Raw genomic sequence first — 70242 nt, 5'->3', positions numbered from 1 at the left:
TTAAAGGTCCCGTACTATCAACTGAACCTGTCGGCTCTTTATTGGGGCTTTTTATAGACTGGTTACAGGATCGCATATTTCAGCAAATTTCCATATAAGGTAACAAGCAGTATAATTTCAACATACATGACGCTGGACACATCTGGAAAGACTTAAGCTACGTCTTACGACTGACACGCACACATTATACAGAAAAATGAAAAACAACTTAAGTAGAACTCCAACCTATTATTTCCAACCTTATCATGGGTCTATAGGAGCCTGGGTCTTGGGGGTCTTATGCCTTTTTTTGAGAGTAGTTTGATAATGACCTGGTTGCCTGTTAATATGTAAATATGGTCTGCCGGACCATATACCATTGTAGACCTTGTGTAGAGTGGGTTCTGTGATAATTTGTAAGGTTTTGTAGAATTCACTAGTGAATCCGTCTTAACCCGGGGCTTTGGAGGGAGTTAAGTTGCGTATGGTGCTAGAGATTTCGGGTAGTGAGATAGGAGCATTTGGGCTTCTAGTTGCGAGGAGGTGACTTTTGGAATATCTAAATTTTTTAGGAAGGAGAGTGCTGTTTGTTTGTCTATGGAATCTGGAGCGTAAAGTGCTTGATAGTATTTAAGCATTGTTCTATTTATCATTTGCGGAGTGATGTTTATGTCGCCGTTAGTATCTCGAAGGGAAGTAATGTGGGTCGGGCAGAAAGGTCCCTTGCAGAGCCTGGCTAATAATTTGCCTGCTTTATTGCCGAACTTGTGGAGGGTGGCGTCTAAGTGTGCTCTTTATGTTAATTCAAGTGTGTCTGCCCAGGTGTCGAACACCCTCTTGGCTGCCTGCCATTCGGTTCTAGTGTCAGGGGAGTCCATGGTATATAGGGATCTTTGTGCCTGATGTAGTCATGCACTGGCTAATTTGTATTGTGATAAGGTATTTTTTTTGAAGGAGGTAGCATATGAGATGATCCGACCCCTGAGGAATTCTTTGCCGGCATCCCAGAAGAGGTTTGGATCATCCAAGTGGGGTGCATTGGCCGTGTAGTATTCCATCCATGATTTTTCCATGAATTTTTGGAAGTCAGTGTTGTTGTGGAGGAATGAAGGGAAGCACCATATCTTGGGATGGGGAGGTAGATCGAGATTGTCGAGTTGCACTGAAATTGGAGCATGGTCGGATACTGCAATGTCAAGGATGTCTGCACCAGATAACATAGGGATTAGGTTGTCAGAGCCAAAAAAATAGTCTATTCTGGTGAACACATTGTGAGGGTTGGAAGAAGTGAATTAGAGGTGAATTCCCTGTCCGTAGGGTGTGTTAAGCGCCAAAGGTCTAGGAGGTGGAGGGATTCCATGGTGGATGCAAAATGCGTGGGTGTGGTGGGGGTCAAGTCCTGTCCTGAGGCGTTTTGGGGAGGATCTGTCATCAGATTGATGAAGGATATCATTGAAATCTCCTCCAACTAAGTGTGGGAGGTGGGTGTTTTTGAGTAGCCATGAAGTTAGTTCACCATAGAAGGTTTTACCGGGGTTGTTAGGAGCATATACGTTTGAAATCACCAGATCTTTGGATCCTAGTTGGATATGTGCTGAAATGAACCGTCCCTGGCTGTCTGATTGTACGGATAAAACCGTGCAGGGGAGGTTCTTGTGTATTAGCAGGCCACCTGCTTTGCGCCCATTGGCATCTGAGCCTATGACTGTGCCCACCCAAAGTTTTTTCATGCAAGGAAAATCAGGGGTTGATAAGTGAGTTTCCTGGAGAAGGGCGATATCAGTTTTAATTCTTTTGAGATGTCGGAGGACCTTCATTCTCTTGTTAGGGGATCTAAGCCCTTTTACGTTCCAAGAGACGATTTTCATGTTGGGGGGGTGAGAGAGGGAAATGGGCCGGGTTTACAAAATTATCACCATGTAGTTGGTGTAGTGAGGTCATTACCATATCAGGATATATGAAATTGTCACCGCTATGTAAGAGTGATATCATGGAGACTAGTGGCGTGCCAGTGCCCCAAGGTAGATGGTAGAGGGGGGGGAGGTGGTAGGGGGGAAAACCTGAAACAAAAATAACACATGCAATTGAATGAACTTCACTTTTTTCCGCATGGTGTCACTGTGTAGGCCAGCTCCCAGTACATGACCTTGATGTTATGACATGTGAGCGCCCACTTTTGGATAAAAGATTTTTGAGCGGTTGTCACAGGTCATGCATAGGGGGAGATAGTGGGGCTGCACACAGTGAGGCCAGGAGGAATAGTATGCTATAACAGAAACACTGTAGATAGAAAAACAAATATTCCTAGCTGAAAGAAAAGAAAGTTACATAGAACACATTAATGTATATACGGCCACCATTGCGGTGGTGTCATTAGTAATGGAAAGATAGAAAAGCAGCGAAGAACTTATACGGAGCAGCTGCAAACCTGAGGTGCTGTTTGGGGTGCGAGCTAGAACAAGTAACTTGCAGGGAGAGAGTTTACGTTCACCAACTTAGCACGGAGTGGTACGGTAGTGATCCGGAGCCGAGGGTCTGAAACGTTTGGGGGAGTCCATGGAGTCCTTTAGTCCAGGGAGTGGTTAATTGGGGGTGCTTTGGATGGAGTGTGGGGAGCTGGGCCTGTATGCAGAGACCGTAGGAAAGCTTCTGCTTCAGAGGGGTCTTGAAATGAAAGTTGTTCGCCGTTCGGGGTCTTGAGGCGAAGAGTGGCTGGGAAGGCCAGAGTGAATTTGATTTGTTTGTTTAAAAAGTTCCGTGCAGACCTGCTGAAAAGCTTTCCTTTTCTTTGAGACCTCAATTGAGTAATCAGCAAATATCAGGACCCTTATTCCATCAATTTGGAGTGAGCGGGATTGTCTGAATTTTTGTAGAATAAGGGCCTTATCAGAGTAGTTTAGGTATTTGGCGATTACTGGTGGGGGTGTTTTGCATTCAGAATTAGCAGATCCCATGCGGTGGGCCCTTTCCACTGTGCAGGGGCCTGGAAGGCCTAGTGCTTCTGGGATACGGATGGTGCAGAACTCATATAGAGCAGGAGTCTGCAGCGATTCTGGGATGCCCACGAATCACAGGTTGCTCTTCTGGATCTATTTTCTAAATCATCCAGTTTTTGCCGCCGTCAGTGCGTCTGCAGGAAGATCGGTGTAGGCCGGAGCTGGGCCCTCAATTTGTGGCTGAGTCGGCGCCGCCGTCAGGGTCGTTTGCGTGCGGGCTCCGTTTTTTCCACAAACCGGTCCATGGAAGGGGGAAGTCACCCGGGGGAGGATGTGTGCCCGTGGGGCTGCTCAGACAGGTTTTATATGCCGGTATTGTGTCGTGCTGTGAGAACCAAGGAGAGGAGCAGTCACTCCATGCGGCGCCGGAACCGGAAGTACAATCTTTTTTACATTCTGCTATAAAACACATCCAGTAAAAAAATGTAAAAAATTTAATTTCTTCATCAATTTAGACCAATATGTATTCTGCTACATATTTTTGGTAAAAAAAATCCCAATAAGCATATATTGATTGGTTTGCTCCAAAGTTATCGCGTCTATAAACTATGGGATATATTTCGAGACTTACATTTTTAAAACATTTTATACTAGTAATGGCGGTGATCAGCGATTTTTAGCAGAGCTGCGACATTGCGGCAGACAAATCTGACACTAAGTGACACTTTTTGAGGACCAGTGACACCAATACAGTGATCAGTGCTAAAAAAAAGCACTGTCACTGTATAAATGACACTGTCAGGGAAGGGGTTAACATCAGGGGCAATCAAAGGGTTAAATGTGTTCCCGTTTGCAGAATGGAAATTTTCGCCCGATTTTCTTATCATTTATTTCTGCCATAACTCTAGGTGGGTGCTAGAGGAAAACAGAGATCCATGTTCCTGCTTAGCAGAAACATGAGATCCCCATTTTCCTTTCTGGCAGAACAGTGGTCTGCCTTGTTTACATAGGCAGACCGCTGTTCTGCCTCTCTACGAATGATCATTGGGTTCCCAGCTGCTGTCAGACCAGCTGATTGGCCCCCTCTGTGTTCAATCACAGCAGGAGCAGGGCGTGCCCCAGAGCCGATGGAAGATATCACATACAGGTACATGATGTTGTGCTAAGGGGCCAGCATGCCGCAGTAAATGTACATGGGGAAGTCCTTAAGCGGTTAAAAATTGAGGCACAGATGGGGATAGAACCCATGATCTTTGGTTGTCGAGACCAATGCCTTACCACTTGGCCACTGCACCCTCTACTGTTGATGTAGTTGTATGTCACAAGTTGTATTTGCACATCCGACAATACATTTATTAGTTGATTCCATGTGCGATATTTAGTAATATTCTGTTACTGGAAGAGATAAGAAATTTTGGGTATGATGGAATAGATACTACACTGTATCTGTGAAAAAACATCCTTACAATTGCAGGAAATACATGTCGTCTTCACCATAAGCGATGTTGATGTTCACTAATTTATCTCAAACGTTTTCTTCAATGAGTTGGGATTAAAGAACAAGGCACAGATGGGTATTGAACCAATGATCTTTGGTATATGAGACCAACACCTTACCACTTGGCCACTGCACCCTGTGGAACGGTTATGTGGAGTTAAGTGATTTGTAAGGAATTTGTTAATAAAAACAAGAAAAGCGGTAAGATAAATCACCTGCAGCCAATAGGAAAGAGCCCGATGTCCGAGTGGAACGTAAGTATGCAAAAAAAAAAAAGCAAAATTAAAAAAAAAAACGACAGTTTTTTTGGGAGCAGTGATTTTTTTAATGCTTAAAGTGAAACAATAAAAATGAAATATTCCTTTAAATATCGTGCCTGGGGGGTGTCTATAGTATGCCTGTAAAGTGGCGCGGTTTTCCCATGTTTAGAACAGTACCACAGCAAAATGACATTTCTAAAGGAAAATTTGTCATTTAAAACTGATCGGGGCTGTAATGAATTGTCGGTCTCAGCAATATAGCTAAAACTCATTGAAAAAAAGGGCATGGGTTTCCCCCCAAGTCCATTACCAGGCCCTTTGGGTCTGGTATGAATATTAAGGGGACCCCCGAACCAAAATTTCAAAAAAAATTGAGTGGGGGTCCCCCTAAAATCCATAACAGGCCCTTCAGGTCTGATATGGAAATCAAGGGGAACCCTGCACCGAATTTTAAAAAAATGGCGTAGGGATCCCCCCCAATATCCATAAGAAACCCTTGGTAATAGAGCAGAGAGATCTGAGTTTAATACAGGAATAATATTGTAGAAACTTGATTATGAAGCTGAATGGCATCTATGGTAAAGTATTCTCTTTTTTTCCATCACCCTCACAGAAACCAACACACGAGTTCCAACCCGGAGATGCGGTGGTAATTCGCCAGCTTAACCGGACCAAGAAGCAATATTACCCTTTCGGCCCGCCCACTAGCGTAGTCGCAGTGACAAGAACCGCAGTCCTCACTGAACAATCCGGAGCCTGGATCCACGCCAAGAGGATAAAAAAGTACCACAAAGTACCCAAAAGCAAGACATATATATATATACACATATATATATATATATATATATATATATATATATATATATATATATATATTGTTCAAGCTTTTTCAATATAACTGTAATCATACAACGCAACGAATGGATCCCACACAGAGAATATTAAGTGATCATGGTGAAATCACTTTGTGATTTAAGAGGGGATTGAAGGGTGAGAAAGAGTTAACAAGACTGAAACATTAAAATAGCTGACAGGTGAATATCTTTGTTTTAGGGTCTTATTTGTCTCAATGGCCACAGGTTAAGTGGGTTCTGGTAAGAACTGGTTGTGAAGTTATGTTTTCAGAAAAAAATCTCCAGTCAGCATCCCATGACCTATGAACTAGTTTAACCACTTCCCACCCAGTCTATAGCAAAATGACGGCCGGGCGGTGGTTCAGTTATCCTGACTAGACGTCGTATAAAGTCCAGCAAGATAAGCGGCGATTGCGCGGGGGCACGCAGCGCGGTGATCGGTGATGCGGCGTCTCAGTCTGACACACCACTACACCAATCTCGGTAAAGAGCCTCTGACGGAGGCTCTTTACCTGGTGATCAGCCGTGTCCAAAAACAGGAAATAAACGTTTATCGTTTTCCTCACTTGCATCTGACAGACGCGAGTAGAGAAGATCTGATCGGCTGCTCTCCTGATGAGGGGGTCTGCGCTAATTTTTTTTTCAGTGCAGCCCCCCCCACGGATGCCCACACTGGACCACCAGGGATGCCGCCAGGCCCCCAAGGATGGCAATAAAGGACGATCACCAGGTATGCCACCCTAGACCACCAGGGATATGCCAATCAGTGCCCAGGGATATGCCAATCAGTTTGCTCCTCCCCCCCAAAAAAAAGTTTAGCACCATCCGCCACTGTGAAACAGGTATATAAAGAAATAGCAAAAACAGAAGCTTTCTATAAAGTGGTACATGATAGGTTACATTACAGGGTATTTTCATGATTAACAGCCACAAATCTCTAATGCCGCGTACACACGGTCGGACTTTTCAGCTACAAAAGTCCGACAGCCTGTCCGACATACTTCCGGCGGACTTTCGGCAGACTTGCGGCGGACTTGTGGCAGACTTTCTAACGAACGGACTTGCCTACACACGACCACACAAAAGTCCGACGGATTCGTACATGATGACGCACACCAGACTAAAATAAGGAAGTTCACAGCCAGTAGCCAATAGCTGCCCTAGCGTGGGTTTTTGTCCGTCGGACTAGCACACAGACGAGCGGATTTCGGGGTCCGTCGTAGTTACGACGTAAAGATTTGAAGCATGTTTCAAATCTAAAGTACGTCGGATTTGAGGCTAAAAAAGTATGTTGAAAGTCCGGAGAAGCCCACACACGATCGGATTACCAGCCAGCTTTAGTCCGTCAGCGTCCGTTGGACTTTTGTAGACGAAAAGTCCGACCGTGTGTACGCGGCATTAGATGCACCCAGAGGTGTTCAGGAAGCAAAATCTGTTATGTTATGTTATGTGGTCCACTTATTTATCACAAATGTCTATGGTACTCAGTAAATTGGGATTACAAAATCAGGCACAGATGGGGATTTAACCCATAATCTTTGGTCTATGAGACCAACGCCTTACCACTTGGCTACTGCACCCTCTACAAGTGAAGAGGTTGTATGTCACAAGTTATATTTGGTATTTGTATATATGACACTACAATTTGAATCTTCCAGCTATTGTTTGATTTCAAACATGATATTTAGTAATATTCTGTTACTGGAAGAGATAAGAAACTTAGGGGGGGGTTATGGACACACGAGTATCACACGGAGGATGTCCCTGTATATTATTCTGTGTCTGTGAAATTATTTCCTTACAGGTCTTCTCCACTATAAGTGATGTTTATGTGGTTCACTAAATTATCACAAACGTTTACTAAATTCAGTTGGGGATTATAAAAGAAGACACAGACGGGGATTGAACCCATGACATTTGGTTCACTGGATGAACACCTTACCGCTTGGCCACTGTGTCACCTCTATATATAGATATGTATATCAAAGGTTAGCATCAAATATCACCCCTGGATTTTTCCATTAAGTCTCAAGTACAGTGTCATCTATAGATAGACTATTAGGACTGGCCTTACATAATTGATGGGGTGCCCATAAGCACAACTCCAGTCTTGCCACAGTTTAATCAATTAAGTTGGGAATTAGAGAATCAGGCACAGATGGGGATTGAACTCATGATCGTTGGTTATCAAGAGCAACACCTTACCACTCGGCCACTGCGTTCGCCATAGGACTAATAGCTTTGTATCACCCTGTGAGAATGCACACACGTTGCATGCCACGAATAACACTGCTATGATATTAGCTGTATGGCTGTCTGGCCTTCGTTCAAATACAGGGAAGATGTAAACCCCAACAATTAACTTTTATTAGTTTCTCCTTTTTGACGGACATCTTGTGATCTGATAAGCCTGGCCATACATTATACAATTTTACAGTTTTCTTGGAAGATTTAACAAAACCATATAATATGAGGCCTGCCTTCCATTGAGTGTAGATGTGTATAATGCACCGCTTTGGTTTTGAGGAAGAGGGTCCTCCCTCGAAACGCGTTAGCCGCTTGTGATGCCATCGGGTCCCTTTCAACACGCGGTCCAGGTTGCAGGTGTATAGAGACACGGTTCCATTTACTGGTGTACTGACAAGCTCTTTTAAACACGTTTGTTTGTGAGTATGACTACTGCTGTTACAATTTTTTTATACATTTTATCATACATTTAATGCACAAGGTTGGTGCCCCCTCCTTTCCTCTTTCTTTATCTGATAAGGCTGGCCATACATTATACAATTTTCCTTTCCTAAAACCATATAATTTGAGGTCAAACGTAAACACTTTTAATTTGTATGCAATCAGGCAGGCCCTTGCACTACATAGATGAAGGTAAATATAAAGGAAACTTAATAAGAAAATTGTATAATGTATGGCCAGCTTTTCTCTCTGAACTCCCTGCCTGTGCTGCATTCTTATCAGTTACACTGCTGCCAGCTATCTCTGAAGACTACAAAACACCTCCCCCTATGTTATATAGGTGTCCAAACATGCTTCTTCTAGGGGTAAGTAAGATGGAAGTAATTCTAATGGAAATAGAACTTTCAATAACTATACAAATCTGCATGAATACATTGCTGACATCACACAGTATATGACCACACTATAATTTTTTTCCAGAAAAGAACCAGAAGTCATCCCTGTGCTCCAGTTCAGTGACTTTGTCCAAGCTGAGATGATGCCATCAGTCTGTTGCAGGCAGGTGAACCTTTACCTCTGTCTCCTCTAGTCTTAGACTATAAATTGTAACAACTCACAAGGAGAGAGATGGTAGGGCGCCCTCTATAGGAAAAGTGCTTTTATGTTTACACTCTAAGGACGCACATAAGTTGTATTTGGTCATTTAATTTTTGTCATATTTTTTTGCGATTGAAAAGAAATGTTGAATTGACCCTTTAACGATTAGAAAATCAAACAAACTTTCCTAAAACTAAAAAATGTAACCAAATTCTAGTATTGTGCGGCCAGCTTCAGACAGGAACCTTCCCACTCTCAGCCAGTATAGTGTTAGATAGCAGCCCGTGGCCCTCCAATCCATCCCATTCCCAGCCACCCATCCTCCTCCAACAGCCGCCTATCCCCCTTCAACAGCCGCCTATCTTCCTCCAACAGCCGCCTATCCCCCTTCAACAGCCACCTATCCTCCTCCAACAGCCACTTATGCCACTTCAACAGCCGCCTATCCTCCTCCAACAGCCACCTATCCTCCTCCAACAGCCGCTTATCCCACTTCAGCAGCCATCTATCCTCCTCCAACAGCCGCTTATCCCACTTCAGCAGCCATCTATCCTCCTCCAACAACTGCCTATCCCCTTCCAACAGCCTCCTATCCTCCTCCAACAGCTGCCTATCCCCCTTCAACAGCCAGTTTTTGCCAATGCTAAGATAATGTCATCAGTCTGCTCCAGGCAGGAGGAACCTTTATCTCAGTCTTCTCTCCTCCAGTGATTGGACTGTACATTGTAACTTTGTAGCAAGTCACAAGGTAAGAGGCTGCAGCAGGAGCTGATCTGTTTCAGACATTTGTGAAAACAGCCAAGAACTTTAGAGGCAGCAATATTTACATGATTGTGTCATCTCTGAGCCAATATCTCAGTCCAGGAAGTAGACGGTGACTCTGGATGATCCCTGAACAAAGATGGCTCCAGCATTCTTCTATTAGTATTTGTATTGTGAGTCTAAACTAACATCCTTGCAATTGGAGGTAATACATATCACGTTAACCATAAGTGATATTTAGGTGGTTCACTGAATTATCTAAGAAAACTTAAGAGATGCTGGAGGGAGCAAATATCTGTATCAGAGGAACTCCAAAGTTGCACTGCAATACCAGGAATAGTACTGGTTATAAAGCATGCCTACTAATTACACCTACAACTGGGAAGGGTTCCCCCATAGGGCCTTCCCTCTTTCTTAGTACATTAGGTTGGGGATTGATCTTTGGTTTACAACACCAACATCTTACCACAGTGCCCTCTAGAGAGGAGGTGGTTTTGTGTCACCCTGTGAGAACCCTCAGAAGTTGTAGTTAATTAAAGCAGGATTCCGGCCAGCAAAAAAAAAAAAATTAAATTCAGTAGCTACAAACACTGTAGCTGCTGACTTTAAATAAGTAGACTTACCTGTCCTGGGTGCCCGCGATGTCGGCCGCCCGAGGCCGACCCGCCCCTCGGGTCCCGGCACCGCCATCCTAGGTAAGGGAAACAGGCAGTGGAGCCTTGCTACTTCACTGCCAGTTTCCTACTGCGCATGGCGATCTGTGAATGGCCCCGTGGTTTTCTGGGAACACTCACAGTTCCCAGAAGGCAACGGGGCCGCTCAGCTAGGAGCAGAACACGCCGCGGAATAGGAACAGGCAGATTAGGAAGACTGCCTAGCAACAAGGGTTCAGATAAGTTTAATTTTTTTTTCAAATTTTTTTTTCCATTTTTTTTTAGGATTTTTGGTGCAATTTTTTTTTTCAGGGTGGCCCTCCACTTTAAGTTGGCAAAAGAGTGATTCAATTTGTCAGGCACAGATGCGGATTAAACCCATGATCTTTGGTTTACGAGACCAACGCCTTACCACTTGGCCATTGCACCCCCTATAGGGGGTAACTTTGTATGTCACCCTGTGAGAATGCACACAAGTTATGTTTGGCATCAGAATCTTTTATTTATTTTTGTTTTTTTGTACTGCTGTAAAAGAACCTAAGTGCAGTACAGTGTACACCTAAACCACCTAACAATATATCACTCACATTCTCCACACCTCCCTCTCCAGATAACATAAAGGTTAGGCATACACCAGTTACACCTATTATAAATATCCTGCTGCTGGCCGCACTTACACTGCTGTAATCTAATTCTTGTAGTAAAGCCCCAGTCTGTGCTCTTTCTCTCCAGTACATTTGGGACTAGTCTTGTTCAGTATAATTGTCCTGTAGCTGACCAATTTTACACTGTTATGTGATCTGTGGTCTCACAATTCTTGTAGAAAGAAGCTGAGCTCACACAGATTTTCTTCACCACAAATGCTTATAGCACTCAGTAGATTAGGTTTAAAGAATGACACACAGATGGGGATTGAACACATAATCTTTGAATTACGAGATCAACGCCTTACCACTTGGCCACTGCGCCTTCTATAGGAAATGTGCTTTTAAAAATGCTGAACTGACCCTTTAACAATTAGAAAATCAAACAAACTTTACTAAAACTAAAAATTTTAACCAAATTTTAGTATTGTGTGGCCAGCTTCAGACAGGAACCTTCCCATTCTCAGCCAGTATAGTGTTAGATAGCAGTAGGGATGAGCCAAACACCCTCTGATTCAGTTTGCAAAACATGCAAACAGGCAAAAAATTTGTGCGAACACTGTTTAAGTTTATGGGACTCGAACGTGAAAATTCTAAAGTGCTAATTTTAAAGGCTAATATGCAAGTTATTGTCATAAAAAGTGTTTGGGGAACTGGGTCCTGCCCCAGGGGACATGTATCAATGCAAAAAAAAGTTTTAAAAACGGACGTTTTTTCAGGAGCAGTGATTTTAATAATGCTGAAAGTGAAACAATAAAAGTGAAATATTCCTTTAAATATCGTGCCTGGGGGGTGACTATAGTATGCCTGTAAAGTGGCGCATTTTTCCCGTGTTTAGAACAGTCCCTGCACAAAATGACATTTCTAAAGGAATAAAAGATTTAAACATTTAACATTTAAAACTGCTTGCGGCTGTAATGCAATGTTGCCCCCCCCCCCCCCCCCAGCCCATTACCAGGCCCTTTGGGTCTGGTATGGATATTAAGGGGAACCCCGCAGCCAAATTAAAAAAAAAAAGCGTGGGGGCCTCTGAACAGCAGCAGTATACAGGCGGTCCCCGGGTTACAAAGATAGGGACTGTAGGTTTGTTCTTAAGTTGAATCTGTTTGAAATTTTTAACAGGTACATTTTGTAACTGTAGCTCCAGGCAAAAAAATCTATTTTTAAGCTTTTTGGCTAACATAGGGAAGGGTTATCATTACCCCTGTAACATTTGTTTTGCTGTCTGTGCCCCTGTTCAGAAGATTTCACCTCACTTTCTGTCCCAATGACAGTTGGATTTAGAAAATTTTGGGTTATTAGGGAAACAAGAATTGGTGATAAAGCATCAGTAGAGACACCTTTTTCTCATATTAACTCTTACAGGAGAGAATTTCCCTTCCTAGGTGTAGATTTCCTCTTACTTCCTGTTGTCTCCCTCCGTTTCTAAGTAGGAGTCGTTTGTAAGTCGGATGTTTGAAAATAGGGGACTGCCTGTATATACTATACAGCCTGACCTATACACTCTGTGGAAAATTGGGCCTTAGGTGTTGGTGTACCAGAACACTGTAAGCCCTCACAGTTACTCTTGATGGGTGCTGGAACGGGCCCTGCTGTGAAATATTATATCCAGAATAGTAATAAGGTGCCCATGTTAAACAGGGGCATAAAAATTGGGCCTTAGGTGGTGGTGGTGGTGGCACAACACTGTAAAGCCTCACAGATACTTTTGTTGAGCGCAGGAACAGGCCCTGCTGTGAAATATTAGATCACAAATTGTAATTATGCGCCCCTGTTAAACAGGGGCATAAAAATTGGGCCTTAGGCAGTGGTGGTGGTGGCACAACACTGTAAAGCCTCACAGATACTTTTGTTGAGCGCAGGAACAGGCCCTGCTGTGAAATATTAGATCAAAAATTGTAATTACGCGCCCCTGTTAAACAGGGCCATAAAAATTGGGCCTTAGGCAATGGTGGTGGCACAACACTGTAAAGCCTCACAGATACTTTTTCTGAGTGCAGGAACAGGCCCTCCTGTGAAATATTAGATAAAAAAATTGTAATTACATGTCCCTGTTAAACAGGGGCAGAAAAATTGGGCCTTAGGCATTGGTGGTGGTGCCCTGAACTGAAAATTTTCCTAGAAGCTATCATTATGAAGATTGAGGAGGAATAGGATAGTCATTTAGCATATTAGGGTAGTCACTCAGCATATGCAGTCTTCAAGGGATCCCACATGCATAGAAAAATCAATCGGTTACATCAGCATCAGGTGCTTGGTAGCCGGTGATCCAAGACAGATTCATTTTTATGAATGTGAGCTGATCAACAGAGTCTGTGGACAGGCGCACTCTGTGATCGGTTACAAAGCCTCCAGGAGCACTGAATCTGCGTTCAGAAAGAACGCTGGATGCAGGACAGGCCAGTAGCTCAATTGCATATTGAGCAAGCTCTGGCCAGTGGTCCATCCTCAAGACCCAGTAAACCAGTGGATGTTCTGGTGGAAAGGTCTCCAAGTCTGATCTTACCCCTAGATATTCCTGCACCTTGTAATTCAGACGCTGGCGATGGTTGCTGGAACCGATCAGACTTGAGTGCTGAGGACTGAAGAATTGTGTGAAGGCATCGGTCAGCCGACAACCTTCTGCACCGCTCTTTCTGTGACTGAACGAAGCCTCAGCAACACATTGTCCAGCACCAGGAAATTGTAACCTCCCAGGCTCTGGAAACACATTGCACAAACCTTTCTGCAAGGCCTCCCGAAGATGTTTCATCCTCTGCTCCCTCTGCGAAGGCTGGATAAGTTCTGCAACCTTACCCTTGTAACATGGATCAAGAAGGGTTGCCAGCCAGTAATGATCCCTCTCCTTGATACCACGAATCCTAGGGTCCTTTTACAGACTTTGCAGGATCAGAGAGGCCATGCAGCATAAGTTTGCAGAGGCATTCAATCCTGAGTCCTCTGGGTCAGTAAGGATCACATGATCCTCAACCACCTCCTCCCAGCCACGTAAAACACATAGTTTTCTGGGGACTGCAAACGATCCCTTGAAGACTGCTGCTGATGCTGAGTTTTATCCTCCACCTCCATGCTGACACAATCCTCCTGCTCCTCCTCCTCTTCTTCTTCCTGTGTGATCGGCGGGCCTGCAGGAATACTAGTATCTGGATAAAGGGGGCCTTGAGAGGTAAGGAAGTCCTCCTCTTCCTCCCGCTGTTCTGCCTCAAGTGCCCTGTCCATTATTCCATGAAGCGCGTGCTCCAACAGGAAGACAAGCGGGACAGTATCACTGATGCATGCACTGTCACTGCTCACCATCCTTGTGACCTCCTCAAATGGTGACAGGACAGTGAATGCATCCTTTATCAGTAGCCACTGGCGTGGCGAAAAAAAGCCAAGCTCCCCTGACCCTGTCCTGGTGCCATACTCACACAGGTACTCATTGATGTCCCTCTGCTGCATGTGCAGCCGATAAAGCATTGCCAACGTTGAGTTCCACCTGGTGGGCATGTCACAAATGAAGCGGTTCTTGGGCAGGTTGCATTCTCTTTGAATGTCAGCCAGCCGAGCACTGGCATTATATGACCGGCAGAAATGACCACAGACTTTCCTGGCCTGCCTCAGGAGATCCTGTAAGCCAGGGTACCTACTCAAGAACCGCTGCACCACCAAATTCAGGACGTGAGCCAAACAGGAACATGGGTCAAGTGTCCCTGTCGGAGGGCGGAGAGGAGGTTGGTGCCATTGTCGCATAAAACCATTCCTGGCTGAAGCTGGCATGGCGTCAACCACCTCTGAGCCTGCCCCTGCAGAGCTGACAGAATCTCTGCCCCAGTGTGGCTCCTGTCCCCTAAGCAGACCAAATCAAGCACCGCATGGCATTTTTTTGCCTGAGTGCCTGCATAGCCCATTGAACGCCTCTGGAGCACCACTGGTTCAGAGGAGAAATCTGCAGAGATTCTCAACCTGGGGGTCGGGACCCCCTCAGGGGTCGAATGATGATTTGCCAGGGGTCACCAAATCCTGGGCTGTTCCTGAGTCTGCACCGCTCTCCCAGCATTTTTTCAGCTGCCCAGGTAGGCTGTTCCTGTAGCCTGCGGCCGCCCACTCGCCCTCTTCACAGCCGCCCATTCAGTTCACGGCATGGCTGGGGGACAGAGACTAGATGTCAGCTGACTGGTGAGGATTGTGAAGTTGGAGGGGCTGGAGGAGACCCTATCTCCTGATCTCAGCATAGGTGTAATACGGTACGACAGGAAGGGACACAGATAGCGCTAAATGCTGGAATGGCCTTCCGTGAAAAGAAATGGCATTTGGGAACCTGCCACAGAGGTACCGCACATTCCACAAATTCACGAAAGGGGGCAGAGTCTACCAGCTGAAAAGGCATCAGTTGCAGTGTTAGCAATTTGGCCAAGCTAGCATTTAGACGCTGAGCATGTGGATGGCTGGGACCAAATTTCTTTTGATGGTTTAGCAACTGGGGTAGGGAAATTTGCCTGTTAAAATTCGATGTTGGTGTACCACTAGCAGATTGGCCGCAAGTACTTGGGACACCTATTTCTATACCTTCATTCCTCTCAGTGCAGGTTTCTGAGAGGACTGGAGGTATAGTGGGGTTGGAGATCCCAGCTGATGAGGAGCAAGGAGAGGTCCACCTTATTTTTTGATGTGGGTCTTTTAAGTGCTGTTGCCAACGGACTGCATGGGAGGTCATCATATGTCTGGTCAAGCATGTGGTGCCCAAGCCGCTGCTGTTCTGGCCACGCTTGATACGCTTCAGACATATGTTGCAAACAGCAATGGTGCGATCTGCTGCACAACTGTCAAAAAAGGCCCACACCAAAGAACTTTTCAAAATATGTTGGGAGTCAGCAGCGCCCTGCACCTGCTTAGCTCTGCGGTGTGATGCAATAGTGTGGCTGCCCTTAAGCTGCCCCCCTGGAGGGCATCCTGCCTCGTTGGAGATGTGTCTCCTCCTGCTCCTCCTCCTCTCTTCTATTAGGCACCCAAGTAGAGTCAGTGACCTCATCATCCCCTCCCTCCTCGTCACTGGAGCAAACTTGGCAGTATGCTGCAGCTCAGGGAACATGACTGCCAGTTTATTGACCTTCTTGGGCACCCCCTTTCTCTAGGCTCACGTTACTCCCTTCCTCAACCTGGGTGCCATCAAATCGCTGCGCATCTTCTTGCAGCATATACCCCACACTGTGGTCGAATAGTTCGGCTGACTCCTCCGTGCATGATGGTGGGGCAAGAGAAGGAGTGACTGTTGACATGGAGCCATTGAAGCTGCATTGGCAGGCAAACTACTCTGAGCATGGGTGACAGAGGATGTGGAGGATGAGGAGGGCTTTGTTATCCATTCCACCAACTCTTTTGCATGTTGTGGCCCAATAACACGGCCAGCTGCAGAAAAAAGGACAACCGTGCTGTAACGAGCCCCTTGCTCATTCGGTTCCACTCTCCCGACACTCCTCTGCAGCTATAGAATCAGATTTCAGATTGCAACATCCGATTGTTTGGTCATCCGATGCTCCGGGACTAGAACTACAGCTCTGTGCCGTTCTAACCCAGTTGTGATAGCTCAGAACAAACACCAGGCAGGCTGTATGCAAGTTCAACCAGGAAACTCACTTTATTGACAGGAATACAGTCTTATTTATACAATAAAAGAGGAGGTGCAGACCTGCTCATATTACTCTAACAATACAGCTGTAACCTAATTAACCTAATTAACCTAATTAACATGAGCGAATTAACTAATCCCTTTAGACAGCCTAGATGACTCAGACATGACCTTTAGGCCAGACTGGCTGTCTTGTAGTTCAGAAAATCCAATCAACATTATCACAATCAACATAGACTCTTCTTCACACAATAGCAGAGTTAATTAACACAAACAACAATGGGGATCTAATGACTCTTAGATCCCATACTAGAGACTTATTTACAATACACATTTTAGGAGAGAACAGACAGACAGGTGTTGGAATTTACATCAGAATCTCCTAACAGTATCTGTCCCAGCATTATGAATCAGCCACTATTCAAATATGGCAAATCCAGGGTCCCCAGAGTCTGTGTGTCCTGGGGGGCCAGGACCCAAATCCACAGCAACACCACCTCAAGGATCCCCAGGCATACAGCTCACAAAGAGCACCGTTCCCCCAAATGCAAGGGCCCACGATCGATCGGCAAGAGGCTAGCATACAGTCCCCTCCAAAACTCTCTCTCCCGGCTAGGTCTGTCACATTTCTCCCCTTTCGGCAGGAGACTAACACAGGAGGAGACCCCAGACGGGTTGACTCTGAAGTTAGTCAGTAGTTCCAGTCCTCTAATGCCTGTACCCACACAGTACCCCAAACAAATTGTTCCAAACAAAGCATTACTCACCCAGTCAACCTCTGCCTCTCTCAGAGAACACATCTGCCGCTGGGGAGAGGCCCGGACTGGCCCTTCTCCCCGGAGTCCCCTCTGCCGCTGGAGAGAAGACAGGGTGTCTGGGCTCACTCCGTCATGCTGTTGGGGATCTGGGCCAACTGCCCGGCATCCCTGGGGTATACAGGTGGAGACTGAAGTCCCATCCACCTTCACAGGAAATCCATCCTCTGTTAGTTGAGGGCAGAGGCCAGCAGTACGTGGCCCTGTTGCCAGCCCTTCTGCTGGAAACCCCACACCATCTGCTCCGGCTAACTGTTGGGGAGGGACAACACACACCTCCTCTCCCTTCTCCCGCTGTATCTGCTGCTGGGAAGTGATTGCCACCTTCTCACCCTGAGCCTCCGAAACCGCCACAGGTGTGGGGCAGAGGTCTTGGACCCTCCGTCCGGTTGACAGCGCTTCAGCTGGGGAAGTTCCTTGTAACTTCACAGATACTTCTATTGGTGCTGGGCAGAGCACAGTGAAGTTTGGCCCTAATAACAGCTCCTCTTCTGCTGGAGGCTCACCAGGTTGTTCTTCCTCAGCAGAAAAGTCTATCAAATCCCCTGTCTCTGCAACTGGTGTCTGGGGATAAAGGTTCACCATCTCCTCTCTGTGGAACCCAGAAGATGCTATCAGTGCTGGGCAGAGCACAGTGAAGTTTGGCCCTAATAACAGCTCTTCTTCTGCTGGAGGCTCACCAGGTTGTTCTTCCTCAGCAGAAAAGTCTATCAAATCCCCTGTCTCTGCAACTGGTGTCTGTGGATAAAGGTTCACCATCTCCTCTCCGTGGAACCCAGAAGATGCTATCAGTGCTGGGAAGAGTTTAGCAGAGCTCTGCCCTGTTGTCAGCACTTCAGGTTTGGGGACGGCAATCTTTAGATTTTCCACTGCCGATTCTCTGGCATTCTGCTGGACAGGCACATTCCTCCATCCAAGATCATCCAATGCAGAAACAGGTTCATCAAGGTCAGTCAGCACTTGCGGCATCTGCCATAAGACCTCCGCCTCCATAGCTGCGGGAGCAGGTTGGCAAAGCACACCGTTACTCTGCTACATTGTCAACTCTTCAGCCAGGATTTCAGAGTTGTCAACTGGTATTTCCTGATAGTTCCAGGCAAAGGGAGCACCACCCTGCTGCAGAGCAGAGTCTAACAGCTGTTTGTAGGCGATCTCCAGCTCCTATTACTCTAACAATACAGCTGTAACCTAATTAACCTAATTAACATGAGCTAATTGACTAATCCCTTTAGACAGCCTAGATGACTCAGACATGACCTTTAGGCCAGACTGGCCGTCTTGTAGTTCAGAAAATCCAATCAACATTATCACAATCAACATAGACTCTTCTTCACACAATAGCAGAGTTAATTTACACAAACAGCAATGGGGATCTAATGACTCTTAGATCCCATACTAGAGACTTATTTACAATACACATTTTAGCAGACAACAGACGGACAGGTGTTGGAATTTACATCAGCATCTCCTAACAGTATCTGTCCCAGCATTATGAATCAGCCACTATTCCAATATGGCAAATCCAGGGTCCCCAGAGTCTGTGTGTCCTGGGGGACCAGGACCCAAATCCACAGCAACACCACCTCAAGGATCCCCAGGCATACAGCTCACAAAGAGCACCGTTCCCCCAAATGCAAGGGCCCACGATCGATCGGCAAGAGGCTAGCGTACAGTCCCCTCCAAAACTCTCTCTCCCGGCTAGGTCTGTCACACGTGCCCCACGGCCACGTGCTGAGGATGCACCATGTCCACGACCAGCACTGTCGACTGTAGACACAGAGCCTGCTTGCCCCCTTTTAGTGGTCTGCCTCTCCTTGGTGGCCTTCCGGACATGCTGTAAATTTTGTTTAGCAAAACTACACTACACTGTATTGTGTACTGTGTACACCACCAGAAAAGTAGTAAGTGCACTAGGGGTGCACGGTACTGTGTACACCAACAGAAGTGTAATAACAACTATGTGTGTACTGTATGTATTGTGTACTGTGTACACCACCAGAAAAGTAGTAGCAACTGCACTAGGGGTGAACGGTATTGTGTACACCACCAGAAGTCTAAAAGCAACTATGGGTGCACTGTATGTATTGTGTACTGTGTACACCACCAGAAAAGTAGCAGCAACTGCACTAGGGGTGCACGGTACTGTGTACAGTGCACCAACAGAAGTGTAACAACAACTATAGGTGTACTGTATTGTGCACACCACCAGAAAAGTAGTAGCAACTGCTCTAGGGGTGCACAGTACTGTGTACTGTGTACACCGCCTGAAGTATATTAATAAAAGTACACCAGGAATGGCCTGCAGTCAGATATAGCTAAACTGGATACAGTGGATATATATATATATATATATATATATACAGTGGATATATATATATATATATATATACGAGATTGTCTGTATATATATATTAAATACACTGCAGCTAACTGAATAACCTGCCTTCCTGCTCAATCTAAATGACACTCTCTCTCCGTCCACGCCAACAACACACTACACGGGGCCAACGTGCAGGCAGCCTTATATAGTGTGGGGCCATGATTGGCAAAAGGCACCATGCCTTTGGCCAATTATGGCTCTCTTAGTTGAGGGCGCTGGGATTGGCCAAAGCATGCAGGTCATGGTGCATGCTTTAGGTAATCATCATACAGCAATGCACTGCGCTCCCACAGTGGATTATGGGCCATTACGTGTCGCTCGAATTTGGCGCTAATGACCCATAATGTTCAGTTTTCGACGAACAGGCGAACAGCCAATGTTCGAGTCAAACTCATGTTCGACTCGAACAGAAAGCTCATCCCTAGATAGCAGCCTGTGGCCCTCCAATCCATCCTATTCCCAGCCACCCATCCTTCTCCAACTGCCACCTATCCCCCTTTAGCAGCCACCTATCCCGCTTTAACAGCCACCTATCCCCCTTCAACAGCCCCCTATTCCCCTTGAACATTCACCTATCCAGGTCCAACAGCTGCCTATCCCCCTTTAACAGCCACTTATCCTTCTCCAACAGTGGCCTATCCCCCTCCAACAGCCACCTATCCTCCTCCAACAGCCGCCTACCCCCCTTCAACAGCACCTATCTTCCTCCAACAACTGTCTATCCCCCTTCAACAGTCGCCTATCCCCCTTCAACAGTCACCTATCCTCCTCCAACAGCCGCCTATCCCCCTTCAATGGCCAGTTTTTGCCAATGCTAAGATAATGTCATCAGTCTGCTCCAGGCAGGAGGAACCTTTATCTCAGTCTTCTCTCCTCCAGTGATTGGACTGTACATTGTAACTTTGTAGCAAGTCACAAGGTAAGAGGCTGCAGCAGGAGATAATCTGCGTCAGACATTTGTGAACACAGCCAAGAACTTTAGAGGCAGCAATATTTACTTGATTGTGTCATCTCTGAGCCAATATCTCAGTCCAGGAAGTAGACGGCGACTCTGGATGATCCCAGAACAAAGATGGCTCCAGCATTCTTCTTTTAGTATTTGTATTGTGAGTCTAAACTAACATCCTTGCAATTTGAAGTAATACATATCACATTAACCATAAGTGATATTTAGGTGGTTCACTGAGTTATCTAAGTAAACTTAAAAGATGCTGGAGGGAGCCAATATATGTACCAGAGGAACTTCAAAGTAATAGATAGGAAAATGTTGACCATCAACTGCACTGCAATACCAGGAATAGTAACAGTTATAAAGCATGCCTACTAATTACACCTACAGCTGGGAAGGGTTCCCCCCATAGGACTTTCTCTCTTTCTTAGTACATTAGGTTGGGGATTGATCTTTGGTTTACAACACCAACATCTTACCACAGTGCCCTCTAGAGAGGAGGTGGTTTTTGTCACCCTGTGAGAACCCTCAGAAGTTGTAGTTAATTAAGTTGGTCAAAGAGTGATTACAATTCTCAAGCACAGATGGGGATTGAACCCTGTGAGAATGCACAAAAGTTATGTTTGGCATAAAAAAACCTTTTTATTTGTTTTTGGGTTTTTTTGTACTGCTCTAAAAGAACCTAAGTGCAGTACAGTGTACACCCAAACCACCTCACATTCTCCACACCTCCCTGCTCTTTCTCTCCAGTACATTTGGGACTAGTCTTGCTCAGTATAATTGTCCTGTTGCTGACTAATTTTACACTGTTATGTCATCTGTGGTCTCATAATTCTTGTAGAAAGAAGCTGAACTCACACAGATTATGTTTACCACACTCAGAAGATTAGGTTGGGTTTAAAGATTGAGGCACAGATGGGGATTGAACCCACGATCTTTGGTTTACGAGACCAACGCCTCACCACTTGGCCACTGCGCCCTCTACAGGGCATAATTTTGTATGTCACCCTGTGAGAATACACACAAGTTATGTTTGGCATGAGAGCCTTTTATTTGTTTTTTTTTTGTACTGCTGTAAAAGAACCTAAGTGCAGTACAGTGCACACCTAAACCACCTCACATTATATCACTCAAATTCTCCACACCTCCCTCTCCAGATAAAATAAAAGTTAGGCATACACCGGTTACACCTATTATGCATATCCTGCTGCTGCCCACACTTACACCTCTGTAACCTAATTCTTGTAGTAAAGCCCAAGTCTGTGCTCTTTCTCTCCAGTACATTTGGGACTAGTCTTGCTCAGTATAATTGTCCTGTTGCTGACTAATTTTACTCTGTTATGTGATCCGTGGTCTCATAATTCTTATAGAAAGAAGCTGAGCTCACACAGATTATCTTTACCACAAATGTTTACAGCACTCAGTAGATTAGGTTGGGTTTAAAGATTGAGGCACAGATGGGGATTGATCCCACGATCTTTGGTTCATGAGACCAACGCCTTACCACTTGGCCACTGCACCCTCCACAGGGCATAATTTTGTATGTCACCCTGTGAGAATGCACACAAGTTATGTTTGACATGAGAACCTTTTATTTGTTTTTGTTTTTTTGTACTGCTCTAAAAGAACCTAAGTGCAGTACAGTGTACACCTAAACCACCTCACATTATATCACTCACATTATCCACACCTCCCACTCCAGATAAAATAAAGGTTAGGCATACATCCGTTTCTCCTATTATGCATGATTATTAATATCCTGCTGCTGCCCACACTTACACCTCTGTAACCTAATTCTTGTAGTAAAGCCCCAGTCTGTGCTCTTTCTCTCCAGTACATTTGGGACTAGTCTCGCTCAGTATAATTGCACTGTTGTTGACTAATTTTACACTGTTATGTCATCTGTGGTCTCATAATTCTTGTAGAAAGAAGCTGAACTCATACAGATTATCTTTACCACAAATGTTTACAGCACTCAGTAGATTAGGTTGGGTTTAAAGATTGAGGCACAGATGGGGATTGAACCCACAATCTTGGGCTGACGAGCCCAACGCCTTACCACTTAGCCACTGCACCCTCTCCAGGGAATAATTTTGTATGTCACCCTGTGAGAATGCACACAAGTTATGTTTGGCATGAGAACCTTTTATTTGTTTTTGTTTTTTGTACTGCTGTAAAATAACCTAAGTGCAGTACAGTGCACACCTAAACCACCTCACATTATATCACTCAAATTCTCCACACCTCCCTCTCCAGATAAAATAAAAGTTAGGCATACACCAGTTACAACTATTATGCATGATTGTTAACATCCTGCTGCTGGCCGCACTTACACTGCTGTAACCTAATTCTTGTAGTAAAACCCCAGACTGTGCTTTTTCTCTCCAGTACATTTGGGACTAGTCTTGCTCAGTATAATTTTCCTGTTGCTGGCTAATTTTACACTGTTATGTCATCTGTGGTCTCATAATTCTTGTAGAAAGAAGCTGAACTCACACAGATTATGTTTACCACACTCAGAAGATTAGGTTGGGTTTAAAGATTGAGGCACAGATCTTTGGTTTACGAGACCAACGCCTTACCACTTGGCCACTGCGCCCTCTACAGGGTGTAAATTTGTATGTCACCCTGTGAGAATGCACACAAGTTATGTTTGGCATGAGAACCTTTTATTTGTTTTTGTTTTTTTGTACTGCTCTAAAAGAACCTAAGTGCAGTACAGTGTACACCTAAACCACCTCACATTATATCACTCAAATTCTCCACACCTCCCTCTCCAGAAAAAATAAAAGTTAGGCATACACCAGTTACACATGATTATTAACATTCTGCTGCTGGCCGAACTTACACTGCTGTAACCTAATTCTTGCAGTAAAGCCCCAGTCTGTGCTCTTTCTCTCCAGTACATTTGGGACTAGTCCTGCTCAGTATAATTGTGCTGTTGCTGACCAATTTTACACTGTTATGTCATCTGTGGTCTTATAATTCTTATAGAAAGAAGCTGAACTCACACAGATTATCTTTGCCACAAATGTTTACAGCACTCAGTAGATTAGGTTGGGTTTAAAAGATTGAGGCACAGATGGGGATTGAACCCACGAACTTTGGTTTACAAGACCAACGCCTTACCACTTGGCCACTGCGCCCTGTACACGGCATAATTTTGTATGTCACCCTGTGAGAATGCACACAAGTTATGTTTGGCATGAGAACCTTTTATTTGTTTTTTTGTACTGCTGTAACAGAACCTAAGTGCAGTACAGTGCACACCTAAACCACCTCACATTATATCACTCAAATTCTCCACACCTCCCTCTCCAGATAAAATAAAAGTTAGGCATACACCAGTTACAACTATTATGCATGATTATTTACATCCTGCTGCTGGCCGCACTTACACTGCTGTAACCTAATTCTTGTAGTAAAGCCCCAGTCTGTGCTCTTTCTCTCCAGTACATTTGGGACTAGTCTTGCTCAGTATAATTGTCCTGTTGCTGACTAATTTTACTCTGTTATGTGATCTGTGGTCTCATAATTCTTATAGAAAGAAGCTGAACTCACACAGATTATCTTTACCACAAAAGTTTACAGCACTCAGTAGATTAGGTTGCTGTAACCTAATTCTTGTAGTAAAACCCCAGACTGTGCTTTTTCTCTCCAGTACATTTGGGACTAGTCTTGTTCAGTATAATTGTCCTGTTGCTGACTAATTTTACACTGTTATGTCATCTGTGGTCTCATAATTCTTGTAGAAAGAAGCTGAACTCACACAGATTATGTTTACCACACTCAGAAGATTAGGTTGGGTTTAAAGATTGAGGCACAGATGGGGATTGAACCCACGATCTTTGGTTGACGAAACCAACGCCTTACCACTTGGCCACTGCGCCCTCTACACTCAAATTCTCCACACCTTATTAACATCCTGCTGCTGGCCGCACTTACATTGCTGTAACCTGATTCTTGTAGTAAAACCCCAGTCCGTGCTTTTTCTCTCCAGTACATTTGGGACTAGTCTTGCTCAGTATAATTGTCCTGTTGCTGACTAATTTTACACTGTTAGGTCATCTGCGGTCTCATAATTCTTGTAGAAATAAGCTGAACTCACACAGATTATGGTTACCACACTCAGAAGATTAGGTTGGGTTTAAAGATTGAGGCACAGATGGGGATTGAACCGACGATCTTTGGTTTACGAGACCAATGCCTTACCAGTTGGCCACTACGCCCTCAACAGGGCATATTTTTGTATGTCACCCTGTGAGAAAGCACACAAGTTATGTTTAGCATGAGAACCTTTTATTTGTTTTTGTTTTTTGTACTGCTGTAAAAGAACCTAAGTGCAGTACAGTGCACACCTAAACCACCTCACATTATATCACTCACATTCTCCACACCTCCCTCTCCAGATAAAATAAAAGCTAGGCATACACCGGTTACACCTATTATTAATATCCTGCTGCTGCCCACACTTACACCTCTGTAACCTAATTCTTGTAGTAAAGCCCCAGTCTGTGCTTTTTCTCTCCAGTACAGTACATTCGGGACTAGTCTTGCTCAGTATAATTGTGCTCTTGCTGACCAGTTTTACACTGTTATGTCATCTGTGGTCTCATAATTCTTGTAGAAAGAAGCTGAACTCACACAGATTATCTTTACCACACATGTTTACGGCACTCAGTAGATTAGATTGGGTTTAAAGATTGAGGAACAGGGGGGCGTGGCTTCGCGCATGGAGGAGTAGGACGCTCGTTCCTTGAGCTCCCGCACACGCCGCACATACTGAGGCTCTCAGCGCTTCCCAGCACATCCATCCAAGCCTGATATGGGGAGGAGAGGTGGGGGAGACAATCAACGTTCCTCCGATCCACATCTTTCAGGTGACATTGACCGCTTTTTCACCCATTTGGGCCACAATCGCTCCGACCCCCCCCGTCCAAGATGGCGCCGGCCCGGACCCCAGGCACACATGCAGCCTCACAGGGAGCAGGATCACAGCGCTCCTCACCCCATATGAAGACCAGGCAACGTGCCAGATCCCCCCCTGACTCAGAGACAGGCTCGGTCCGCTCTGCAGGGCATTCCCCTGAATCCCACAGATCCTATGGATGGGACATGGAGGCATACATTAAAGCACTCCCCACCAGACATGATTTTGAGGCCTGTGTGCAAAGACTGGAACGTTCATACAAACAAGAAATGACTGAACTGCGCAGAGATTTCACCAATAGAATTGAGGAAGCGGAACACAATATAGAAGAAAATACATCCACCCTGCATGCGCATGACACCATCCTACATGAACATACCCTCCAGATCCAACAGCTGATGTACCATCAAGACGACCAGGAAAATAGGGCCAGACGTAACAACATACGCATACGCGGCCTACCCGAATCAGTTGATACTAAGGACTTAGCCCCTGCAGTAACTGCCTTGTTCAATGAGCTACTCCAGAAAGACAAAGACGCCCCTCTGGAACTTGACCGAATCCACAGAGCTCTAGGCCCCAAGAATCCAAATTTAGAGCACCCCAGAGATGTGATCTGCAGAGTTCACTTTTATGCAGTTAAAGACGCCATCATGCAAGCCGCACGCTCTCAAGCCGCAATACACTTCAATGGCACTGCTGTGTCCCTGCTTCCTGATATATCCAAGCTGACTCTGGACATGCGACGTGCCTTAAAACCCCTTACCGGAGCCCTACAAGCAAAACAAATCAAGTATCGTTGGGGTTTCCCCTTTAATCTGTTTGCATCTCATGAAGGGAAATCGGCGACTTTTCGCACGCTGGGGGATCTCCCCCGGTTCCTCGGAACTTTTGAATTACCACAGATCTCCATCCCAGATTGGCCACTTCACGCAGCCACCCCTGGCTTCAAACCTGCAGCAGGATGGCAGAAACGCACAAAGACGAACAAGAGATCCAGATCAGATTTCCCTACTGCAACAGATGGATGAAATCAGTTTAAGGATGTCTGACTTATTTCCATAGTTTTCTCACAGGTCCCAGACCAGTGCAGATGTACCTGATTGCAGCTACTGTTGGAACATTTTATTATTAACCTATTTTCTTCTTCCCTACACACAGGTTTTGTGTCAATGTTCCATTCCTTTTGCCCCCTGAGAGGGGGGATTGCATGTGATGTAGGCCACATGCCCCTCCAGCCCTTAATCATCCTCAACCTTACCTCCTCCCCCCCCCATCCCCACCACCCTTCCCCTCTCCCCTCCCCTCAAATATCCCTTGTTGAATCTGTTTATACTTTATAGCTGGATATGAAAGCCCTCTGGGTTGCTTACAAGCTGAGTTGTTATAGGAGATAGGTCCTCCTTAACTGAAATGTGTACCTATTCAATATTTACATAGCAGCACAGAGTTCTGAGAAGTTATGATTATAGTTTTTATTTTCTGCATTTTTGATAAACGTGGCCCGGCGTGTGCGGACTCCTCTGTGCATAAGCCGCTGTACCCCCCAATTAGGCCCTTCAGCGCCCACAGCGGTTTTGGCTGAAATGTTGTTAACAACACTACTAGTGAGGCTTTTTCGGCCTCGTTTTTCTCTTTTTTCCTCTACATATCTTTTCTTATTACTCCACTTAATTTTCTTCTCTGGTTTCGCCACTAGAGGTCTCCCCTTTCCCCCTTTCTCTCTCACCTCCCTTCCTTTCGAGACAGCGAGCTTCTATGGTCCCCATTATTATACACATAGTAAACTTACTCCTACATGGCAATACAACCCTCCCTAAAGATATCCTCGCTGAACTGCAGGGGGCTTAATATCCCAGAGAAGAGACGACAAATATTATATCATTTTCATAAAATAAAAACCCAAATCCTCCTCTTGCAGGAAACTCACTTTAGAACAGACAAATGCCCACAAATTTTCCATAAACAATTTCCTGTTTGGTTTCATAGCACCAATCCCTCCGCAAAATCTAAAGGTGTCTCTATAGCATTTCACGCCTCCTTCGCTCCAGATGTCCTTGATACTTATATTGACCCCTTGGGAAGATATATCTTTCTTAAATTGTCCTATCTGAATACCATTTATACTGTCATTAACATATACTCTCCTAACCAGAATCAACAACAATTCCTTTCTTCGGTGATCTCCCGTCTGAAAAGATTCTGCACGGTCAACATGATCCTGGGAGGGGACCTCAATGCTGCCCTCATACCTCGTCTTGATTCATCCACTGGTAAGTCCTCGATCTCCCCGACCTCCCTGACCAACATCAGAACACTTCTATCTGATTTATCCTTAGTAGACACCTGGAGGACGCTACATCCCAACACTAAAGACTACACATTTTTCTCTCCCGCACATAATTCTTACAGTAGACTGGACTACCTCTTCGTATCCCAATCACTGTTAGACTACTCACCTTCAGCCTCTATTGGTCTCACCCTTTGGTCAGACCATGCCCCCATACACTTGAGTTTAGGATATATTCCAACACGCAAACAGAACTCCTCCTGGAGACTCAACGATAATTTATTATTTGATCCCGTATGCTCGCAGGACATTATACAGACCATTAGACACTTTATCGTAGACCATGCCCAAGACACCACTAACTCTCTCACCAAATGGGAGGCACTCAAATGCGTACTCAGGGGCAAACTAATCTAAACATGGAGCTCGACTGAAACATGCCCGCACTGCGGAAATAACACGACTTCTCTCCACTATCGCCAAACTAGAAGAATCGCACAAAACAGACCCAACTAACTCATCCCTCCTAGAACTCTCCAATGCGAGAAGAGACCTCCTGCTTATTTTCGCAGAAAAGTCCCTAATCGCCTGAGACAAAGGACGGTTCAACCACTACTCACAAGCCAATAAATGTGGTAGACACCTAGCGAACACCCTCCAACCCCGCCAAACCAGACGAACTATACCATTAATAAACTCCCCTGTTAAAGGTAAACTCATGCAGAACTCAGCAATAGCCGAGGAATTCCGTAGATACTATTCCACTCTTTATAATCTCACCCCACAGAACCCACGTACTACACCCACCCCACAGGACCTGTCCTCATATATTCAAGAGACAGCACTCCCATCTCTCCCACCCTCAGATACGGAGGACCTGGAGGCCTCCCTCTCCGAGGAGGAATTTCTAACCGCTATTAAAAATCTCAAAAATGGCAAAAGTCCGGGTCCAGACGGATTTTCTCCCCGCTTCTATAAAACGTTTGCGCCACAACTATCCCCACTACTAGCAAAAGCATTTAATGCCATTGATCAAAACGTTGCCCTTTCCCCATCCATACTCCAAGCCCAGATTGTTGTTATCCACAAACCCGGAAAAGACCCCTCCATTTGCCCTAATTATAGACCGATATCCCTTCTAAATATTGATCTAAAACTATATGCTAAGATCTTGGCAAACCTCCTCTCCCCTCTGTTACCACAAACTATACATAGAGACCAAGTAGGCTTCGTTCCTGGCCGTGAAGCCAGGGACAATACCACCAAGACCATACATCTAATCACATATGCTCACCGCCATCACATACCTGCTTGCCTTCTCTCCTGTGATGCAGAGAAGGCCTTTGATAGGGTCAGCTGGCCTTTCCTTCACGCTACCCTTTCCCAACTAGGTCTTGGCCCGAAAATGCTGACACGTATCATGTCCCTTTATTCGACACCCTCCGCCACAGTACTAGTAAATGGAATCCAATCAGAAAAATTTATGATATCTAACGGTACCAGACAGGGCTGCCCCCTTTCCCCCCTCCTATTCGCCCTAGTAATAGAGCACCTAGCACAAGCCATAAGATCTAACCCCACTATACAGGGGATACAAACCCCCTCGTCCCACTGTAAGCTCTCCTTATATGCCGACGATCTCCTTCTCTACGTCACACAACCCCATATCAGCATACCCTCCATATTGGCTGAGATAGACAGATTTGGTAGTCTTAGTAATTATAAGCTAAACATCTCTAAAACAGAAGCCCTAAACCTTTCATTATCACACGCTACCCTCACCTCCCTCAAATCAAACTTTTCATTTCAATGGCGACCTACCTCCATCTCATATTTAGGCACAGCTATACCCAAACAAACCTCTGACATATACGCCCTGAACTTCAGCCCCTTAATACAAAAACTTAGGAAGTTGACCGAAGAACGGACAGACCTGCCTATATCCTGGATGGGACGTATCAACACATTAAAAATGGATATACTCCCCAAATTATTATACCTATTCCAAGCCCTACCCATAGCACTCCCCTCTACGTATTTCCGTGCCCTCCGCTCTATGGCTATCAAATTCATCTGGAAGGGCAATCACCCAAGATTGAAACACAAACTCTTATGCTCTCCTATCACAAAGGGAGGTTTGGGCCTACCTGACTTTGAAACATATCATACGTCAGCAGTCCTATCCCGTATCCTAGAGTGGTTCCCTCGCCCTATAGCCAAAGCCGCCACGACAGTTGAGCAGGATTTATCTACATACGACCTACGAGCGCTTCTTTGGGGCTATGACAGGATATACAAATCCCTATCGACGTTATCCCCCCTTACTAGGGACGCACTGACAATTTGATACCGCAAAAGGGACACATACTCACTATCCTCGGAACCTAGTCCCCTTACTTCCTTGTTTGACAACCCAAACCTTCCTGAAGGACACTCAACCCACTCTTTAGACATATACAATAGGGACTTATGGCCCACTGCATGCCAATTTGTCGACCACACCCTAGGCACTTTTATTTCCACCCCAACAGTCGTCAATCCCAAGATAACATGGCTCACTCGAAGTCACCTAAACTCCTATTGCAAAACCCTACACGATTCCAGACAAACTCATAGACCCCTGACCGGGTTCGAACAACTGTGTACCCTCTCCGAGACTCCACGTCATACCTTATCACTGATATATAAATCAATTATAGACCATACCCACGAAGCGTTACCTAACTACACTACTAAATGGTCAGTGGAGGTCGGGAAAGACATAACTGAGGCAGAATGGGGAAAAGCCTTCCTTTTCATGAACAAAACCTCCGTATCAAGCTATACACAAGAGAAAAGCTACAAATTGTTGTCGAGGTGGTATCGAGTCCCATCTACTCTCAGGATCATGTTCCCATCGAACTCAGACAGATGCTGGAGATGTAACACAATGGAAGGTACTTATATACACATCTGGTGGGAATGTGATGTTCTTCTCCAATTTTGGACTCAAATTTTCCAAATTTACTCTGACGTCTATAACAAACCACTATTACCATCACCCTCTATCGCCCTCCTATCCATTCTCCCAGGGACAATCAAATCACAAAAAAACGGCCTTCTGAAATTTTTTGTTAGCGCTGGTAGACAGCTCATACCTAGACACTGGAAAACCACTACGCCCCCCTCCCTGATTGAATGGGTGGGAGAGGTAAACAACTACATGCTAATGGAGGAAATGCAGGCCAAAGCCCTAGACAAGTATGCTAAATTCTCCTTCGTCTGGAGTATCTGGAGGACTTACTCTACCTCAGACAAATTCAAACAAAGGCTTTCGACTAAGAACCCCACATAGGAAATGAAAAAATCATACCCATTATACCTATTATTTACAGTAAAGACCTTATACATAGACAGAAGCTCGCTGTCTCCCCTATCCCCCACCCCCCCCTCCCCTTTTATCACTTTTCTATCCTACACCTATCTTGCCTTCTTCTATTCTGTCTTCCTTTCTTCTCCCTTTTTTCTTTTTTAGGTCTCCGATATAATCTCTCTAGATGCAATATAAACATAAGATCTCCCATGGAAATGGAGATCTGAATTTCTGTTACTAACCAAACTGTTGAAACTTTTGTACACATTGATTATTCTAGACTGCCTATGTCCAGGGATGCAGCAGGCTCCCAAAGGGGCATCCCAGCATAGCGTAGTCAATACTGATATGTAAACAATCACTTGGTATACGAGTTTACTGTAATACTTCACTTATAATAACCTTGACGCCTGTAAACGTTTGCACTAATTTAATACTTAAAAGATATAACTGTTTATTAGGAGACTATATGTCAGGTTACTGACTATGTTTACACTACTTTATTCTGTTTTTTTTTTGTATTTTTATATTTTTGTGAAACATCAATAAAAACTTATTGAACCATAAAGATTGAGGAACAGATGGGGATTGAACCGACGATCTTTGGTTTACGAGACCAACGCCTTACCACTTGGCCACTGTACCCTCTACAGGGTGTAAATTTGTATGTCACCCTGTGAGAATGCACACAAGTTATGTTTGGCATGAGAACCTTTTATTTGTTTTTTGTACTGCTGTAAAAGAACCTAAGTGCAGTACAGTGCACACCTAAACCACCTCACATTATATCACTCAAATTCTCCACACCTCCCTCTCCAGATAAAATAAAAGTCAGGCATACACCGGTTACATCTATCATGCATGATTATTGACATTATGCTGCTGCCCACACTTACACGTCTGTAACCTAATTCTTGTAGTAAAGCCCCAGTCTGTGCTTTTTCTCTCCAGTACATTTGGGACTAGTCTTGCTCAGTATAATTGTGCTGTTGCTGACCAATTTTACACTGTTATGTCATCTGTGGTCTCATAATTCTTTTAGAAAGAAGCTGAACTCACACAGATTATCTTTACCACAAATGTTTACACCAGTCAGTAGATTAGGTTGGGTTTAAAGATTGAGGCACAGATGGGGATTGAACCCACGTTCTTTGGATTAAGAGACCAACAACTTACTACTTACCTCTCCAGATAAAATAAAAGTTAGGCATACACCAGTTACACATGATTATTAACATCCTGCTGCTGGCCGCACTTACACCTCTGTAACCTAATTCTTGTAGTAAAGCCCCAGTCTGTGCTTTTTCTCTCCAGTACATTTGGGACTAGTATTGCTCAGTATAATTGTCCTGTTGCTGACTAATTTTACACTGTTATGTGATCTGTGGTCTCATAATTCTTATAGAAAGAAGCTGAGCTCACACAGTTTATCTTTATCACAAATGTTTACAGCACTCAGTAGATTAGGTTGGGTTTAAAAATTGATGCACAGATGGGGATTGAGCCCACGATCTTTGGTTTACGAGACCAACGCCTTACCAATTGGCCACTGCGCCCTCGACAGGGCATAATTTTGTATGTCACCCTGTGAGAAAGCGCACAAGTTATGTTTAGCATGAGAACCTTTTATTTGTTTTTGTTTTTTCTACTGCTGTAAAAGAACCTAAGTGCAGTACAGTGCACACTTAAACCACCTCACATTATATCACTCACATTCTCCACACCTCCCTCTCCAGATAAAGTAAAAGGTAGGCATACACCTATTATGCATGATTATTAACATCCTGCTGCTGGCCGCACTTACACTGCTGTAACCTAATTCTTGTAGTAAAACCCTAGTCCGTGCTTTTTCTCTCCAGTACATTTGGGACTAGTTTTGCTTAGTATAATTGTCCTGTTGCTGACTAATTTTACACTGTTAGGTCATCTGCGGTCTCATAATTCTTGTAGAAATAAGCTGAACTCACACAGATTATGTTTACCACACTCAGAAGATTAGGTTGGGTTTAAAGATTGAGGCACAGATGGGGATTGAACCCACGATCTTTGGTTTACAAGACCAACGCCTTACCACTTGGCCACTGCGCCCTCTACAGGGTGTAAATTTGTATGTCACCCTGTGAGAATGCACACAAGTTATGTTTGGCATGAGAACCTTGTATTTGTTTTTGTTTTTTGTACTGCTGTAAAAGAACCTAAGTGCAGTACAGTGCACACTTAAACCACCTCACATTATATCACCCAAATTCTCCACACCTCCCTCTCCAGATAAAATAAAAGTTAGGCATACACCAGTTACACCTATTATACATGATTATTAACATCCTGCTGCTGGCCGCACTTACACTGCTGTAACCTAATTCTTGTAGTAAAGCCCCAGTCTGTGCTTTTTCTCTCCAGTACATTTGGGACTAGTCTTGCTCAGTATAATTGTGCTGTTGCTGACCAATTTTACACTGTTATGTCATCTGTGGTCTCATAATTCTTTTAGAAAGAAGCTGAACTCACACAGATTATCTTTACCACAAATGTTTACAGCAGTCAGTAGATTAGGTTGGGTTTAAAGATTGAGGCACAGATGGGGATTGAACCCACGTTCTTTGGATTAAGAGACCAACGACTTACTACTTACCTCTCCAGATAAAATAAAAGTCAGGCATACACCAGTTACACATGATTATTAACATCCTGCTGCTGGCCGCACTTACACCTCTGTAACCTAATTCTTGTAGTAAAGCCCCAGTCTGTGCTTTTTCTCTCCAGTACATTTGGGACTAGTCTTGCTCAGTATAATTGTCCTGTTGCTGACTAATTTTACACTGTTATGTGATCTGTGGTCTCATAATTCTTATAGAAAGAAGCTGAGCTCACACAGTTTATCTTTACCGCAAATGTTTACAGCACTCAGTAGATTAGGTTGGATTTAAAAATTGATGCACAGATGGGGATTGATCCCACGATCTTTGGTTTACGAGACCAACGCCTTACCAGTTGGCCACTGCGCCCTCAACAGGGCATAATTTTGTATGTCACCCTGTGAGAAAGCACACAAGTTATGTTTAGCATGAGAACCTTTTATTTGTTTTTGTTTTTTGTACTGCTGTAAAAGAACCTAAGTGCAGTACAGTGCACACCTAAACCACCTCACATTATATCACTCACATTCTCCACACCTCCCTCTCCAGATAAAATAAAAGCTGGGCATACACCGGTTACACCTATTATTAATATCCTGCTGCTGCCCACACTTACACCTCTGTAACCAAATTCTTGTAGTAAAGCCCCAGTCTGTGCTTTTTCTCTCCAGTACAGTACATTCGGGACTAGTCTTGCTCAGTATAATTGTGCTCTTGCTGACCAGTTTTACACTGTTATGTCATCTGTGGTCTCATAATTCTTGTAGAAAGAAGCTGAACTCACACAGATTATCTTTACCACAAATGTTTACAGCACTCAGTAGATTAGGTTGGGTTTAAAGATTGAGGGACAGACAGGGATTGAACTCACGATATTTGGTTTACGAGACCAACGCCTTACCACTTGGCCACTGCACCCTCTACAGTTGCTGACTAATTTTACACTGTTATGTCATCTGTGATTATTAACATCCTGCTGCTGGCCGCACTTACACTGCTGTAACCTAATTCTTGTAGTAAAACCCCAGTCCGTGCTTTTTCTCTCCAGTACATTTGGGACTAATCTTGCTCAGTATAATTGTCCTGTTGCTGACTAATTTTACACTGTTAGGTCATCTGCTGTCTCATAATTCTTGTAGAAAGAAGCTGAATTCACACAGATTATGTTTACCACACTCAGAAGATTAGGTTGGGTTTAAAGATTGAGGCACAGATGGGGATTGAACCCACAATCTTTGGTTTACGAGACCAACACCTTACCACTTGGCCACTGCGCCCTCTACAGGGTGTAAATTTGTATGTCACCCTGTGAGAATGCACACAAGTTATGTTTGGCATGAGAACCTTGTATTTGTTTTTGTTTTTTGTACTGCTGTAAAAGAACCTAAGTGCAGTGCAGTGCACACCTAAACCACCTCACATTATATCACTCAAATTCTCCACATCTCCCTCTCCAGATAAAATAAAAGTCAGGCATACACCCGTTACACCTATTATGCATGATTATTGATATCATGCTGCTGCCCACACTTACACCTCTGTAATCTAATTCTTGTAGTAAAACCCCAGTCCGTGCTTTTTCTCTCCAGTACATTTGGGACTAGTCTTGCTCAGTATAATTGTCCTGTTGCTGGCTAATTTTACACTGTTAGGTCATCTGCGGTCTCATAATTCTTGTAGAAATAAGCTGAACTCACACAGATTATGTTTACCACACTCAGAAGATTAGGTTGGGTTTAAAGATTGAGGCACAGATGGGGGTTGAACCCACGATCTTTGGTTTACGAGACCAACGCCTTACCACTTGGCCACTGCGCCCTCTACAGGGTGTAAATTTGTATGTCACCCTGTGAGAATGCACACAAGTTATGTTTGGCATGAGAACCTATTATTTGTTTTTGTTTTTTGTACTGCTGTAAAAGAACCTAAGTGCAGTATAGTGCACACCTAAACCACCTCACATTATATCACTCACATTCTCCACACCTCCCTCTCCAGATAAAGTAAAAGCTAGGCATACACCAGTTACACCTATTATGCATGATTATTAACATCCTGCTGCTGGCCACACTTACACTGCTGTAACCTAATTCTTGTAGTAAAACCACTGTCTGTGCTTTTTCTCCCCAGTACATTTGGGACTAGTCTTGCTCAGTATAATTGTCCTGTTGCTGACTAATTTTACACTGTTAGGTCATCTGCGGTCTCATAACTCTTGTAGAAATAAGCTGAACTCACACAGATTATGTTTACCACACTCAGAATATTAGGTTGGGTTTAAAGATTGAGGCACAGATGGGGATTGAACCCACGATCTTTGGTTTACGAGACCAACGCCTTACCACTTGGCCACTGCGCCCTCTACAGGGTGTAAATTTGTATGTCACCCTGTGAGAATGCACACAAGTTATGTTTGGCATGAGAACCTTGTATTTGTTTTTGTTTTTTGTACTGCTGTAAAAGAACCTAAGTGCAGTGCAGTGCACACCTAAACCACCTCACATTATATCACTCAAATTCTCCACACCTCCCTCTCCAGATAAAATAAAAGTCAGGCATACACCCGTTACACCTATTATGCATGATTATTGATATCATGCTGCTGCCCACACTTACACCTCTGTAACCTAATTCTTGTAGTAAAGCCCCAGTATGTGCTTTTTCTCTCCAGTACATGTGGGACTAGTCCTGCTCAGTATCATTGTGCTGTTGCTGACCGATTTTACACTGTTCTGTCATCTGTGGTCTCATAATTCTTATAGAAAGAAGCTGAACTCACACAGATTATTTTTGTAACAAATGTTTACAGCACTCAGTAGATTAGGATGGGTTTAAAGATTGAGGCACAGATGGGGATTGAACCCACGATCTTTGGATTAAGAGACCAACGACTTACTACTTACCTCTCCAGATAAAATAAAAGTTAGGCATACACCAGTTACACATGATTATTAACATCCTGCTGCTGGCCGCACTTACACTGCTGTAACCTAATTCTTGTAGTAAAGCCCCAGTCTGTGCTCTTTCTCTCCAGTACATTTGGGACTAGTCTTCCTCAGTATAATTGCCCTGTTGCTGACTAATTTTACACTGTTATGTCATCTGTGATTATTAACATCCTGCTGCTGGCCGCACTTACACTGCTGTAACCTAACTCTTGTAGTAAAACCCCAGTCTGTGCTTTTTCTCTTCAGTACATTTGGGACTAATCTTGCTCAGTATAATTGTCCTGTTGCTGACTAATTTTACACTGTTAGGTCATCTGCTGTCTCATAATTCTTGTAGAAAGAAGCTGAACTCACACAGATTATGTTTACCACACTCAGAAGATTAGGTTGGGTTTAAAGATTGAGGCACAGATGGGGATTGAACCCACGATCTTTGGTTTACGAGACCAACGCCTTACCACTTGGCCACTGCGCCCTCTACAGGGTGTAAATTTGTATGTCACCCTGTGAGAATGCACACAAGTTATGTTTGGCATGAGAACCTTGTATTTGTTTTTGTTTTTTGTACTGCTGTAAAAGAACCTAAGTGCAGTACAGTGCACACCTAAACCACCTCACATTATATCACTCAAATTCTCCACACCTCCCTCTCCAGATAAAATAAAAGTCAGGCATACACCCGTTACGCATGATTATTAATATCATGCTGCTGCCCACACTTACACCTCTGTAACCTAATTCTTGTAGTAAAGCCCCAGTATGTGCTTTTTCTCTCCAGTACATGTGGGACTAGTCCTGCTCAGTATAATTGTGCTGTTGCTGACCAATTTTACACTGTTATGTCATCCGTGGTCTCACAATTCTTATAGAAAGAAGCTGAACTCACACAGATTATCTTTGCCACAAATGTTTACAGCACTCAGTAGATTAGGTTGGGTTTAAAGATTGAGGCACAGATGGGGATTGAACCCACAATCTTCGGTTCACGAGACCAACGCCTTACCACTTGGCCACTGCGCCCTCTACAAGGCCTAATTTTGTATGTCACCCTGTGAGAATGCACACAAGTTATGTTTGGCATGAGAACCTTTTATTTGTTTTTTGTACTGCTGTTAATAACCTAAGTGCAGTACAGTGCACACCTAAACCACCTCACATTATATCACTCACATTCTCCACACCTCCCTCTCCAGATAAAATAAAAGTTAGGCATACACCGGTTACATCTATTATGCATGATTATTGACATCATGCTGCTGCCCACACTTACACGTCTGTAACCTAATTCTTGTAGTAAAGCCCCAGTCTGTGCTTTTTCTCTCCAGTACATTTGGGACTAGTCTTGCTCAGTATAATTGTACTGTTGCTGACCAATTTTACACTGTTATGTCATCTGTGGTCTCATAATTCTTTTAGAAAGAAGCTGAACTCACACAGATTATCTTTTACCACAAATTTTTACAGCAGTCAGTAGATTAGGTTGGGTTTAAAGATTGAGGCACAGATGGGGATTGAACCCACGTTCTTTGGATTAAGAGACCAACGACTTACTACTTACCTCTCCAGATAAAATAAAAGTTAGGCATACACCAGTTACACATGATTATTAACATCCTGCTGCTGGCCGCACTTACACCTCTGTAACCTAATTCTTGTAGTAAAGCCCCAGTCTGTGCTTTTTCTCTCCAGTACATTTGGGACTAGTCTTGCTCAGTATAATTGTCCTGTTGCTGACTAATTTTACACTGTTATGTGATCTGTGGTCTCATAATTCTTATAGAAAGAAGCTGAGCTCACACAGTTTATCTTTACCACAAATGTTTACAGCACTCTGTAGATTAGGTTGGGTTTAAAAATTGATGCATAGATGGGGATTGATCCCACGATCTTTGGTTTACGAGACCAACGCCTTACCAATTGGCCACTGCGCCCTCTACAGGGCATAATTTTGTATGTCACCCTGTGAGAAAACGCACAAGTTATGTTTAGCATGAGAACCTTTTATTTGTTTTTGTTTTTTCTACTGCTGTAAAAGAACCCAAGTGCAGTACAGTGCACACTTAAACCACCTCACATTATATCACTCACATTCTCCACACCTCCCTCTCCAGATAAAGTAAAAGCTAGGCATACACCAGTTACAACTATTATGCATGATTATTAACATCCTGCTGCTGGCCGCACTTACACTGCTGTAACCTAATTCTTGTAGTAAAACCCCAGTCCGTGCTTTTTCTCTCCAGTACATTTGGGACTAGTCTTGCTTAGTATAATTGTCCTGTTGCTGACTAATTTTACACTGTTAGGTCATCTGCGGTCTCGTAATTCTTGTAGAAATAAGCTGAACTCACACAGATTATGTTTACCACACTCAGAAGATTAGGTTGGGTTTAAAGATTGAGACACAGATGGGGATTGAACCCACGATCTTTGGTTTACGAGACCAACGCCTTACCACTTGGCCACGGCGCCCTCTACAGGGTGTAAATTTGTATGTCACCCTGTGAGAAAGCACACAAGTTATGTTTGGCATGAGAACCTTGTATTTGTTTTTGTTTTTTGTACTGCTGTAAAAGAACCTAAGTGCAGTACAGTGCACACTTAAACCACCTCACATTATATCACCCAAATTCTCCACACCTCCCTTTTCAGATAAAATAAGAGTTAGGCATACACCAGTTACACCTATTATACATGATTATTAACATCCTGCTGCTGGCCGCACTTACACTGCTGTAACCTAATTCTTGTAGTAAAACCCCAGTCCGTGCTTTTTCTCTCCAGTACTTTTGGGACTAGTCTTGCTCAGTATAATTGTCCTGTTGCTGGCTAATTTTACACTGTTAGGTCATCTGCGGTCTCATAATTCTTGTAGAAATAAGCTGAACTCACACAGATTATGTTTACCACACTCAGAAGATTAGGTTGGGTTTAAAGATTGAGGCACAGATGGGGGTTGAACCCACGATCTTTGGTTTACGAGACCAACGCCTTACCACTTGGCCACTGCGCCCTCTACAGGTTGTAAATTTGTATGTCACCCTGTGAGAATGCACACAAGTTATGTTTGGCATGAGAACCTTGTATTTGTTTTTGTTTTTTGTACTGCTGTAAAAGAACCTAAGTGCAGTACAGTGCACACTTAAACCACCTCACATTATATCACCCAAATTCTCCACACCTCCCTCTCCAGATAAAATAAAAGTTAGGCATACACCAGTTACACCTATTATACATGATTATTAACATCCTGCTGCTGGCCGCACTTACACTGCTGTAACCTAATTCTTGTAGTAAAGCCCCAGTCTGTGCTTTTTCTCTCCAGTACATTTGGGACTAGTCTTGCTCAGTATAATTGTGCTGTTGCTGACCAATTTTACACTGTTATGTCATCTGTGGTCTCATAATTCTTTTAGAAAGAAGCTGAACTCACACAGATTATCTTTACCACAAATGTTTACAGCAGTCAGTAGATTAGGTTGGGTTTAAAGATTGAGGCACAGATGGGGATTGAACCCACGTTCTTTGGATTAAGAGACCAACGACTTACTACTTACCTCTCCAGATAAAATAAAAGTCAGGCATACACCAGTTACACATGATTATTAACATCCTGCTGCTGGCCGCACTTACACCTCTGTAACCTAATTCTTGTAGTAAAGCCCCAGTCTGTGCTTTTTCTCTCCAGTACATTTGGGACTAGTCTTGCTCAGTATAATTGTCCTGTTGCTGACTAATTTTACACTGTTATGTGATCTGTGGTCTCATAATTCTTATAGAAAGAAGCTGAGCTCACACAGTTTATCTTTACCGCAAATGTTTACAGCACTCAGTAGATTAGGTTGGATTTAAAAATTGATGCACAGATGGGGATTGATCCCACGATCTTTGGTTTACGAGACCAACGCCTTACCAGTTGGCCACTGCGCCCTCAACAGGGCATAATTTTGTATGTCACCCTGTGAGAAAGCACACAAGTTATGTTTAGCATGAGAACCTTTTATTTGTTTTTGTTTTTTGTACTGCTGTAAAAGAACCTAAGTGCAGTACAGTGCACACCTAAACCACCTCACATTATATCACTCACATTCTCCACACCTCCCTCTCCAGATAAAATAAAAGCTGGGCATACACCGGTTACACCTATTATTAATATCCTGCTGCTGCCCACACTTACACCTCTGTAACCAAATTCTTGTAGTAAAGCCCCAGTCTGTGCTTTTTCTCTCCAGTACAGTACATTCGGGACTAGTCTTGCTCAGTATAATTGTGCTCTTGCTGACCAGTTTTACACTGTTATGTCATCTGTGGTCTCATAATTCTTGTAGAAAGAAGCTGAACTCACACAGATTATCTTTACCACAAATGTTTACAGCACTCAGTAGATTAGGTTGGGTTTAAAGATTGAGGGACAGACAGGGATTGAACTCACGATATTTGGTTTACGAGACCAACGCCTTACCACTTGGCCACTGCACCCTCTACAGTTGCTGACTAATTTTACACTGTTATGTCATCTGTGATTATTAACATCCTGCTGCTGGCCGCACTTACACTGCTGTAACCTAATTCTTGTAGTAAAACCCCAGTCCGTGCTTTTTCTCTCCAGTACATTTGGGACTAATCTTGCTCAGTATAATTGTCCTGTTGCTGACTAATTTTACACTGTTAGGTCATCTGCTGTCTCATAATTCTTGTAGAAAGAATTCACACAGATTATGTTTACCACACTCAGAAGATTAGGTTGGGTTTAAAGATTGAGGCACAGATGGGGATTGAACCCACAATCTTTGGTTTACGAGACCAACACCTTACCACTTGGCCACTGCGCCCTCTACAGGGTGTAAATTTGTATGTCACCCTGTGAGAATGCACACAAGTTATGTTTGGCATGAGAACCTTGTATTTGTTTTTGTTTTTTGTACTGCTGTAAAAGAACCTAAGTGCAGTGCAGTGCACACCTAAACCACCTCACATTATATCACTCAAATTCTCCACATCTCCCTCTCCAGATAAAATAAAAGTCAGGCATACACCCGTTACACCTATTATGCATGATTATTGATATCATGCTGCTGCCCACACTTACACCTCTGTAATCTAATTCTTGTAGTAAAACCCCAGTCCGTGCTTTTTCTCTCCAGTACATTTGGGACTAGTCTTGCTCAGTATAATTGTCCTGTTGCTGGCTAATTTTACACTGTTAGGTCATCTGCGGTCTCATAATTCTTGTAGAAATAAGCTGAACTCACACAGATTATGTTTACCACACTCAGAAGATTAGGTTGGGTTTAAAGATTGAGGCACAGATGGGGGTTGAACCCACGATCTTTGGTTTACGAGACCAACGCCTTACCACTTGGCCACTGCGCCCTCTACAGGGTGTAAATTTGTATGTCACCCTGTGAGAATGCACACAAGTTATGTTTGGCATGAGAACCTATTATTTGTTTTTGTTTTTTGTACTGCTGTAAAAGAACCTAAGTGCAGTATAGTGCACACCTAAACCACCTCACATTATATCACTCACATTCTCCACACCTCCCTCTCCAGATAAAGTAAAAGCTAGGCATACACCAGTTACACCTATTATGCATGATTATTAACATCCTGCTGCTGGCCACACTTACACTGCTGTAACCTAATTCTTGTAGTAAAACCACTGTCTGTGCTTTTTCTCCCCAGTACATTTGGGACTAGTCTTGCTCAGTATAATTGTCCTGTTGCTGACTAATTTTACACTGTTAGGTCATCTGCGGTCTCATAACTCTTGTAGAAATAAGCTGAACTCACACAGATTATGTTTACCACACTCAGAATATTAGGTTGGGTTTAAAGATTGAGGCACAGATGGGGATTGAACCCACGATCTTTGGTTTACGAGACCAACGCCTTACCACTTGGCCACTGCGCCCTCTACAGGGTGTAAATTTGTATGTCACCCTGTGAGAATGCACACAAGTTATGTTTGGCATGAGAACCTTGTATTTGTTTTTGTTTTTTGTACTGCTGTAAAAGAACCTAAGTGCAGTGCAGTGCACACCTAAACCACCTCACATTATATCACTCAAATTCTCCACACCTCCCTCTCCAGATAAAATAAAAGTCAGGCATACACCCGTTACACCTATTATGCATGATTATTGATATCATGCTGCTGCCCACACTTACACCTCTGTAACCTAATTCTTGTAGTAAAGCCCCAGTATGTGCTTTTTCTCTCCAGTACATGTGGGACTAGTCCTGCTCAGTATCATTGTGCTGTTGCTGACCGATTTTACACTGTTCTGTCATCTGTGGTCTCATAATTCTTATAGAAAGAAGCTGAACTCACACAGATTATTTTTGTAACAAATGTTTACAGCACTCAGTAGATTAGGATGGGTTTAAAGATTGAGGCACAGATGGGGATTGAACCCACGATCTTTGGATTAAGAGACCAACGACTTACTACTTACCTCTCCAGATAAAATAAAAGTTAGGCATACACCAGTTACACATGATTATTAACATCCTGCTGCTGGCCGCACTTACACTGCTGTAACCTAATTCTTGTAGTAAAGCCCCAGTCTGTGCTCTTTCTCTCCAGTACATTTGGGACTAGTCTTCCTCAGTATAATTGCCCTGTTGCTGACTAATTTTACACTGTTATGTCATCTGTGATTATTAACATCCTGCTGCTGGCCGCACTTACACTGCTGTAACCTAACTCTTGTAGTAAAACCCCAGTCTGTGCTTTTTCTCTTCAGTACATTTGGGACTAATCTTGCTCAGTATAATTGTCCTGTTGCTGACTAATTTTACACTGTTAGGTCATCTGCTGTCTCATAATTCTTGTAGAAAGAAGCTGAACTCACACAGATTATGTTTACCACACTCAGAAGATTAGGTTGGGTTTAAAGATTGAGGCACAGATGGGGATTGAACCCACGATCTTTGGTTTACGAGACCAACGCCTTACCACTTGGCCACTGCGCCCTCTACAGGGTGTAAATTTGTATGTCACCCTGTGAGAATGCACACAAGTTATGTTTGGCATGAGAACCTTGTATTTGTTTTTGTTTTTTGTACTGCTGTAAAAGAACCTAAGTGCAGTACAGTGCACACCTAAACCACCTCACATTATATCACTCAAATTCTCCACACCTCCCTCTCCAGATAAAATAAAAGTCAGGCATACACCCGTTACGCATGATTATTAATATCATGCTGCTGCCCACACTTACACCTCTGTAACCTAATTCTTGTAGTAAAGCCCCAGTATGTGCTTTTTCTCTCCAGTACATGTGGGACTAGTCCTGCTCAGTATAATTGTGCTGTTGCTGACCAATTTTACACTGTTATGTCATCCGTGGTCTCACAATTCTTATAGAAAGAAGCTGAACTCACACAGATTATCTTTGCCACAAATGTTTACAGCACTCAGTAGATTAGGTTGGGTTTAAAGATTGAGGCACAGATGGGGATTGAACCCACAATCTTCGGTTCACGAGACCAACGCCTTACCACTTGGCCACTGCGCCCTCTACAAGGCCTAATTTTGTATGTCACCCTGTGAGAATGCACACAAGTTATGTTTGGCATGAGAACCTTTTATTTGTTTTTTGTACTGCTGTTAATAACCTAAGTGCAGTACAGTGCACACCTAAACCACCTCACATTATATCACTCACATTCTCCACACCTCCCTCTCCAGATAAAATAAAAGTTAGGCATACACCGGTTACATCTATTATGCATGATTATTGACATCATGCTGCTGCCCACACTTACACGTCTGTAACCTAATTCTTGTAGTAAAGCCCCAGTCTGTGCTTTTTCTCTCCAGTACATTTGGGACTAGTCTTGCTCAGTATAATTGTACTGTTGCTGACCAATTTTACACTGTTATGTCATCTGTGGTCTCATAATTCTTTTAGAAAGAAGCTGAACTCACACAGATTATCTTTTACCACAAATTTTTACAGCAGTCAGTAGATTAGGTTGGGTTTAAAGATTGAGGCACAGATGGGGATTGAACCCACGTTCTTTGGATTAAGAGACCAACGACTTACTACTTACCTCTCCAGATAAAATAAAAGTTAGGCATACACCAGTTACACATGATTATTAACATCCTGCTGCTGGCCGCACTTACACCTCTGTAACCTAATTCTTGTAGTAAAGCCCCAGTCTGTGCTTTTTCTCTCCAGTACATTTGGGACTAGTCTTGCTCAGTATAATTGTCCTGTTGCTGACTAATTTTACACTGTTATGTGATCTGTGGTCTCATAATTCTTATAGAAAGAAGCTGAGCTCACACAGTTTATCTTTACCACAAATGTTTACAGCACTCTGTAGATTAGGTTGGGTTTAAAAATTGATGCATAGATGGGGATTGATCCCACGATCTTTGGTTTACGAGACCAACGCCTTACCAATTGGCCACTGCGCCCTCTACAGGGCATAATTTTGTATGTCACCCTGTGAGAAAACGCACAAGTTATGTTTAGCATGAGAACCTTTTATTTGTTTTTGTTTTTTCTACTGCTGTAAAAGAACCCAAGTGCAGTACAGTGCACACTTAAACCACCTCACATTATATCACTCACATTCTCCACACCTCCCTCTCCAGATAAAGTAAAAGCTAGGCATACACCAGTTACAACTATTATGCATGATTATTAACATCCTGCTGCTGGCCGCACTTACACTGCTGTAACCTAATTCTTGTAGTAAAACCCCAGTCCGTGCTTTTTCTCTCCAGTACATTTGGGACTAGTCTTGCTTAGTATAATTGTCCTGTTGCTGACTAATTTTACACTGTTAGGTCATCTGCGGTCTCGTAATTCTTGTAGAAATAAGCTGAACTCACACAGATTATGTTTACCACACTCAGAAGATTAGGTTGGGTTTAAAGATTGAGACACAGATGGGGATTGAACCCACGATCTTTGGTTTACGAGACCAACGCCTTACCACTTGGCCACGGCGCCCTCTACAGGGTGTAAATTTGTATGTCACCCTGTGAGAAAGCACACAAGTTATGTTTGGCATGAGAACCTTGTATTTGTTTTTGTTTTTTGTACTGCTGTAAAAGAACCTAAGTGCAGTACAGTGCACACTTAAACCACCTCACATTATATCACCCAAATTCTCCACACCTCCCTTTTCAGATAAAATAAGAGTTAGGCATACACCAGTTACACCTATTATACATGATTATTAACATCCTGCTGCTGGCCGCACTTACACTGCTGTAACCTAATTCTTGTAGTAAAACCCCAGTCCGTGCTTTTTCTCTCCAGTACTTTTGGGACTAGTCTTGCTCAGTATAATTGTCCTGTTGCTGGCTAATTTTACACTGTTAGGTCATCTGCGGTCTCATAATTCTTGTAGAAATAAGCTGAACTCACACAGATTATGTTTACCACACTCAGAAGATTAGGTTGGGTTTAAAGATTGAGGCACAGATGGGGGTTGAACCCACGATCTTTGGTTTACGAGACCAACGCCTTACCACTTGGCCACTGCGCCCTCTACAGGTTGTAAATTTGTATGTCACCCTGTGAGAATGCACACAAGTTATGTTTGGCATGAGAACCTATTATTTGTTTTTGTTTTTTGTACTGCTGTAAAAGAACCTAAGTGCAGTATAGTGCACACCTAAACCACCTCACATTATATCACTCACATTCTCCACACCTCCCTCTCCAGATAAAGTAAAAGCTAGGCATACACCAGTTACACCTATTATGCATGATTATTAACATCCTGCTGCTGGCCACACTTACACTGCTGTAACCTAATTCTTGTAGTAAAACCACTGTCCGTGCTTTTTCTCCCCAGTACATTTGGGACTAGTCTTGCTCAGTATAATTGTCCTGTTGCTGACTAATTTTACACTGTTAGGTCATCTGCGGTCTCATAACTCTTGTAGAAATAAGCTGAACTCACACAGATTATGTTTACCACACTCAGAATATTAGGTTGGGTTTAAAGATTGAGGCACAGATGGGGATTGAACCCACGATCTTTGGTTTACGAGACCAACGCCTTACCACTTGGCCACTGCGCCCTCTACAGGGTGTAAGTTTGTATGTCACCCTGTGAGAATGCACACAAGTTATGTTTGGCATGAGAACCTTGTATTTGTTTTTTGTACTGCTGTAAAAGAACCTAAGTGCAGTGCAGTGCACACCTAAACCACCTCACATTATATCACTCACATTCTCCACACCTCCCTCTCCAGATAAAGTAAAAGCTAGGCATACACCGGTTACACCTATTATGCATGATTATTAACATCCTGCTGCTGGCCGCACTTACACTGCTGTAACCTAATTCTTGTAGTAAAACCACTGTCCGTGCTTTTTCTCTCCAGTACATTTGGGACTAGTCTTGCTCAGTATAATTGTCCTGTTGCTGGCTAATTTTACACTGTTAGGTCATCTGCAGTCTCATAATTCTTGTAGAAATAAGCTGAACTCACACAGATTATGTTTACCACACTCAGAAGATTAGGTTGGGTTTAAAGATTGAGGCACAGATGGGGGTTGAACCCACGATCTTTGGTTTACGAGACCAACGCCTTACCACTTGGCCACTGCGCCCTCTACAGCGTGTAAATTTGTATGTCACCCTGTGAGAATGCACACAAGTTATGTTTGGCATGAGAACCTATTATTTGTTTTTGTTTTTTGTACTGCTGTAAAAGAACCTAAGTGCAGTACAGTGCACACTTAAACCACCTCACAATTTTATCACCCAAATTCTCCACACCTCCCACTCCAGATAAAATAAAAGTTAGGCATACACCAGTTACACCTATTATGCATGATTATTAATATCCTGCTGCTGGCCGCACTTACACCTCTGTAACCTAATCCTTGTAGTAAAACCCCAGTCTCTGAACTTTCTCTCCAGTATAGTACATTCGGGACTAGTCTTGCTCAGTATAATTGTCCTGTTGCTGACCAATTTTACACTGTTATGTCATCTGTGGTCTCATAATTATTGTAGAAAGAAGCTGAGCTCACACAGATTATCTTTACTACAAATGTTTATAGCACTTAGTAGATTAGGTTGGGTTTAAAGATTGAGGCACAGATGGGGATTGAACCCATGATCTTTGGTTTACGAGACCAAGGCCTTACCACTTGGCCACTGTGCCCTCTACTCAGCATTCTTTTGTATGTCACCCTGTGAGAATGCACACAAGTTATGTTTGGCATTAGAACCTTTTATTTGTTTTTGTTTTTTTGTACTGCTGTAAAAAAACCTAAGTGCAGTACAGTGCACACCTAAACCACCTCACATTATATCACTCACATTCTCCACACCTCCCTCTCCAGATAAAATAGAATCTAGGCATACACCGGTTACACCTATTATACACGATTATTAATATCCTGCTGCTGGCCGCACTTACACTGCTGTAACCTAATTCTTGTAGTAAAACCCCAGTCTCTGAACTTTCTCTCCAGTATAGTACATTCGGGACTAGTCTTGCTCAGTATAATTGTCCTGTTGCTGACCAATTTTACACTGTTATGTCATCTGTGGTCTCATAATTATTGTAGAAAGAAGCTGAGCTCACACAGATTATCTTTACTACAAATGTATTTTAGCACTAGGTTGGGTTTAAATATTGAGGCACAGATGGGGATTGAACCCATGATCTTTGGATTACGAGACCAACGCCTTACCACTTGGCCACTGCGCCCTCTATAGGGTATAGTTTTTTATGTCACCCTGTGAGAATGCACATTGGAGGAGGATAGGTGGCTGTTGGAGGAGGATAGGCGACTGTTGAAGGGGGATAGGCAGTTGTTGAAGGGGGAGAGGCGGCTGTTGCAGGAGGATAGGTGGCTGTTGAAGGGGGATAGGTGGCTTTTGGAGGAGGATAGGCAACTGTTGAAGGGGGATAGGCAGTTGTTGGAGCAGGATAGGTGGCTGTTGAAGGGAGATAGGTGGCTGTTTAAGGGGGGTAGACGGCTTTTGCAGGAGGATAGGTGGCTGTTGAAGGGGGATAGGTGGCTTTTGGAGGAGTATAGGCAGCTGTTGTAGGGAGATAGGTGGCTGTTAAAGGGGGATAGGTGGCTTTTGGAGGAGGATAAGTGGCTGTTGGAGGGAGATAGGTGGCTGTTGGACCTGGATGTCCGGCTATTGGAGGGGGATAGGTGGCTGTTAAAGGGGGATAGGCGACTCTTAAAGGGGGATAGGTGGCTGCTAAAGGGGGATAGGCGACTGTTAAAGGGGGATAGGTGGAATTTGGAGGAGGATGGGTGTCTGGGAATGGGATGGATTGGAGGGCCATAGGCTGCTATCTAACACTATACTGGCTGAGAATGGGAAGGTTTCTGTCTGAAGCTGGCCACACAATAATAGAATTTGGTTAAAAGATTTAGTTTTTTAAAAGTTTGTTTGGTTTTTTGTTTGTTAAAGGGCCAAGTCAGCATTTCTCTTCAATTGCAGTGACAAAAAAAACACAAAAATATAATGACCAAACACAACTTGTGTGCTTTCTTAGAGCTTAAACATAAAAGCACTTTTCCTATATAGGGTGCAGTGGCCAAGTGGTAAGGTGTTGGTCTCGTAAATGTAAAAGTCCCAAATGTACTGGAGAGAAAGAGCACAGACTGGGGCTTTACTACAAGAATTAAGTTACAGCAGTGTAAGTGCAGCCAGCAGCATGATATTAATAATCATGGATAATAGGTGTAACTGGTGTATGCTTAAATTATATTTTATCTGGAGAGGGAGGTGTGAAGAATGTGAGTGATATAATATGAGGTGGTGGTTTAGGTGTACGCTGTACTGCACTTAGGTTCTTTTACAGTAGTAAAAAAAAAAAAAAACAAATAAAAGGTTCTGATGCCAAAAATAACTTGTGTGCATTCTCTCAGGGTGACACACAAAGTTTTGGTCTCGTAAACCAAAGATCGTGGGTTCAATCCCCATCTGTGCCTCAATCTTTAAACCCAACCTAATCTACTGAGTGCTATAAACATTTGTGGTAAAGATAATCGGTGAGAGTTTAGCTTCTTTCTACAAGAATTATGAGACCACAGATGACATAACAGTGGAAAATTGGTCAGCAACAGGACAATTATACTGAGCAAGACTAGTCCCAAATATACTAAAGAGAAAGAGCACAGACTGGGGCTTTACTACAAGAATTAGGTTACAGCAGTGTAAGTGCGGCCAGCAGCAGGATATTAATAATCACGTGTAACTGGTGTATGCCTAACTTTTATTTTATTTGGTTTACGAGACCAACGCCTTACCACTTGGCCACTGCGCCCTCTATAGGGTATAGCTTTGTATGTTACCCTGTGAGAATGCACATTGGAGGGGGATAGGTGGCTGTTGGAGGAGGATAGGTGACTGTTGAAGGGTGATAGGCAGTTGTTGAAGCAGTATAGGTGGTTGTTGAAGGGGGATAGGTGGCTGTTGAAGGGGGATAGGCGGCTGTTGAAGGAGGTTAGGTGGCTGTTGAAGGGGGATAGGTGGCTTTTGGAGGAGGATAGGCAACTGTTGAAGGGGGATAGGCAGTTGTTGGAGCAGGATAGGCGGTTGTTGAAGGGGGATAGGTGGCTGTTGAAGGGGCTGGTTGCCGTAAGGTATGCCAAGATGTTGTCTTTGACATCCAATGGATGAGGATTGCCTTGCTCCGTAGTAAGAGCTGGGAGGTTAATCTCCTGGTTGAAGTGGAAGGAGGAGAATACTTTTGGAATGAAGCGATCCGAGGGCCTCAGGACTACCCTGTCTGGGTAGAAGATTAGGTAGGGTTCCTTTGCCAGCAAAGCCTGCATCTCTGAAACTCTTTTTGCCAATGTTATGGCAATGAGGAACAAGACTTTTAGAGTTAGATCCCAAAGGGAGATGTTCTCAAATGGAAAAAAGGGTCCTTGGGACAGGGCCTCCAAGACGATTGAAAGGTCTCAGGCCGGGAAGGAAGGTTTTCTGGGAGGTCTTATTTTTAGACAAGCCCTTTGGAAGAGAAAGACAAGAGGATGCTGAGCCCACTTGACACCAGTCAAAGCGGATAAGGCTGACACCTGCACTTTCAGAGTGCTTGACCCAAGGCATTTCTCCAGGCCTGACTGAAGAAATTCCAGAATCTGTGAAACTGTCGAAGAGGATGGTTCCCAAGATTTCTGCTGTGCAAAGATAACAAATTTTTGCCAGATTCTTCTGTAGGTACTATTGGAAGTGGGCCTTCTGGCTTGGAGTAAGGTTTCTACCACTTTCTGAGAGCAACCCTGGTCTAGAAACCTAGACCTTTCATCTTCCAGGCCATCAGATGTAGCTTCTCTGGGTTTGGATGAAGGAGATAACTTTGGGAGAGTAAGTCCACCGATAACGGGAGAGGCAGCGGGTCCACTGTGCTCAATTGTAGGAGGGTAGTGAACCATGGCCTCCTCGGCCAAAAGGGAATCACTGCTACTACCAATGCCATTGACCTCTTGAGCCTGAGCAGGAACCTCACTATGAGAGGTGTCGGAGGGAAGATGTAGCCGAATTAGAAATTCCAAGGGTGTTGCAGGCAGTCTGCCCCCTCCACCGATGGAAAGGTGACCCTTGACAGGAATCTCTGGCACTTCGCGTTCGCTGGTGTTGCTGCTAGATCTATGTCCGGCAACCCCCAGGTCTGGGATATGAGGGAGAAGGCCTGATGACTCCGCGACCACTCGTTGGAGATTAAATTCCTGCTGAGCGAGTCTGCTGGCAGGTTCTGGACGCCCGGGACATATACCGCCCTTAGATCCAACAGATTCAGTTGTGCCCACTCAAGGATGGGACGGACCTCTTGCATCATGGAGCTACTTGTGGTGCCTCCCTGTCTGTTGATGTAGGCGACAGCCACTCTTTTGTCCATTCTCAACAGGACCTGTTTTCCCCTTAGAAAGGGGCTGAAGGCCAACAGGGCTTGGAATGCTGCCTTCATCTCTAGAATGTTTGAAACGATGTCCTGCGTCTTGAATGGCCAGCGGCCCTGAACTGCGTGATTTTGGTAGTGTGCCCCCCACCCCTCCATGCTGGCATCCAAGGTAACCACCTCTTGTAGAGGGGTGACTATATGTTTGAATCTCTTCAGATTGTGTAACCGTGTCCACCACCATACTGACTGCTTGACCTCCTTGGAGATAGCAATTCACTGACTCATCGAAATGCCGTCCCACTGGTGCAGGAACGAGTTTTGAAAGGGTCTTACGTTCCACTGTGCCCATTGGACCATCGGAATGGTTGCTGACATTGAGCCCAAGATGCTGAGGCACACTCTGGCTGGTAATGTTGTGGCCGGGAGTAGTTTCCTTATTTTCTGGACCAAGGGAAGGATCTTCTCTTGAGGAAGATCCACTCTGCTCCCAGGAAGACCATTCTCTGAGAGGGCTGAAGATTTCTCTTCCCCCAGTTTATCAACCAACTTAGATTCTGCAGGGTGGAAATCAGGATCTTTCGATGGCAAATGAGAGATTCCTGGCTGTCTGAAAGGAGGAGGATGTCGTCCAGGTAATGATGAACTCTTAGCCCTTTTTCCCTCAGGGAAGCTATTTCTGGTAATAGGACTTTTGCGAATGTCCTGGGAGCAGTAGAAATCCCAAACGAGAGGCTTTGAAATTGGGAGTGCTGGTGCTTTACCGCGAAGCGGAGGAACTTCTGAAATGCAGCGTAAATGGGGATATGAAGATATGCGTCCTGTAAATCGACTGAAAGCATCCAGTCTCCCAGGTTTATGGCCTGAAGAATCGACTGTAAACTTTCAACCCGAATTCCCCAGCTGAGGTTTTTTAGGTCCAGGACAGGACACAGATCCCCTGACTTTTTCTTGACCAGTAATAGTGGGGAGTAAAAGCCTTTCTGTCTCTGAAGCAATGGTACCTCCACTATCGCACGCTTCTGGAGAAGATCCTGGATGTATTTCACTAGTAAAAGTCTCTTTTCTCGTGACACTGGAAAGTTGGTTGAACAGAACTGGTCTCTCGGGGCTCGCCTATTGAAACTCCATCTGTGCCTGAATTGGATGGTGGCTACTGTCCATGGATCCTTTATTGTTTCCGCCCAGGTCAGCCTGAATTTTTTGAGCCTGGCTCCCACCACAGCTGGCTGGGCGGACACACCTTCAAAAGGACTTCTGTTCACCAGAGGCAGGGGGTTTTGGTTTCTGGAATTTCAGGAAGGATGTCTGAGGGTTCTTCCAGCTCCTCCTGTATTCCTTTCCGGGTCTGTAGGATTTCGCATCCCTGTATCTTTCCGGGAGATTACACCTGAAGGGCGGCGGTCTCTGCTGCTTCGGCCTTTTATCCAAAGGAATAAGCCCCGAATTTTCGCCAGTCACTTTTGAAATGTCCGTATCCAGTTTTGCCCCGAAGAGGTTTTCTCCATCATATGGAATCCTACACCAGTTAGATTTCTAGGCAGGATCCGCTGCCCAGGGCTTCAGCCATAGTGCCCTCCTGGCCATTACTGAAGCCAGCATAGCTCTTGATGCAGACTTGATAGTATCTATGGATGCTTCTGCAACAAATTCTCCTGCAAGACTAAGCTAAGGGCTTTAATTATGGGCTTTAATTATTTTTTTTTGATCTGCCCTCTCAGTGATCAATTTTTCAGCATTAGAAGACCAGCTGAAAATAGCTCTTCCCACTGCCACTAATGCCATGGCTGGTCTACAAGCGCCTCCTGCAGAGAGGTAGGCTCTTTTGAGGTCAGTATAGATCTTTCTGTCTAACACTTCCCTGAACATTACCGCGTCCTCAATGGGAAGTGTTACCTGCCTAGCCAGGCGCATCAGGGATGCGTCCACTACTGGAGTAGAGACTAGCGGGTTCACTTTAGGCTCTTTGAGCGGGTATAGCTTAGCAAGCCTGTTGCTAAGACTAGTCTTTTTTTCGGGCTTTTGCCAATCTTCTTTAATCAAATCGTCCAATTTGTCGATAAACGGGAAAGTTTCCGGGTTTCTTTTGAGGTTTGGAAAATACTTTTTCAGTTTCTCTGGAGTTTCTTTTGGTTCCTCCCAACTTATCGCCTCTTTAACCACTTGACGACCGCCTCACGCTGATATACGTCAGCAGAATGGCACGGGCAGGCAAAATCACGTACCTGGTAGGTGACTGCCTTCCCGCAGGCGGGGGGTCCAATCGGACCCCCCCCCCAGTGCCCGAGGCGGTCAGCTTTGGTCTGGGAGCGTTCAGAGATGAGGGGGAGCCAATCCATTCGTGGCCCCCCCCTCGCGATCGCTCCCAGCCAATGAGAATCTTCCCCTGCCTCTGTGTAATACACAGAGGCAGGGGATGTGATGTCATCTCTCCTCGGCTCGGCATTTTCCGTTACGGCGCTGAGGAGAGAAGACTGCAATGTGAGTGCACCAACACAACACATCACAGTAGAACATGCCATGAACATGAACATACAGTGTACACCTAAACCACCTCACGTTATATCGCTCACATTCTCCACACCTCCCTCTCCAGATAAAATAATAGTTAGGCATACACCAGTTATCCATGATTATTAATATCCTGTTGCTGGCCGCACTTACACTACTGTAACCTAATTCTTGTAGTTAAGCCCCAGTCTGTGCTCTTTCTCTCCCATACATTTGGGACTAGTCTTGCTCAGTACAATTGTCCTGTTGCTGACCAATTTTACACTGTTATGTCATCTGTGGTCTTATAATTCTTGTAGAAAGAAGCTGAGCTCAGACAGTTTTCTTTACCACAAATGTTTATAGCACTCAATAGATTAGGTTGGGTTTAAAGATTGAGGCACAGATGGGGATCAAAACCAAGATCTTTGGTTTACAAGACCGACGCCTTACTACTTGGCCACTGCGCCCTCTATAGGAAAAATACTTTTATGCTTAAGCTCTAAGAAAGCACACAAGTTGTATTTGGTCATTATATTTTTGTGTGTTTTTTTGTCACTGTTTGAAAAGAAATGCTGACTTGACCCTTTAACAAATAGAAAATCAAACAAACTTTTCAAAAACTAAATCTTTTAATAAAAATTTTACTATTGTGTGGCCAGCTTCAGACAGAAACCTTCCCATTCTCAGCCAGTATAGTGTTAGATAGCAGCCTATGGCCCTCCAATCCATCCTATTCCCAGCCAGCCATCCTCCTCCAACTGCGACCTATCCCCCTTTAACAGTCACCTATCCCCCTTGTTTCATCTCTGAGCCAATATCTCAGTCCAGGATGTAGACGGTGACTCTGGATGATCCCAGAATAAAGATGGCTCAAGCATTCTTCTATTAGTATTTGTATTGTGAGTCTAAACTAACATCCTTGCAATTGGAGGTAATACATATCACGTTAACCATAAGTGATATTTATGTGGTTCACTGATTTATCTAAGGAAACTTAAGAGATGCTGGAGGGAGCAAATATCTATACCAGAGGAACTCCAAAGTAATGGATAGGAAAATGTTGACCATTAAAGGGGTTGTAAAGGAAATTTTTTTTTTTTTTTAAAATAACAAACATGTTATACTTACCTTCACTGTGCAGCTCGTTCTGCACAGAGTGGCCCCGAACCTGGTCTTCTGGGGTCCCTCGGCGGCTGTTTCAGCTCCTCCCCGCAAGCATTAACCACCTTAATGCGAGCTCCCTCACATGGTGGCTATAGCCGCTCACTGTATCACTCGGCCCCGCCCCCCAGCGCGCCGCGTCATTGGATGTGATTGACAGCAGCGCGAGCCAATGGCTGCGCTGCTTCCAATCCATCCACTGTAGCCAATCAGCGGCCAAGGTGAGCGGAGGAATAGCTGTCGGGAACGCAAAGCTGACTTTCGAGGCGTCAGGTAAGTAAAACGGGGGGGCTGGGGGCGGCGGTATTGTCAGAAGTTTTTTCACCTTAATGCATAGAATGCATTAAGGTGAAAAAAGTTTTACCTTTACAACCCCTTTAACTGCACTGCTATAACAGATATAGTACCGGTTTTAAAGCATGCCTACTAATTACACCTACAGCTGGGAAGGGTTCCCCCCATGGGACCTTCCCTCTTTCTTAGTAGATTAGGTTGGGGATTGATCTTTGGTTTACAACACCAACATCTTACCACAGTGCCCTCTAGAGAGGAGGTGGTTTTGTGTCACCTTGTGAGAACCCTCAGAAGTTGTAGTTAATTAAGTTGGCCAAAAGTTAAAACTCTCAGGCACAGATGGGGATTGAACCCATGATCTTTGGTTTACGAGACCAACGCCTTACCACTTGGCCACTGCACCCTCTATAGTGCAAACCTTTGTATGTCACCCTGTGAGAATGCACACAAGTTAAGTTTGGCATGAGAACTTTTTATTTGTTTTTGTTTTTTTGTACTGCTGTAAAATAACCTAAGTGCAGTATAGTGTACACCTAAACCACCTCACATTATATCACTCACATTCTCCACACCTCCCTCTCCAGATAAAATACAAGTTAGGCATACACCTCTATAGGGCATAACTTTGTATGTCAGCCTGTGAGAGTGCACACAAGTTAAGTTTGGCATGAGAACCTTTTGTTTTTGTTTTTTGTACTGCTGTAAAAGAACCTAAGTGCAGTACAGTGTACACCTAAACCACCTCACGTTATATCACTCACATTCTCCACACAGAATGAAAGTTAGGCAAACACCAGTTATCCATGATTATTAATATCCTGTTGCTGGCTGCACTTACACTACTGTAGTTTAATTCTTGTAGAAAAGCCACAGTCTGTGCTCTTTCTCTCCAGTACATTTGGGACTAGTCTTGCTCAGTATAATTGTCCTGTTGCTGACCAATTTCACACTGTTATGTCATCTGTGGTCTTATAATTCTTGTAGGAAAAAGCTGAGCTCACACAGATTTTCTTTGCCACAAATGTTAATAGCTCTCAGCAGATTTGGTTGGGTTTAAAGATTGAGGCACAGGTGGGGATCAAAACCACGATCTTTGGTTATGAGACCAACGCCTTACCACTTGGCCACTGCGCCTCCCTATTGGAAAAGAACCTAAGTGCAGTACAGTATACACCTAAACCACCTCACGTTATATCACTCACATTCTCCACACCTCCCTCTCCAGATAAAATAAAAGTTAGGCATAACCAGTTATGCATTATTATTAATATCCTGCTGCTGGCTGCACTTACACTACTGTAACCTAATTTTTGTAGTAAAGCCCCAGTCTGTGCTCTTTTTCTCCCGTACATTTGGGACTAGTTTTGCTCAGTATAATTGTACTGTTGCTAAACAATTTTACACTGTTGTTTCATCCCTGAGCCAATATCTCAGTCCAGGAAGTAGACGGTGACTCTGGATGATCCCAGAACAAAGATGGCTCCAGCATTCTTCTATTAGTATTTGTAATGTGAGTCTAAACTAACATCCTTGCAATTGGAGGTAATACATATCAAGTTAACCATAAGTGATATTTATGTGGTTCATTGATTTATCTAAGAAAACTTAAGAGATGCTGAAGTGAGCAAATATCTGTACCAGAGGAACTCCAAAGTAATGGATAGGAAAATGTTGACCATCAACTGCACTGCTATACCAGGTATAGTACCGGTTATAAAGCATGCCTACTAATTACACCTACAGCTGGGTAGGGTTCCCCCTTAGGACCTTCCCTATTTCTTAGTATATTAGGTTTGGAATTGATCTTTGGTTTACAACACCAACATCTTACCACAGTGCCCTCTAGAGAGGAGATGGTTTTGTGTCACCCTGTGAGAACCCTCAGAAATTGTAGTTAATTAAGTTGGCCTAAGAGTGATTAAAATTCTCAGGCACAGATGGGGATTGAACCCATGATCTTTGGTTTACGAGACCAACGCCTTACCACTTGGCCACTGCGCCCTCTATAGGGTAAAACTTTGTATGTCACCCTGTGAGAATGCACACAAGTTATGTTTGGCATAAGAACCTTTTATTTGTTTTTGTTTTTTGCCCTGCTGTAAAATAACCTAAGTGCAGTACAGTGTACACCTAAACCACCTCACGATATATCACTCACATTCTCCACACTTAGTTAGGAAGTTAGGAATACACCAATTATGCATGATTATTAATATCCTGCTGCTGTCCGCACTTACGCTGCTGTAACCTAATTCTTGTAGTAAAGCCCCAGTCTGTGCTCTTTCTCTCCAGTACAGTACATTTGGGACTAGTCTTGCTCAGTATAATTGTCCTGTTGTTGACCATTTTTACTCTGTTATGTCATCTGTGGTCTCCATAGGCGTGCGCAAGGGGTGTGCCAGGTGTGCCTGGGCACACCCTAATCCTGGGGTTGGCAACCTGTCAATGGTGGGCAGGTGACAGGTAAACCACAACCCTTCCTTGTCGACCCTCAGAACCTGGACAGGAGAGGTGGCGTGGGTGGAATTTAGTGGAACCGATCTGTATTTTCCTCCTGCAGCAGCTGAAAGTAGGCTTCTCCTCTCCCTTTTGTCAACATTCAGTTGCCACAGGAGGAAAATATAAGGGATTGGTACTAATATATGCCACCCCCGCCACCCCTCATTTCCCTGTTCCTCTTCCTTCTGCTGCCCGGGTCTCCCATGTGCTCCCTTGCTCCTCCTTCCTCCTATTGTTTAAGGATGGAGAGCGGGGAAGAGGCTGGTAAATATGTCAAACGCATATGGGTTGGAGCTTTGAGGTGCACACCCTAATAAAATAGGCTGAGCACACCTATGGTGGTCTCATAATTCTTGTAGAAAGAAGCTGAGCTCACATAAAGTATCTTTACCACAAATGTTTATAACAGTAGATTAGGTTGGGTTTAAAGATTGAGGCACAGATGGGGATTGAACCCACGATCTTCAGTTGACAAGACCAAAACATTACCACTTGGCCACTGCACCCTCTATAGGGAATACCTTTGTATGTCACCCTGTGAGAATGCACACAAGTTATGTTTGGCATGAGGACCTTTTATTTATTTTTATTTTTTTGTACTGCTGTAAAAGAATCTGTGCCTGATTTTATAATCTCAATCAAACATGTGAGCTAAATTAGTGAATCAGATAAATGTCTCTTATGGTGAAGATGAAATGTATTTCCTCTGATTACAAGGAAAATAATGCTGACTATACTACCAGCTGCTAGAATAGGAGAATGCTGGAGCCATCATTTTCCAGCATCATCTAGGTTCTCAACCCTGTCCTCATGTACCCCCAACAGGCCATGTTTTGGAATTTCTCTTAGATAAAATAGCTGTCCAAAATACCAAGCCATTGACTCTGACTTACCTCTGAATAAACGCTGAATGACGGCTACAGCGCAGATCTGCTTTGCCGGGAGGGCGTCAATAGATGTCCTCCCCTTTGGAAGCTGCCCGTGCCCCCCTGCAGGGTGCGTGCGGCGCGCTATGATCACCCGAGTCAATGAGACCCGAATGATCACAGATCAGAGTAAGGGGTCGATCTGGATCCCTTACCACATGATCAGCTGTCTGCCAATGACAGCTGATCACGTGATGTAAACAGAGGATCAGTAATCTTTTTTTTTCTTCTCACGCTGACAGCGCGAGGAGAAAAAAACAGCAGATCACTGGCTTCTGTTGAAGGGACATCGGTCCTGAGCAGGGAGAGGCAAAGTCCCCTCATATGTGCCCACAGTTCCCACCAATCAGTGCCCACAGTGCCCACCAATCTGTGCCCACCAGTACATCAGTGCCACCTATCAATGCCCAGGAGTGCCACCTATCAATGCCCACCAGTGTTGCCAATCAGTGCCACCTAGCAGTGCTGCCTATCAGTGTTGCCTACCAGTGACGATCAGTGCCCATCACTGCCACCCATCAGTGCCACCTATTAGTGCCCTTCAGTGCCACCTATCAATGCCCTTCAGTGCTGCTCATCAGTGCCACCTCATCATTGACCACCAGTGCCACCTCATCATTGCCCACCAGTGCCGCCTATTAGTGCCCATCAGTGCCACCTTATCAGTGCCCATCAGTGTCGCCTTATCAGTGCCCATCAATGAAACCTATCGGTGCCCATCAGTGCAGCCTATCAGTGCCCATCAGTGCAGCCTCATCAGTGTACATCAATAAAGGAGAAAAATTACCTGTTTGCACGCGCCCGCCGCGACCTCCATGAGTGTGATCGCAGGTCCCGCGGACTTGATGTCCGTGGGGATACCCGCGATCGTCTCACAGAGAGGAAGAATGGGGAAATGCTAATGTAAACATGCATTTCCCCGTTCCGCCTAGTGACAAGGACACTGATCACAGTTCCCTGTAATCAGGAGCGGTGATCAGTGTTGTGTCATACATAGCCCCTTCCCCCCCACCAGTTAGAATCACTCCCTAGGACACACTTAACCTCTACAGCGCCCCCTAGTGGTTAACCCCTTCAATGCAAGTCACATTTACACAGTAATTGATGCATTTTTAATCGCACCGATCGCTGTATAAATGTGAATGATCCCAAAATCGTGCCAAAAGTGTCTGATCTGTCCGCCATAATGTTGCAGTCACGATAAAAATCGTTTATCGCCACCATTAGTAGAAAAAAAAATTTTTAATAAAAATGCCATAAAACTATCCCCTATTTTGTAGACGCTATAACTTTTGTGCAAACCAATTAATAAACGCTTATTGCGATTTCTTTTACCAAAAATATGTAGAAGAATACGTATCGGCCTAAACTGAGGAAAAAAAATGTTTTTTATATATTTTTGGGCGATATTTATTATAGCAAAAAGTAAAAAATAATGCGTTTTTTTTCAAAATTGTCGCTATTTTTTCGTTTATAGCGCAAAAAACAAAAACCCCAGAGGTGATCAAATACCACCAAAAGAAAGCTCTATTTGTGGGGAAAAAGGACACCAATTTTGTTTGGGAGCCACGTTGCACGACTGTGCAATTGTCAGTTAAAGCGACGCAGTGTCAAATCGCAAAAAGTGCTCTGGTCTTTGGACAGCCAAATGGTCCGGGGCTTAAGTGGTTAAAAAGTGTTTCCCAGTGCTAAACCTTTCATCCAATTTCTAAATTGCTGCATTTGTAAATTTCAAAAGCCAATATAAAAGAATAGTAGTGGTAAAAAAAAGCACTTGTAGGTTTAACTAATCTTTTTTTGGGGTATAATTCTCAATTAAGGGGGTGTGTCAGGGGGTGTGTCCTATGCTTACATACTTTTGGTAATAGATGTCCCTCGTTCCCATCTCAAAAAGTTGGGAAGTATGCAGTTAAGTAATGTAGATTATGGTTCCATTTATTCAAAATAGAAGTTTTATAAATTTCTCTGATACATAATCTATCCAGGTGAGGGTTTATTGCTGATGGTGTCCCATTTTTTTGTTTTATTTAGTGTTGACAGGGCTTTTTTTAAAATTTTGAGATGCTCAAAAAAATCCTAAGTGCAAGGTCAGTGTGCCTCTATAAGACTGAAATTTGTATTTAGTATTAGTACTTTGTACATATGACAATACAATGCAAATCTTCAATCCATTGTTTGATTATATCCAAAATAGTTAGTAATAGTTGTTTGGTGCAAAACACCAAACAAAGCATAACCCCCCCCCCCCTACATTTTTTACCCCTTCAAGTCAAAGAATGTTATTAACTATTCTGGATATAATCAAACAATAGATTGAAGATTTGCATTGTATTGTCATATGTACAAAGTACTATACTAAATTCTTTGACTTGAAGGGGTAAAAAAATGTAGGGGGGTTATGCTTTGTTTGGTGTTGTAGTAAATTTGGGCCCAGTCTTGCTCATTGAAATGCTCCTGCTGCTGACCAGTTGTATACTGCTATGCCATCTTCAGTCTCCTAATTCTTGTATTATGATGCCAAGCTCATGAGTATCTGTACTGTCGCAGAAGTGGGTCTTTGTCCGAAGTGTTCCAACGTTTGTACTGGAAGTCCCCACAGAGCAAATTTTGAGATGCTCAAACAAATCCTAAGTGCAAGAGCAGTGTGCACCTAAACCACATCACATTATATCACTCACATTCGCTGCACCCCCTCTCCACGTAGATAAAATAAAAGTTGGGCTTACATTGGTTAGGCCTATTATCTCTCATTAAAATTGTCCCGCTGCTGTACTGCACTGCTGTATCCTCTTCAGTATCCTAATTCTTATAGTGAAGCCCCAGCCTGTGCTCTTTGTCTCTAGTAAATTTGGGCCCAATCTTGCTCATTGAAATGTTCCTGCTGCTGGCCAGTTGTATACTGCTATGCCATCTTCAGTCTCCTAATTCTTGTAGTATGATGCCAAGCTCATGAGTATATGCAGTGTCGCAGAAGTGGGTCTTCATCCGAGGTGTTCCAACGTTTGTACTGGAAGTCTCTACAGCGCACTTCCAGCACAGAGATCGAGCTGTCACCTATAGCTCCTGGTTTCCATCCATGGATAATCCATCCATGAGCTTTAGTTGGTAACTTTGTCTAGGCTGTGATCATGTCATGTCTGCTGCAGATAGGAGGAAACATTTCCCTTCTCCCCTCCCCCAGTGATCAGACTGTACATTCTAAGAAAAAACATGGTGAGAGGCTGCAGGAGGGGGTAGACTGAATTAGACTTTTGTTAACATAACAAAGAACTGGGATTTTAAAGGTATTACATATACATGAAAACACTATTAAATAAAATTGTATAAATATTTATTGAAAAAGCAGTTTAAAAAGACAGTGAAAAGTGAATACAGTTTACAGTCACAGTCAGAGGTAAACATCCATTACCAAACATTAACAAATGAAGGAGAAGACTGTAGTCACATAAATCTAAGCGTAACCACGTCCAAAGATTTCAACATGTTTCGCCGGGAAGGCTTCATCAGGAAAATGGACGAGGATATTTGATTACTAAATGACAATGCACATGATATGATCAACCTTGGATGTATAAAGAAAAACAAAAAATAATTACAAAAAAGAAAACATTTGAAATAACACATAGTATTTACATTTATACATGTCAGTAGCTCTGTAGCTTGCACAACTATGACTCCATCAAAAAAAAAAAACCCAACCCAACCCCACCCTTTACCCATCACCTCCAAATCCTCAACTACCACAGACACCACCCCTACGTCAACTCCATACCTCAATGATGAGTTCCGGGGAGTCCGCAGTTCCAGGGGTGTTCAGGGAGGATCGGGGAAGGACCCCTCAGAGCTTACTGCCTAGACAGTCCAAGGAAAATGCCAAATCACCCATAGGGAGGGATGTATGTTTTTATAGTTAATAAGCCATCCAAAATAGAAAAATGACAACGATATCTGCAATATATATCATAAATTATAAAAAAAGAAAAGATAAAAATGTATTGAGGATAGAAGGGCATAAGTCCACAACACCGCCTTGTCAATGGACCCTACTCACTGTTATCCCATAAAAACAAACAAGTGTCTATATTGGGAGCTCATGCGGACCAAAGGCACAACAGCAAATATGAGGATGCATCAATAAGAAAGTCCAAAAAGGCACAGCTATGTCATAGTTTCTGAAACGACACATGTATATATATATATATATATATATGCATCAATATCCTATGTAGAAAACATGTAGTGTGTCTCTAGATCTTTAAGAGCATTTGCTCACCTTAAAGATATCACACTGCTGTGTAGGGGCTATATCTCATTCCAATCTCTGCAGCTGAGAGACAGCACAAGGGCAGGAAATATCAAAAGATAGTCTGCTTCTATGCTCCAAAGAGAGCGAAGAAATGACTAATGGTAATCTAGAAAAGAAAAAAACAAAAATAACACCCAAGACAGTGCTTAATTTCAAGTATACCTTCAGTCCTCTCTGAGACCTGCACAGAGAGGAATGAAGGTGTAGAATTAGGTGTGTCACAGCCAAGTACTTGTGGGCAATCTGCTTTCGGTACACCAACGTCAGATTGTACCAGGCAAATTTCCCTGCCCCAGCTGCTGCACCGCCGAAAGAAGTTCGCTCCCAGCCATCCACATGCCCAGTGGTTGAATGCCAGCTTGGCAAAATTGCTAGCACTTCAACTGCTGCCTTTTCAGTTGGTAGACTCTGCCCCCTTCCGTGAGTTTGTGGAATGTGCGGTTCTTCAGTGGCAGGTACCCAAACGCCACTTTTTCTCACGGAAGGCGATTCCGGCTCTCTACTGGCATGTGGAAGGCAATGTCCATGCCTCGCTGACTCATGGTCCAGTAGGCATGGACAGGGACATTACCTAAGTTTCACCGCGCATTGGGTGACTCTGCTGGCAGCTGGGAAGGATGCAGGACAAGGTGCAGTAGTGTTGAAGGTTTTTCCGCCACCACGCCCCCAAAATGCCACTACTAATGATTGTGACACCCCTCTCTCCTCCATCCCCTCCTCTTCTTCTTCCTCCATGGCCTCTTCCTGTGATTTGTCCTCGGAACCAGCGGTGCTCCGTAGGCGTTCAAGGGGCTACGCAAGTACGCAGGCCAAAAGATGCCATGCGGTGCTTGAGCTGGTGTGCTTGGGGGACAGGAGCCACACTGGGGCAGAGGTTCTGTCAGCTCTGCAGGGGCAGGTTCAGAGGGGGTTGATGCCACGCCAACTTAAGGCAGGAATGGTGGTTTGCGACAATGGCACCAACCTCCTCTCTGCCCTCCGACAGAGACAAATGACCCATGTGCCCTGTTTGGCTCACGTCCTTAACTTGGTGGTGCAGCGGTTCTTGGGCAGGTACCCGGGCTTACAGGATGTCCTGAAGCAGACCAGGAAAGTCTGTGTGCATTTCCGCCGGTCACATAATGCCAGTGCTCAGCTGGCGGACCTCCAAAAGGAGTTTAACCTGCCCAAGAACCGCATAATCGGCCATGCTGCAGCGGCTGCACACGCAGCAGAGGGCCATAAATGAGTACCTGTGCGACTATGGCACCAGGACAGGGTCAGGGGAGCTTGGTTCTTTTCCCCACGCCAGTGGGCCATGATCAGGGATGCATGCACTGTCCTGTCACCATTTGAGGAGGCCACGAGGATGGTGAGCAGTGACAGTGCATGCATCAATGACACTGTCCTCCTTGTCCACCTGTTGGAGCACACGCTGCGTGGAATAATGGACAGGGCACTTGAGGCAGAACAGAGGCAGGAAGAGGAGGACTTCCTTAGCTCTCAAGGCCCCCTTTATCCAGACAGTGTTCCTGCGTGCCCGCCAATCACACAGGAAAAGGACGAGGAGGAGGAGGAGGAGGAGGAGGATTGTGTCAGTATGGAGGTGGAGCCTGGCACTCAGCATAAGCAGCAGTCTTTAAGGGATCAGTCCCAAGAAACACATGGACTTGTACGTGGCTGGGAGGAGGTGGCTGTGGACCATGTCGTCCTTAGTGACCCAGAGGACTCCGGACCGAATGCCTCAGCAAACCTACGCTGCATGGCCTCCCTGATCCTGCAAAGCCTGCGTAAGGATCCTCGTATTCGTGGTATCAAGGAGAAGGACCAATACTGGCTGGCAACCCTCCTTGATCCACGTTACAAGGGTAAGGTTGCGGACCTTATCTTGCCGTCGCAGAGGGAGCAGAGGATGAAACATCTTCAGGAGGCCTGTTGCTGAGGCTTCGGTCAGTCAAAGAAGGAGCGGTGGAGAAGGTGGCAGTCTGACCGATGCGTTCAGACAATTTTTTAGTCCGTAGCCCCAAAGTATGATCGGTTCCAGCAACCATCACCAGCGTCTGTTTTAAATGGTGCAGGAATACCTAGGGGCAAGATCTGACTTGGACACCTTTCCCACCGAAAATCCTCTGGGTTACTGAGTCTTGAGGATGGATCACTGGCCAGAGCTTGCACAGTATGCAATTGAGCTACTGGCCTGTCCTGCATCCAGCGTTCTTTTGGAACGCACATTCAGTGCTGCTGGAGGCTTTGTAACCGATCACAGGGTGCGTCTGTCCACCGACTCTGTCGATCGACTGACCTTCATAAAGATGAATCAGTCTTGGATCACCACCAGCTACCAAGCACCTGATGCTGATGTAACCGAATCATTTTTTTTAAAATCTCAGATCCCTTCAAAGACTGCCTATGCTGAGTGACTATCCTGAGTAATTATCCTCTTCCTGCTCAATGATCACGCTGATAGCTTGTAAGAACATTTTTGGTTCTGGGCACCACCACCAGTGCCTAAGGCCCAATTTTTCAGCCCCTGTTTAACAGGGGCATGTAAGTACAATTTTTGATGCAATACTTTGCAGCAGGGCTCATTCCTGCGTTCCAACTAGAGTATCTGTGAGGGGTTGCAGTGTTGTGGCTCCAGCACCAGTGCCTAAGGCCTAATTTTTCAGCCCCTGTTTAACAGGGGCGAGTAATTACAATTTTTGATGCAATACTTTGCAGCAGGGCTCGTTCCTGCGTTCCAACTAGAGTATCTGTGAGGGGTTGCAGTGTTGTGGCACCAGCACCAGTGCCTAAGGCCCAATTTTTCAGCCCCTGTTCAACAGGGACATGTAATTACAATTCTTGATCTAATATTTCACAGCAGGGCCCGTTTCTGCGCCCACCAAGAGCGAGTGAGGACTTACAGTGTTGTGGCACCAGCACCACCACCACCAAAGGCCCACTTTTTCTGCCCCTGTTCAACAGGGGCATGTAATTACAATTCTTGATCTAATATTTCACAGCAGGGCCCGTTTCTGCGCCCACCAAGAGCGAGTGAGGACTTACAGTGTTGTGGCACCAGCACCACCACCAAAGGCCCAATTTTTCTGCCTCTGCACAACAGGGGCATGTAATTACAATTCTTGATCTAATATTTCACAGCAGGGCCCGTTTCTGCGCCCACCAAGAGCGAGTGAGGACTTACAGTGTTGTGACACCAGCACCACCACCACCAAAGGCCCAATTTTTCAGCCCCTGTTCAACAGGGGCATGTAATTACGATTCTTGATCTAATATTTCACAGCAGGGCCCTGTGAGGGCTTACAGTGTTGTGGCCACAACAACACCTAAGGCCCAAATTTCTGCTGAGTATATAGGGCAGGCCCCTACTTTCAAACATCCAACTTACAAACGACTCTTACTTGCAAACAGAAGGAGACAACAGGAAGTGAGATGAAATCTACCCCTAGGAAGGGAAATTCTCTCCTGTAAGAGTTAATATGGGAAAAACATTTCTCCTTTCCACTAATGCTTTATCACCAATCCTTGTTTCACAAAAAACTCCAAATTTTCAAAAAACATTTGTCATTGGGACAAAAAGTGAGGTTCAATCTTCTGAAGAGGAGCACAGACAGCAAAACAAATGTCACAGGGGTGATAACCCTTCCCTATTTTTTCCAAAAAGCTTAAAATAGATTTTTTTGCTGGAGCTAAACACGTTAAAAATGTACCCGTTCAAAATTAACAGATTCTACTTAACAACAAACCTACAGTCCCTGTCTTGTTTGCACCGCCTGTATACTGCTGTTCAGAGTAAAGAGCATGTATACTGCTGTTTCCTTTTTTAATTTGGGTGCGGGGTTCCCCTTAATATCCATACAAGACCCAAAGGGCATGGTAATGGACAGGGGGGTACCCATGCGTTTGTCTCACTGATTTTCATTCATATAGCCGGGACCCGACATTCCATTAAAGCCGTAAGCTGTTTTAAATGACTTTTTTTCCTTTAAAAATGACATTTTGTGCAGGGACTGTTCTAAGCACGGGAAACACGCGGCACTTTACAGGCATACTATAGACACCCCCCAGGTACGATATTTAAAGGAATATTTCACTTTTTTTTTTTTTTTACTTTAAGCATCATTAAAATCACTGCTCCCGAAATAACGGCCGTTTTTAAAAGTTTTTTCTGCATTGATACATGTCCCCTGGGGCAGAACCCGGGTCCCCAAACCCTTTTTAGGACAATAGCTGCAGTTAAAAAGCTCGTAGTTGGATCTTGGGATCGAGCTGGCGGTCCGCCACCATGCAAATTAGCCTTTAAAATGAGCACTTTTGATTTCGAACGTTCAAGTCCCATAGACGTCAATGGGGTTCTAACGTTCGTGCGAATTTTCGGTCCGTTCTCAGGTTCTGTTGCGAACCGAACCGGGGGGGTATTCGGCTCATCCCTATTGCATACACACAGTCACACCAAATTCCGACCGTCCAGAACGAGGTGACGTACAACACGTACGACGGGACTAGAAAAAGGAAGTTCAATAGCCAGTAGCCAATAGCTTCTGTCTCGTACTTGCTTCAGAGCATGCGTCGTTATTGGTACGTCGTCGGAACAGCATACAGACGAGCAGTTTTCCCGATAGTAATTTAATCCGTCAGAGAAATTTAGAACATGTTCTCTATTAGGGATGAGCCGAACACCCCCCTGTTCGGTTCGCACCAGAACATGCGAACAGGAAAAAAGTTCGTTTGAACACGCGAACACCGTTAAAGTCTATGGGACACGAACATGAATAATCAAAAGTGCTAATTTTAAAGGCTTATATGCAAGTTATTGTCATAAAAAGTGTTTGGGGACCTGGGTCCTACCCCAGGGGACATAGATCAATGCAAAAAAAAGTTTTAAAAACGGCCGTTTTTTCAGGAGCAGTGATTTTAATAATGCTTAAAGTCAAACAATAAAAGTGTAATAGCTGGGGGGTGTCTATAGTATGCCAGTAAAGGGGCGCATGTTTACCGTGCTTAGAACAGTCTGACAGCAAAATGACATTTCGAAGGAAAAAACCCATTTAAAACTACTCGCGGCTATTGCATTGCCGGTCCGACAATACACATAGAAGTTCATTGATAAAAATGACATTGGGAATTCCCCACAGGGGAACCCCGAACCAAAATTTTTAAAAAAATGACGTGGGGGTCCCCCTAAATTCCATACTAGGCCCTTCAGGTCTGGTATGGATATTAAGGGGGGATATTAATGGGAACCCGGCCAAAATTTTTAAAAAAATGACGTGGGGTCCCCCTAAATTCCATACCAGACCCTTCAGGTCTGGTATGGATTTTAAGGGGAACCCCGCGCCAAAAAAAAAAAAAAACGGCGTGGGGTCCCCCCAAAAATCCATACGACACCCTTATCCGAGCACGCAACCTGGCAGGCCGCAGGAAAAAGAGGGAGGACGAGAGAGCGCCCCCCCTCCTGAACCGTACCAGGCCACATGCCCTCAAACTGTCTCTTGTCATTTTTAAAATTTTTGACAGTTTTTTTGTGAAATAGTAGGGGTAAGTACCCCCTTACCATTTCAGACAGGGGGGGGCCGGGATCTGGGGGTCCCCTTGTTAAAGGGGGCTTCCAGATTCCGATAAGCCCCCCGCCCGCAGACCCCCACAACCACCGGCCAGGGTTGTGGGGATGAGGCCCTTGTCCTTATCAACATGGGGACAAGGTGTTTTGGGGGGCTACCCCAAAGCACCCACCCAATGTTGAGGGCATGTGGCCTGGTACGGTTCAGGAGGGGGGCGCACTCTTTTCCTGCGGCCTGCCAGGTTGCGTGCTCGGATAAGGGTCTGGTATGGATTTTTGGGGGGACCCCACGCCGTTTTTTTTTTTTTTTGGCGCGGGGTTCCCCTTAAAATCCATACTAGACCTGAAGGGCCTGGTATGGAATTTAGGGGGACCCCCACGTCATTTTTTTTTTAATTTTGGTTCGGGGTTCCCCTGTGGGTCCCCAAACACTTTTTATGACAATAACTTGCATATAAGCCTTTGAAATTAGCACTTTTGATTTCTCCCATAGACTTTTAAAGGGTGTTCCGTGGCATTCAAATTTGCCGCGAACACCCCAAATTGTTCGCTGTTCGGCGAACTTGCGAACAGCCAATGTTCCAGTCGAACATGAGTTCGACTCAAACTCGAAGCTCATCCCTATTCTCTATCTAAGTCTGTCTGAATTTTCGACAGAAAAAGTCCGATGGGGCATACACACGGTCGGATTTTACGATGAAAAGCTCCTATTGGACTTTTTCTGATGGACATTCCGCTCGTGTGTACGCGGCATAACTCTTTTCTCTCTCTTCTTCTATCAGAACAACCCTTGTTGGCTCACAAGAACCTAAAGTATAAAGGTGTGACAGACCCAAATGGGACAGGGGCTTTTGGAGGGGACTGTAGGCTAGCCTCTTACCTACTGACTATGAACCCTGGCTTTTGAGGGAGCTAGAAGCATTTAGGAAGATGTCCTGTTACATGTATATAATGTAAGATGACATGAATACATTGAACAGTCAAGGAAGCCATGATGGTCTCTGCCAACTTGAAACTCATTGAGCAGTTGTATGTGAAAACAAAGTTGGTTAATGAGATTTGGGACAACCCTGGATCTTCCTAAATACTGGTGCCGGACAGTCTGATCTGGGCTGGGGTTTCCTGCTATAGTCTGTTTGTTATAGTGTTATGTGTTTATTATTAAGTATGTCTCTCCCAATGTGTGCCTCCTAGGTGTAAATTCCTATTGTTTTTTTAAACCAGATAATTTTTATTGTGTAAAAAAACAAAACACAAACAACTTTTACATTTCACTACGAAAAACAAGTCCTATACTTGTGAGGACACATAGGTATCGATGTTAAATGACCAGCCGGCCATACATATCATACATTTATACAGTAACAAGTGCAACAGTG

At 44.2% G+C, this 70242-nt stretch overlaps 29 non-coding genes across 29 annotated transcripts; all 29 read right to left on the bottom strand.

The window, feature by feature from the left end:
• Window positions 1–4138: 4138 nt before the first annotated feature.
• On the bottom strand, window positions 4139–4210 carry TRNAS-CGA (transfer RNA serine (anticodon CGA)). The gene has a single exon. It is a non-coding gene; the product is annotated as a tRNA-Ser (tRNA).
• A 17320-nt stretch (window positions 4211–21530) lies between these two features.
• TRNAT-CGU (transfer RNA threonine (anticodon CGU)) lies at window positions 21531–21602 on the bottom strand. Its single transcript has one exon. It is a non-coding gene; the product is annotated as a tRNA-Thr (tRNA).
• Window positions 21603–22072: 470 nt separating this feature from the next.
• Window positions 22073–22144, bottom strand: TRNAM-CAU (transfer RNA methionine (anticodon CAU)). The gene has a single exon. It is a non-coding gene; the product is annotated as a tRNA-Met (tRNA).
• Window positions 22145–23697: 1553 nt separating this feature from the next.
• TRNAT-UGU (transfer RNA threonine (anticodon UGU)) lies at window positions 23698–23769 on the bottom strand. Its single transcript has one exon. It is a non-coding gene; the product is annotated as a tRNA-Thr (tRNA).
• Window positions 23770–24441: 672 nt separating this feature from the next.
• Window positions 24442–24513, bottom strand: TRNAT-CGU (transfer RNA threonine (anticodon CGU)). The gene has a single exon. It is a non-coding gene; the product is annotated as a tRNA-Thr (tRNA).
• A 7255-nt stretch (window positions 24514–31768) lies between these two features.
• On the bottom strand, window positions 31769–31840 carry TRNAT-CGU (transfer RNA threonine (anticodon CGU)). The gene has a single exon. It is a non-coding gene; the product is annotated as a tRNA-Thr (tRNA).
• Window positions 31841–33211: 1371 nt separating this feature from the next.
• On the bottom strand, window positions 33212–33283 carry TRNAT-UGU (transfer RNA threonine (anticodon UGU)). The gene has a single exon. It is a non-coding gene; the product is annotated as a tRNA-Thr (tRNA).
• Window positions 33284–34126: 843 nt separating this feature from the next.
• TRNAT-CGU (transfer RNA threonine (anticodon CGU)) lies at window positions 34127–34200 on the bottom strand. Its single transcript has one exon. It is a non-coding gene; the product is annotated as a tRNA-Thr (tRNA).
• An 836-nt stretch (window positions 34201–35036) lies between these two features.
• Window positions 35037–35108, bottom strand: TRNAT-CGU (transfer RNA threonine (anticodon CGU)). The gene has a single exon. It is a non-coding gene; the product is annotated as a tRNA-Thr (tRNA).
• A 469-nt stretch (window positions 35109–35577) lies between these two features.
• On the bottom strand, window positions 35578–35649 carry TRNAT-CGU (transfer RNA threonine (anticodon CGU)). The gene has a single exon. It is a non-coding gene; the product is annotated as a tRNA-Thr (tRNA).
• A 469-nt stretch (window positions 35650–36118) lies between these two features.
• TRNAT-CGU (transfer RNA threonine (anticodon CGU)) lies at window positions 36119–36190 on the bottom strand. The gene has a single exon. It is a non-coding gene; the product is annotated as a tRNA-Thr (tRNA).
• A 992-nt stretch (window positions 36191–37182) lies between these two features.
• On the bottom strand, window positions 37183–37254 carry TRNAT-CGU (transfer RNA threonine (anticodon CGU)). Its single transcript has one exon. It is a non-coding gene; the product is annotated as a tRNA-Thr (tRNA).
• A 473-nt stretch (window positions 37255–37727) lies between these two features.
• Window positions 37728–37799, bottom strand: TRNAT-CGU (transfer RNA threonine (anticodon CGU)). Its single transcript has one exon. It is a non-coding gene; the product is annotated as a tRNA-Thr (tRNA).
• Window positions 37800–39179: 1380 nt separating this feature from the next.
• TRNAT-CGU (transfer RNA threonine (anticodon CGU)) lies at window positions 39180–39251 on the bottom strand. The gene has a single exon. It is a non-coding gene; the product is annotated as a tRNA-Thr (tRNA).
• Window positions 39252–39720: 469 nt separating this feature from the next.
• On the bottom strand, window positions 39721–39792 carry TRNAT-CGU (transfer RNA threonine (anticodon CGU)). Its single transcript has one exon. It is a non-coding gene; the product is annotated as a tRNA-Thr (tRNA).
• An 843-nt stretch (window positions 39793–40635) lies between these two features.
• Window positions 40636–40709, bottom strand: TRNAT-CGU (transfer RNA threonine (anticodon CGU)). Its single transcript has one exon. It is a non-coding gene; the product is annotated as a tRNA-Thr (tRNA).
• Window positions 40710–41539: 830 nt separating this feature from the next.
• Window positions 41540–41611, bottom strand: TRNAT-CGU (transfer RNA threonine (anticodon CGU)). The gene has a single exon. It is a non-coding gene; the product is annotated as a tRNA-Thr (tRNA).
• Window positions 41612–42080: 469 nt separating this feature from the next.
• Window positions 42081–42152, bottom strand: TRNAT-CGU (transfer RNA threonine (anticodon CGU)). Its single transcript has one exon. It is a non-coding gene; the product is annotated as a tRNA-Thr (tRNA).
• A 469-nt stretch (window positions 42153–42621) lies between these two features.
• TRNAT-CGU (transfer RNA threonine (anticodon CGU)) lies at window positions 42622–42693 on the bottom strand. The gene has a single exon. It is a non-coding gene; the product is annotated as a tRNA-Thr (tRNA).
• A 992-nt stretch (window positions 42694–43685) lies between these two features.
• Window positions 43686–43757, bottom strand: TRNAT-CGU (transfer RNA threonine (anticodon CGU)). The gene has a single exon. It is a non-coding gene; the product is annotated as a tRNA-Thr (tRNA).
• A 473-nt stretch (window positions 43758–44230) lies between these two features.
• TRNAT-CGU (transfer RNA threonine (anticodon CGU)) lies at window positions 44231–44302 on the bottom strand. Its single transcript has one exon. It is a non-coding gene; the product is annotated as a tRNA-Thr (tRNA).
• A 1380-nt stretch (window positions 44303–45682) lies between these two features.
• Window positions 45683–45754, bottom strand: TRNAT-CGU (transfer RNA threonine (anticodon CGU)). The gene has a single exon. It is a non-coding gene; the product is annotated as a tRNA-Thr (tRNA).
• A 469-nt stretch (window positions 45755–46223) lies between these two features.
• TRNAT-CGU (transfer RNA threonine (anticodon CGU)) lies at window positions 46224–46295 on the bottom strand. Its single transcript has one exon. It is a non-coding gene; the product is annotated as a tRNA-Thr (tRNA).
• Window positions 46296–46764: 469 nt separating this feature from the next.
• TRNAT-CGU (transfer RNA threonine (anticodon CGU)) lies at window positions 46765–46836 on the bottom strand. Its single transcript has one exon. It is a non-coding gene; the product is annotated as a tRNA-Thr (tRNA).
• Window positions 46837–47299: 463 nt separating this feature from the next.
• TRNAT-CGU (transfer RNA threonine (anticodon CGU)) lies at window positions 47300–47371 on the bottom strand. Its single transcript has one exon. It is a non-coding gene; the product is annotated as a tRNA-Thr (tRNA).
• A 488-nt stretch (window positions 47372–47859) lies between these two features.
• Window positions 47860–47931, bottom strand: TRNAT-CGU (transfer RNA threonine (anticodon CGU)). The gene has a single exon. It is a non-coding gene; the product is annotated as a tRNA-Thr (tRNA).
• Window positions 47932–48411: 480 nt separating this feature from the next.
• TRNAT-CGU (transfer RNA threonine (anticodon CGU)) lies at window positions 48412–48483 on the bottom strand. Its single transcript has one exon. It is a non-coding gene; the product is annotated as a tRNA-Thr (tRNA).
• A 7438-nt stretch (window positions 48484–55921) lies between these two features.
• Window positions 55922–55993, bottom strand: TRNAT-CGU (transfer RNA threonine (anticodon CGU)). Its single transcript has one exon. It is a non-coding gene; the product is annotated as a tRNA-Thr (tRNA).
• Window positions 55994–57519: 1526 nt separating this feature from the next.
• TRNAT-CGU (transfer RNA threonine (anticodon CGU)) lies at window positions 57520–57591 on the bottom strand. The gene has a single exon. It is a non-coding gene; the product is annotated as a tRNA-Thr (tRNA).
• Between the last annotated feature and the right edge of the window lie 12651 nt (window positions 57592–70242).

This window comes from Aquarana catesbeiana, linkage group LG01 (assembly GCF_042186555.1).
Source record: "Aquarana catesbeiana isolate 2022-GZ linkage group LG01, ASM4218655v1, whole genome shotgun sequence".
NCBI lineage: Eukaryota > Metazoa > Chordata > Amphibia > Anura > Ranidae > Aquarana > Aquarana catesbeiana.
Note: the sequence above shows the minus strand (reverse complement) of the source record. Positions and strands in the feature narration are given on the sequence as shown.